Source organism: Oreochromis niloticus, linkage group LG16 (genome assembly GCF_001858045.2).
Source record: "Oreochromis niloticus isolate F11D_XX linkage group LG16, O_niloticus_UMD_NMBU, whole genome shotgun sequence".
NCBI lineage: Eukaryota > Metazoa > Chordata > Actinopteri > Cichliformes > Cichlidae > Oreochromis > Oreochromis niloticus.
The window spans coordinates 29,882,412-29,954,500 of NC_031987.2; the positions used below are offsets into that span (position 1 = coordinate 29,882,412).

At 42.6% G+C, this 72,089-nt stretch overlaps 3 protein-coding genes and 1 long non-coding RNA gene across 4 annotated transcripts; 3 read left to right on the forward strand and 1 right to left on the reverse strand.

Moving 5' to 3' along the window:
• Nucleotides 1-1,149: 1,149 nt before the first annotated feature.
• LOC109197410 (trace amine-associated receptor 13c-like) lies at nt 1,150-1,992 on the forward strand (the record flags this gene model as incomplete). The annotated part of the gene is made up of 1 exon (XM_025903515.1): nt 1,150-1,992. A coding segment is annotated over one exon (831 nt), but the record flags the coding sequence as incomplete, so codon positions are not given.
• An 8,223-nt stretch (nt 1,993-10,215) lies between these two features.
• LOC109197361 (uncharacterized) lies at nt 10,216-10,783 on the forward strand. Its single transcript, XR_002058473.2, has 3 exons — nt 10,216-10,385; nt 10,460-10,461; nt 10,562-10,783. It is a non-coding gene; the product is annotated as an uncharacterized LOC109197361 (long non-coding RNA).
• A 9,696-nt stretch (nt 10,784-20,479) lies between these two features.
• LOC112844060 (protein piccolo-like) lies at nt 20,480-23,830 on the reverse strand. Its single transcript, XM_025903516.1, has 2 exons — nt 23,783-23,830; nt 20,480-23,572 (listed from the first exon to the last, which is right to left on the reverse strand). The coding sequence occupies exon 2, from the start codon at nt 21,936-21,938 to the stop codon at nt 20,577-20,579; it is 1,362 nt and encodes a 453-aa protein (XP_025759301.1). The 5' UTR covers nt 21,939-23,572; nt 23,783-23,830; the 3' UTR covers nt 20,480-20,576.
• Nucleotides 23,831-48,002: 24,172 nt separating this feature from the next.
• Nucleotides 48,003-49,227, forward strand: LOC109197408 (trace amine-associated receptor 13c-like). The gene is made up of 3 exons (XM_019352392.1): nt 48,003-48,181; nt 48,417-48,691; nt 48,848-49,227. The coding sequence occupies exons 1-3, from the start codon at nt 48,003-48,005 to the stop codon at nt 49,225-49,227; spliced, it is 834 nt and encodes a 277-aa protein (XP_019207937.1).
• Nucleotides 49,228-72,089: the final 22,862 nt, after the last annotated feature.

Here is a 72,089-nt window from a genome sequence, read left to right on the forward strand (position 1 = left end):
CGCCAGTGCTTTCTTGGGTTTGCTAACTTCTGTCTCCTCAGCAAAGAGAAGGCAAAATGTTCCCTGGTGCCCTTTTCTCCCATTGTCTCTGTCCCACAGAACTAAATTATAATGACCTGGAAAAATAGAGAGATTGACTGGAAGGAGCTGAGAAAGCTTTTGTCATTTGGATGGATAATTAAAATCCTTGAGTGCCTTTGCTAAGCAACTAAATGCTCATCAAGCCCAATAGACCCTGTTCTTTACTAGATTTAACCTTGCTTTTGCCTATAGACCTGCAATGTAAAATAAGATGTTCTGTCCCATCATCAGTGCCCCAATCCTTCTGATCCATCACCCATCATCAGCTCATTAATATGGGAGATTGAGACACTTGTCCAAAATGCTTAGCAGGATGGGTCTGACCCAGGAAAAAGACTTAACTGTGTTTTGTTCCCTCCAGTGTTTGTTCTCAGACATTGGGCCCATACTGTCAAGTTCAGCTGTCACCCTGGTAAGAATGACAGAACCTGAGTTAAAAGAGAAACAAAATCCAGTCCTGCCTGGACAATGACATTTTAAGCAGGCACATGTTGCAAGACATAATATAATAATAACCAATATCATGAATTTCAGATGAATGTAAAATTAGTGATTATTAATTGATTGAACAGTGAATGTATGGTGTAGTGAGAAAGAGGAGGGACATTTTTGTGTGTGTCGTGTGTGTATGTCTGTGGGTGGTGGTGTAATAAATCAGGTCTGTGAGAAAACATTCTGATCAGTGAGCTGCAGCTGTCTGATGATGGAGATTCAGAAAGCAGCTGAGCTTTGTTTTCCACAACTCCTCAACAGTTCCTGCAGGAAGCCGACACTTCATTGGTCCAAAGCTGTGCTCCTGAACATTGTGCTGTTCTGCATCTCTGTGATCACTGCTGCTCTAAACCTTCTGGTCATCATCTCAGTCTCCCACTTCAGGCAGAGATACATTTCTCAGCTGAAACTATACTTTTAAATTTTAGAAACTTAAGCTTCAGAAAATTGTGATTTATGGCATTTGATTTTATGATTAAGATTGAGATGATTGAAGACTCAATCTTACTAAATACTTTAACTAATGAAAATCTCATTTAAGCCATTTAAAAAAAATATCAATGTCCATTATATTCTTTTCTGTTTCCCTGCAGGAAGCTTCACACACCCAGTAACATCCTGCTCGTCTCTCTGGCTGTCTCAGACTTTCTTGTGGGTCTTCTGCTGATGCCATTAGAGATCTTTAGAAACACAGCCTGCTGGGTACTTGGTGATGTAATGTGTTCTGTTTATTGGTACCTGACCAGCAACATTACCTGTGCTTCAATAGGGAACATAGTTCTAATATCAGTTGACCGTTATGTGGCGATTTGTGATCCTCTGCATTACCCCACCAGAATTACTGTGGTCAGAGTCAAGCTCAGTGTGTATTTGTGTTGGTTTTTTTCTATTTTCTACTGGAGTCTTTATATGAAAGATATCCTAGTTGAACCAGGCAGGTATAATTCGTGCTATGGAGAGTGTGTGCTTATTATTAATGACATTGCAGGGATTGTTGACCTTGCTTTGTCCTTTATAGTTCCAGTTACTGTTATTATAGTTTTGTATATGAGAGTATTTGTGGTGGCTGTGTCTCAGGCTCGTGCCATGCGCTCTCATGTTACAGCTGTCACACTTCAGTGTTCACTGAATCAAGCAAACAAATCTGAGCTGAAAGCAGCCAGGACTCTTGGGGTTCTTGTAGTTGTATTTTTGGCATGCTACTGCCCATTTTACTGCTACTCTCTTGTTGATAAAAATGTGGTCAATGATTCATCTGCATCTTTTGTGGTTCTTGTCTTTTATTTTAACTCATGTTTAAACCCATTGATCTATGCTCTGTTTTACCCCTGGTTTAGAAAAGCTATTAAATGTGTTATCACTCTGCTGATATTTAAGCATGACAGCAGTGAGGTCAACGTAATATAGAAATACAATGAAAGCTGCTCCACTAAGATTTTAAATCAGTAAATTGATACAGTTCAGTCTGGAACTGCATCAAAAATAAATTGATAAGGAAATTCATAATTCTTAAGCTTTGTTTAAATTATGAAAATAAAATTAATGTGATCATGCGTGAGCTCAAAGTCACAAGGAATTGCCATGCGGAAATCATTAGGTCTCAATTATCACTTCTACTTTTTTAGTACTTTTGTCTGAAAATAATTTAAGCTAAAATGATTAACCTCAGTGGTTAATTTTGTATGTTTGCCATATACCTTTTTAAATTCAATATCTCATAAGCAGTATGTTATCATACATATTTTTCCCGGCCTTCATCACATAAAAATAAAAACGATTTTTTAGGCCAATAGAAACAGTTCCAACATACACAGCAACTGTTTTGTATATATATAATACTCGCTGATATGATGTAACAAACTGGATGAAATGGATACCAGTCAGTCATCTCTGTTACCTATGACAGAGAATCTACAAAAAACAGGCTTGTGATTGACTGAGAGCTGTGTCTACAGCCCACAGTAACCTGAATAAACAGCAATTAAACTGGATACTGTCTGTTTGCTGTGTACTGACTGTCAAATGATACAGTAGGATAGGCTGAGAACAAGTTCATGTAAAGTGTGCTGCAATTTTCTTCCAATATATTGTCACTATTTCCATCTGCGATTTTAAGGAAAGATTTTCTTTCTTTTTGCAAACTATTAGTAGCAGTCCAATTTCCTGGTCTATGTTGGACAATAGACTTATGAGATATTACGACATTTTGATATTTTGTCACATTGATGAAAAATAAGTTGAGTTCAGGGCCTTTATGTTGTACACTCTAGCCATGTGTCACACCATTAATGCTAGCATACTGAAACTGAGTAGAGACATTTGCAATATCATTATTATCGTGTTTGTGAACCTTGTGCATCATCATCATCATGATAATGGTGAGATTTGCGCTGAGATTTCGGCCGAACATTTACTTTTGAGGGAATAGTATTGTATTTTTTTAGTACATATTAGTTCATTTCATTGTTTACTAAATTTTCGTAAATATTCAGTAATAAATATCAAGTATTTTTTTGATCATATGACAAAAGAAAATGATACTTTTTCAGGAATATTTTAACTTGTTACTATAATGCTACTGTAATGTAACAAAGTAATATTAAAATTAATCAACTATTTAATGCCAACATGTTCTTGTCAATCTGAAAGCCTCGTGTCGCTTTAAATGAAGGTTAAGTACAGTAAGGAAGATCTGTAATCACTCATCTGCCTGCTTTCAAATTCAAGAACTTTTAAAGCACTTTCAAGGGCCATTTTCAAACTTTTCCAGCACAATATCCCTCCCAAAAGAATGTATGTTTTCGCAGTATAATCTCTGGAAGACGACAAAATGCACATCTCACTTAAAAATTAAGATGTGCAGATGTGAACAAATCAGCTTGTTAGAGATATTCATCTCCTGTTGAAAAAAACCCCAACCCCACAAAACAAGAAAACTGCACCAAACACCATAAAATAATTTACATTAAGGCCAAATTAATAATTCTCAAATAATGCTTCTTGACACACAAAAATAGGAGACAGATGTTTTTTTTTTTTTAAGTTTATTCCTAATACACAGATATAATATAAACAGTATGATATTTACTTAGTGACAACTTCGCTATTAGCCTTTAATCAGAAAGCCTTAAGTTGGCTAGTTATCTAATGTTTAAAGCTTTCACTCGAGGAAAGTAACTCACATTACTGCTACTGCTAAGTAATGTTAGCTAATTTCACAGCATATTCCTTAAATCGCCATGCCATAACTAACTGCTATAATAGCATTACCATATTGCATCACACTAAGTGCATTTCAATCATTTATCCTGTGAGTTTGCTAGGTGGCAAAACAATAATAATAATTTTAAAAATTAGCATGTGTAACGTACACATACTCAAAAATTATTTATTAGGACTTACACAAACTTTCCTGTTGTGAAAAGGTGCAAATCCTTTTTGCAGACTTTTCAGGTCATCCATGATTTGCATCTGTCGTTTTCTGGCAAACACTCATTAAAACCTCCAGGAAAGTTAGTGCACTCATTCCCGACTGTCTGGGGGAGGGGCGGTGTCACACATTGAAACAGACTGACATGCAGAGGTGCAAGGCATCCCAGGAGGAGAAATTTTGCTTTTAGACTTTGCAACTCATTTTATTTCTCTATCTGATAAGAAAAAAAGATAAATCAGATAGTTGTTTGTGGTGAATAAAATATAGTTTCAAGCTGTTTTAAGCACCACATCTGAAATTCAAGCACTTTTCAAACCTTAAAAAGAGACAATATTAAAATCCAGGCATTTTCAAGGATTTCAAGTGCCCATATGAAACCTGAAATAATAAGAACAAATAATTTCATTTCATAGGGGCTATTACCAGTTTAAAGCAGTAATCTTCTAGTTTTATAGTTTATGAAAGCAGATCACTTCGTAACATCGGTAACAAGTTTGCACGTGTAATCCTGGACACTTTTAAACTCGACCCATCCTGGCCGATTGAGATACTACGCAGCGTGGCCAACAACAATGGACAGGACGCTCACCCAAGGCATTGAACAAAGAAATGCCGGGCTAAACGCGCTGTCGTTCAGAACAGACTGAGGCAGCAGGCGCACCGCGCACCACTGTCCTGTATCCTGTTGGCTAATGTACAATCGTTGGAGAACAAACTACATGATCTGAGGGCAAGAGTCACCTTCCTACGAGACATGAGGGACTGCAACATTCTGTGCTTAACTGAGACATGGCTGACCCCCACTGTGCAGGACTGTGCCGTAACTCTGTCGGATTCATTCTTTATGCTCCACGAGGACAGAACGGCAGAGTCGAACAAAACCAACGGTGGAGGAGTGTGTTTCATAGTAAACAGAAAGTGGCACCAGGAGAATTTCTACTCTCTCCAGCAGCTGCTCGCCACATCTGGAATACCTGAGCATTAGGTGTCGCCCTTTCTACCTGCCCCGTGAGTAATCGCCATGGTGGTCTACATCCCACCCCAAGCGGACACAGATATGGTTCTGTCTAAACTACATGATGTGCTGAGTACGTTTCAAAACAAGGATCCAGGCTCAGCCTCATTGTAGTAGGAGACTAATAAAGCAAACCACAGACAAGTCATGCCAAACTTTCACCAACATGTCATGTGTCCAACGAGGGGAGATAGGATATTGGACCATTGCTACACGCCATACAAACAGGGCTACAAGGCTGTTTCACACCCGGCTTTTGGGAAGTCTGACCACAACGCCATTTTCCTCAACCCGGAGTATAAACAACACATACGGAGGGATGAAGTAACCACGAGGGAGGTGAAACACTGGTCTGCCCAATCAGAGCAACACTACAGGACACGCATAACGATGTAGACTGGGACATGTTCAGAGCATGCGCAGTCGACATCAATGAGTTTACTGATGTAGCAGTAAGCTTCATAAACATGCTAGCGGAGGAGATCATCCCCAATGCGAGAGTCGTGACGTTCCTGAACCAGAAACCCTGGGTGGACAGATCGATCCGTGCTGCAGTGAATGCCAGGACCGGCACCTACAAAGCGGGTGTCGCCACTGGCGATATGAGCGCCTACAAAGCGGCCTCATACGAAGTGCGACACACAGTGAGGGATGCCAAACGGCGGTATGAGGAGCGTGTGGAGCGTGCATTCACCAACAAGCTGAACCAGTTCTATGCCGGTTTCGAGGTTAGCCAGGTGGCTAATGCTAACTACTGCCTGACAACTGAGGACGGTGACGTCATCAGAGAGGGACCAACGATCATCATCGCAGAGCACGACGTCCGAGCGGTGCTCAGGAGAGTGAGCGCAAGGAAAGCGGCCGGACCAGACGGAATCACCGATGGTGTGTTCACTTCGATTTTCAACGACTCCCTGGCTAAGGCTACGTCCACACTAGCCCCGGATAGATTTGAAAATGGCGTTTTTGTCTGAAAACCCTCCGCGTCTACACTAGCCTTTTCAGTCGTTTTCAAAGAGCTGTGCGTCAACACTAAAACAGCCGAAAACGATGACGTTGCAGTTCCGCGCATGCATGAAACTGCTGTCCGATGCCGTCCACCATCTTGGTTTAAGTGGTCACATGACTGCATCATATGACCAACATGCATCATCGTTTTCGAGTGTCTCACTGAGATGGGACAGCTCCGTTTTGAAATGTATCTGTTTTCGAGAGCGTTTTCAAAACGCTGCGTTTTTCCTTGGGGAAAACGCCGTCTCAATGTGGACAGGAGGCCAAAAAGGGGAGAAAACAATACGTTTTCAAATGAAAATGCATTAGTGTGAGCGTAGCCTAAGGTTTGATTACAGCCTGGATTGATTACAAGAAGGCCTATGACTCAGTGCCCCACACATGGATCCTGGAATGCCTAGAATTGTACAAGATCAACAGGACTCTAAGAGCCTTCATCAGGAACTCAATGGGGATGTGGCGTACAACACTAGAGGCCAACTTCAAGCCCATAGCACAAGTCACCATCAAGTGCAGGATCTACCAAGGAGATGCTCTGTCCCCACTGCTGTTCTGCATAGGCCTGAACCCCCTCAGTGAGATCATTGACAAGACTGGCTACGGATACCGACTACGGAATGGAACAGTTGTCAGCACCTCCTGTACATGAATGACATCAAGCTGTATGCCAAGAGTGAACGAGACATCGATTCACTGATCCACACCACCAGGATATACAGCAATGATATCAGAATGTCATTCGGACTGGAGAAGTGTAGTCGGATGCTAACAAAGAGAGGGAAGGTAGTCAGAACTGAGGGGATCGAACTATCAGAAGGCAACATTGCAGACATAGAGCACAGTTACAAGTACCTGGGGATCCCACAGACAAATGGAAATCATGAAGAGGTCGCTACAAAAGCTGAAACCACGAAGTACCTGCAGAGGGTCAGGCAAGTCCTGAGGAGTCAGCTGAATGATAAGAACAAGATCCGGGCTATCAACACCTACGCCCTGCCCATGATCAGGTACCCTGCTGGGATAATAAGCTGGCCAAAGGAGGAGATAGAAGCCACTGACATCAAGACCAGGAAGCTCCTGACCATGCATGGAGGGTTTCACCCCAAGTCTAGCACCCTGAGGCTGTATACTAGGCGGAAGGAAGGAGCCGGGGACTGGTGAGTGTCAGCACCACGATCCAGGATGAGACAACGAACATCCACGAATACATCACGAAGATGGCCCAAACTGACAGCGTGCTCAGTGAATACCTCAGGCAGCAGAAACCCAAGAAAGAGGAGGAAGGCAAGGAAGCATCATGGAAGGACAGGCCCCTGCATGGTATGTACCACACGCAGATAGCGGAAGTGGCTGATATCCAGAAATCCTACCAGTGGCTGGACAAAGCTGGACTGAAAGACAGCATGGAGGCACTAATCATGGCAGCACAAGAACAAGCTCTGAGCACAAGATCCATAGAGGCTGGGGTCTATCACACCAGGCAAGACCCCAGGTGCAGGCTGTGTAAAGATGCCCCAGAGACAATCCAGCACATAACAGCAGGGTGCAAGATGCTAGCAGGCAGAGCATACATGGAACGCCATAACCAAGTGGCCGGCATAGTATACAGGAACATCTGTGCCGAGTATAACCTGGAAGTCTCAGGGTCAAAATGGGAGACGCCCCCAAGGGTGGTGGAGAATGACCGAGCTAAGATCCTGTGGGGCTTCCAGATACAGATACAGACAAAATGGTGGTGGCTAACCAACCGGACATAGTGGTGGTAGACAAACAGAAGAAGACGGCCGTAGTGATCGATGCAGCGGTTCCCAATGACAGCAACATCAGAAAGAAGGAACACGAGAAGCTCAAGAAATATCAAGGACTCAGAGAAGAGCTCGAGAAAATGTGGAGGGTGAAGGTAACAGTGGTCCCAGTGGTAATCGGAGCACTAGGTGCGGTGCCTCCCAAACTAGGCGAGTGGCTCCAGCAGATCCCAGGAACAACATCGGAGATCTCTGTCCAGAAGAGCGCAGTCCTAGGAACAGCTAAGATACTGCGCAGGACCTTCAAGCTTGGGTCCTCTACCAGAGGCCCGGGAGCATGAAGGATAGACCGCCTGCAGGGCGAGCGGGGGATTTAAAAAAAAAAAAAATATATATATATATATACAGTGTATATATATATGTATAGTTATTGTATGTATAAATAGACTGTATGTATATTATGTACAGAGTGGATATATAATATATGTACAACACTGTGTATATGTCTTTATGGACAGGCACGCAATGTAGTGACAGTGATTGAAAAGAACTAATATTGCATATGAGAAATATTGCACATAGAAACTACCATGGTGTCTGTCAATGGAAAATTGTACTTAGTAGTCAGTATAATCTTTTAATGATATAAGTTTCCATATATGCTTAGAGGTGTATAATCGATTGTGTAGTGATAGGATGTGTGATCTTTAGTGGGCTGCTGGGGCTTTGTGTGCATTCCAGGGTGTTCTGGCATTCACACCCACATCCTGGGAGCATGGGAAAAGGGCATACCTTCTTTTATTGTTTTATGATAGGATTTATTTTTATTCTACCTTTATTTAACCAGGAAAAGTCCCATTGAGATTAAGAACCTCTTTTTCAAGGGAGTCCTGGCCAAGAGACGACAACACGTTGAAATTACAAAATTACATTCATATTATAAAATAACAATTACATTTTAAAAAACGATTTTCTCTGGCTCTCTCAATCTAGACTTAAAAGCATTTAATGAAATAAGATCTGCTATCTTCCAATCTTTTTGCATCGTGTTCCATGTGAAAGGGGCAGCATAAGTAAAAGCCCTCTTTCCCAGTTCAGTTCTGGCAAATGGAACATCGAGCAACAAAAGATCGCTTGAACGCAGGCTGTAAGAAACAGTACTTTTCCGTGTGAGCAGATCGCAAATGTAGGTGGGCATTTGTCCAAGCAGGGCCTTATAAATTAAGATGCACCAGTGAGCAAACCTCCTGGAGGACAACGAAGGCCATCCCACTCGAGCGTACAGATCACCACAATGGGTCAAAGCCCTACAGTTTGTAATAAACCGTAGAGAGGCATGATATACTGAGTCAATCTTATGAAGACACTGGGAGGAAGCATTCATGTACAGCAGATCACCATAATCTAAAACAGATAAAAATGTAGCATTTACAAGACGCTTTTTTGTCTCAAAGGAAAAGCAAAATTTGTTTCGAAAGAAAAATCCCAATTTTAATTTGAGTTTTTTCACAAGATTGTCTATGTGAGGTTTAAAGGTCAGAGAATCATCAATTAAAAAGCCAAGATATTTAGGATAAACGTATCTATGTTTGTTTTACTCTAAGTGCATTTTTGTTTAGATGAACTGTTGGACTTCCAGACCAGCAAGTTTCGGGAAGTCATTTATGGGGTCACACCACTGACCCCACACACACATACACACACACACACACACACACACACACACACACACAAACACAATGATGTATAAATAAAGACCAGGACAGTGGTACGGCGTGAGTCTCAGAGCCCTCACTTCTGTGCGGGTGCTGTGACTGCCCTTGCTTGCAAGTAACTGCAGTGTGTGTTTCTCCTCTCTGACTCTCAGCTGAAGAAGTGTTATTTAGAATAAATCTCTTGACAGTGTCTGACAACGACTGGAAGGAAAGACCTTCTGAATCTCTCCTGGTTGGGGGTTGGGGGAGGGTGTGTTCGCACAACAAAATCAGGAGAACAATGGAGCTGAAGGCCTGTGAAAATCTCAGCAGGGTGCTAGGAGGTGTTATGTTCAGGGAATTTACACAAATTTGCGCAGGGTTAGTAAATCTAGTGTCAAGAGATCTACCATCATCCCTGTGCCCAAGAACAACAAGCCCTCATGCCTGAATGACTACCGGCCAGTTGCACTGACCTCGGTGGTTATGAAGGTGTTCAAGAGGCTGTTGAAGAAAATCATCTCCTCCTCCATCCCAAACACCACAGATCTGCTCCAGTTCGCCTACCGACCCAACAGATCCACAGAGGATGCCATTGCCCATGTCCTGCACACAACCCTCAGCCACGTGGACAAGAAACAGGGTAATTATGTGAGATTGCTGTTTGTTGATTACAGTTCAGTGTTTAACATAATAGTCCCCGGTAGACTGTTCACAAAGCTGAGGGATTTAGGACTCAATAGAGATTGACAGACCACGTGACTTTCACGTATTGCATTGTGGGTACGAATGGCAACAAAATCAAAACACTGCATCAAGCGCTAGCATTTCCAGCACCGGTAATCATTAATTCTGCGGTTTTAATCCCTACTTGCATTTTATTTGCCCCAAAAACAGTAATGTACAAAACGACGGTGAACACAGCAGGTCCGTACAAAAACAGACTTGACGAAAAGGCAAAAAAAAAAGTACGAGGAAAGAATCAAAGGAGTGAAAGGGTTAGAGCCATACGAGCATACAGAGTGGAGTAAGGACGTTAGCGTGCTGCCCAACTTTCATCACGCACATATTTATTATTATATGGTCGTAGGTGTGAGTGCATACACTCACAAAATGTTTAGTAACTTCAGATCCCTGCAACAAGCCCAGGTCCAGTTTACTTTGGTGATTTGGACTATTCCAGTTCACAGCTGTTGTTAAATTCTTTTCCTTTATCTCCTGTACAGGCCAACGCAATCTATTTGTCGTTTCAGGTTGTAGTATTACACAACATTTTCAGATCTAATAGAAATAAAATGAGTGTTTCGTAATTCATTCAACTTATTGTCTTTATTTATAACTGGCATTGTTGTTTCATTCTATTATAGAATCTTACAAGAAAGAGGCAAAATTGTATTCCATTATGCTTTATTAGCTGCTTCGGTGAAAAACAAATCAACAATGCAACAAAGAAAAAAAAAAACAACATTGCAAAACAGCATACTGGAAAACAGTTATTTATCACTTGATTGCTTCAATACAACACTTGGGCACATATATGCGGGACTTTTCGTGGCTGTTTTGATATCGCTCTCTCTCTTAACCGATCAAATCTCGCTGTGGTAGCAGCTTTAAACTCGGTATGACCCAGGTTGATAGAGGGTGCCCAGTCTGGATAGCATTCCTGCATTTTGTAGGCTGGTTTTCCTACAAAACACAACAAACATTAGCCCGCAAAGCCACAGTGAACAAAGCAGCATAGCGCAACGAATTCAATTCAAATTAATATAAGACTTATTTGTAACCTACATCAACAATTATATTATGATAAATTACGTAATAACTACAACAGAAGACTTACCTTTGTGGAAATGCTTGGAGCAGACTAACATGTGAGCTGGAGTGTTCTGGAACATTATATTTGGTCTTTGAATGGCTGCAATCCAGGCCATCCATCAGCTCTTTGTTACTTCGGAAACATGGCTTAAACAATTTCTCTTCCACGACGTAATCCGATAACAACCGATCTCTTTACAAGTCGGCCTCCCGTGGCTGTCATGCGACCAGCTATTGCAGTTAATAATACAACAGCTTCTTGCCATTCTTTGTGTTTCTTTTTATCGCTGTGTGACTGTTTTCATGTGAAAGCCTGCGTGCGCTAGTGCCGCTTGCCACTCATGCCCAAAATCCTTTGCGGTTTTACCCCGGAATGACGTCAGATTTTCAATCTCTATAGCCATCTGTGTGCATGGGTGTTAGACTTCCTCACCTACATGGATGAAGTGAAGAATCTGGCATCATGGCGACAGGATAACCACCTGCAGGTGAACGTCGGGAAGACCAAGGAGCTGGTAGTGGACTTCAGCACAGAGACTACACCGCGTTCCAAATTGTAATACAAATTGTGTTTAAGTGTCATAAAGATTAAATAAATTGTTTTTCAATTAAACCCATGGATGGAATTGTGTCTCAGGACTCTTTGTATCACTGAAATCAATCTCGGACACCTGTGATCATTAGTTTGCCAGCTGAGCCCAATTAAAAGAAAAACTACTAAAGAAGAGTGTACCACATTATTAAGCAGACCAGCATTTTCAAGCAATATAGGAAGGAAAAATGATCTCTCTGTTGCTGAAAAGCGTGAAATAGTTGAATGCCTTGGACACATAATGAAAACCTTAGATATTTCACGAAAATTTAAGCGTGATCACCATAATGTTAAGAGATTTGTGGCTGAGTCAGAGCACACATGGGTTCGTGCATCATTGTGCCTTTACCATTTATTTTTCAAGGCACAATGATGAAGGTTTCTGCCAGACAAATATATCAGATTAAGAGAGCAGCTGCTAAAAGGCCATTACAAAGCAGCAAACACACATTTGAAGCTGCTGGTGCCTCTGGAGCACTGCGAACATCAAGGTGTAGGATCCTCCAGAGACTTGCAGTTGTGCATAAACCTTCTATTCGTCCACCCCTAACCAATGCTCACAAGCAGAAACGGCTGCAGTGGGCCCAGAACTACATGAAGACTCATTTTCAAACAGTCTTTGTTGGACTCAAATTGTTAAATGTTGTCATTGTGTTACCTAAATTTTTAAGTCTTAGTTCAAACAGCATGATCAAAGACATTCCTTTGTTTCTGACCACCTCCCCAGTCTGTTGGTGGGGGAGGCTGTAGTGTTTTATAGGGGACATCCTATGTGAGGTTTCTGTTTATTATTTATTGAGGATGTTTTACTTCCTGCCTTTGTGGCCTCACCTGTGTTTGTGTATGGTGAGACCGTTAGAGGGGTTAAGCCATATACAGGGTGGGGAAGATTACCCTTCAGTGAGCAGGAGGTCACACAAAAACACATACACACACACACATTCTCGCACTTGCATACCCTGGATGGTCCAGATGGTTGCAGTGGTGGATGGTTGGTGGACGGCCACCATGTCCCAACAAGGCTCCGTCGTCAGCAAGGGAGTGGTGGAGTCTTGTTTTGAGCTGGAATCATGGGGAGAGAGCTGGTCGGTCCCTTTAGGGTCCCTGAAGGTGTGAAAATGACCTCTGCAAAGTATGTGGAGTTTCTAAGTGACCACTGTCTTCCATGGTAGAAAGAGAAGAACTGTGCCTTCTGCAACACAACCATCTTCATGCAAGACAATGCACCATCTCATGCTACAAGGAATACCTCTGCATCATTGGCTGCTATTGGCGTAAAAGGAGAGGAAGTCGTGGTGTGGTCCCCATTCTCAACCTTTGGAGCATCCTCAAGCAAAAAAATATGAGGGTGGGAGGCAGTTCACATCCAAAGAGCAGTTCTGGGAGGCTATTCTGACATCCTGCAAAGACATTCAAGTAGAAACTTTCCAAAAACTTACAAGTTCCATGGATGCAAGAATTGTAAAACTGCTATCATATATACGGGGTCCTATGTTAATATGTAACTTGACCTGTTAAGATGTTTTTGATTGAAATAGCTTTTGATTTCAGTGAAATTGATCTACTAATGCTGCAAATTCAACAAATGACCATTTTCAGTTCTCTACAACCTATAAAATCTTTTGAAACTCTGTGTGCGTAATAATTTTGAACAGTGCATTTTAAGTTTTTTATTTTTGAAAAACATACTGTTTTCATTGGGAGTTTTGTTCAGTAACATTTGAATTATACTCTATTGGTTGATGACTCGAAAATTATGCCGAATGTCATTTGAATCAACTATTTAGGAAAAACAGAGAAAAATATCATTTGCATAATAATTTGAAACGCGGTGTACAAGCCCATTATCATTAATGGCGCTCCAGTGAAGTGGGTGCAGTCCTTCAAGAATCTTGGTGTCCACATCTCCTCTGACCTGACATGGTCTGCCCACATTCAGGTCCAGTCCAAAAAGGCTAGGCAGCGCCTGTACCACTTACGACAATTGAGGAAGTTCAGGGTCTCTCCAGTGATCCTCAGGACTTTCTATACAAGCGCCGTGGAGAGCATCCTCACACAGAACATCACATCCTGGTATGGGAACAGCTGTGTCAAGGATAACAAAGCTCTTCAGAGAGTGATCCGTATGGCAGTACGCTGCTGCAGGAGTGCTCTCCCCTCTGTACAGGATATTTACACCAGGAGATGCTAGACTAGAGCAGCCTAGATATTAAAGGACCCGTCCCATCCCAGCAACAAACTGTTACAGCTTCTGGCAGAAGGTTCCGCACCATCTGAGCAAAAACATAGAGGCTCAAGAGGAGTTTTTTTATTCCCCCCCCCGATCCTTCTGGCTTCACTACAGCACAAGACACTTTAACACCCTACCCACGCAATGTACACAAGCTCTTTATAAATTTTTTCTTTATAAATGTAAATTTCCAGATTGTTTGGTTTTATTTTATCTTTATTTATATAATGTATATAACTCCCCACTTGCTGCACATGTCCCCTTTGTATATACTCATTCACTGTATATAAAGTTCTGTCTCTCTTTTTTGCACAGTCGAGGAGAGTATCAGGTCACATTTCACTGCATGTTATGTCTGTATAACTATGCACGTGACAAATAAAGAATCTTGAATCTAATCTGAAGTGTAGATCAAAGTGACCAATGGCATTAGGACCCCCTCCTCCTTTGGGCTCTGCCTCCACACAGTCAAATGTAAGTTTATTCACGTGAGCAGGATTTCTCTCTGAGGGAAGAAAGCTACCCGAGAAAGCATAAGACTGTAGTAGCGCGTGCAAAGCAGACACTCTCGCATTCATGATGCCTTCTTTGTGTGCACGGCTGCCGAGGTCTAGGAATTTCACTACACCTGTGAAATAAAATTTTGCTCGCATTATTTTTTTGCTCTCTGACATAAATATAATTCCATATCAACCTTCTTTGAGCCCATCAGCCTGCATGGTTTAAAATCTGTGCTGTCCATCATTCTCCCTTTCATAATCTAATTTGTGCAATTGTATCCATGGGGTTTTCATTTTGGATGCTAGTTTCCTCTCAATCACTTCAATTTCAAGCATCATCATCATCAACCCGGTCATGAGCCCCGTCTATGAAGTTCTCTGATGTAATAGCCGGAGCAAAAGCCTCTGCACTGCATTCCATCAGGGCTATAACTCATCCCCCTCACTGCCAGCATTCATGTTGCTTGAGCTGGCTTAAGGCTTGTTAAGTCTTTACAAGTCTTTACCATCCACCTGCAAGTTCTGGTGAGCGCAAACAGCATGCTCAACAGGCAGATCTCTCATTCAGCCAGCATTCCACTTTGGGAGCACGGTCTCCTCAAATTGACTCCTTGGGCTACCTGTAATTCTCTTTAAATTTTCCCAAGTTTAATGTCTTTTGCTTCCATGTATTCTAGGCCAGAGAGAAGCTTTCTTCCTGAATATTTTTCCCTGCTGAAGCTGAACTGATTTTTTCCCTCAGAAATCTCCCTTCGGTTGATGCTCTGCAATCCCCTCTGCCCACCCTCCTATGACTGCCATCCTCCACAAGCAAACCAGTGCTTCTCACAGATTTCTCCTTCTCGACAATCAAAGGTAAGCTCACACACACACAAGTGTCTTGAGATGACTGCTGTTGTAATTTTGTACTATATAAATAAAATGAAATGGAAATGAATTGAATACTCTAGACTGACTCAAGACTGAGCTGGAGCTTTTTAATAATTATGGGTCACCTGCTCAACCTATCAGCATGCCAGTACCCTACATTCCAATTTTGTTTCCATTTTATTTCTTAACATTTCAATCCTTTTTTAACTTTATTTTTTTTTATGTGTTCTTTTCTGTCTTTTGTTTATGTGATGTCCCAAAGGTCTAACCTCAGATACCAATTCATTCAGAATTCCATTTCTGATTACTGATTCTGGCACAACGCTGTAGATAGTAAAACTAAAAGCTCTATCAGTTTTTTAAAAAAATCTGAATTATTGTGGTGATTGAAATCTCTCTGCTAAGTCAGTTTTACACATATGTTACAATAGCATCATATGACACTGTATGATGATGGTTGTTGCAAGAACAGTAAATATCTGATCAACACTATCTTGATTATATATATAAAACTAACATCAGCATTGAGGAATTATTACATTTTTCTAGGCAAAAATTCTGAACTTTGGTCATTAAAACCAGAATAAATAAATATTAATTGTGATAACTATATTTGGATGAGAAACTAGGGCTTCAGTGAATGAGTGAAAAGTACAAGAGGTTGTGTGGACAAAAGGAGGGCGGAATATTGTCCAGGGAGCCCAAGAGTGGATGGGAGGTATGGTAGAAGGAGATAAATTTGCTGTATGACAGAAAGTTCTGTTCAGACAGCTGCACGAAGATCGATGGAAATCCAGATGCATCTAGAGGCAGAGTTCTGTTTTCCAGAGCTACTGAACAGTTCCTGCAGGAAGCCGACACTTCACTGGTCCAAAACGGTGCTCCTGAACGTTGGGCTTTCGTTCATCTCTGTGATCACTGCTGCTCTTAATCTGCTCATCATCATCTCAGTCTCCCACTTCAGGCAGAGATTAACCTCTCAGATGAAACTAAATTTCAACATTTAGAAAAAATGCTACATTGACATCATATTCTTTAGTAATTAATGATTTCTGTGAAGTTTTGACTTCATCATAACTGTATAGTTTTATTTCCTTAATTGCACCATGTCTCAGCAATGGAACATTTCCATTGAAGACATTTTGACATGATTAATGTGTAATTTATAATTTTCTGTCTCCCTGCAGGCAGCTCCACACTCCCAGTAACATCCTCCTCCTCTCTCTGGCTGTCTCTGACTTTTTTGTCTGTTTTTTGTTGATGCCGGTAGAAATCTTCAGAAGCACGGCCTGCTGGGTATTTGGTGATCTCATGTGTTCACTTTATATTTATCTGAGCAGCCTTTTTATCAATGCTTCATTTGAAATTATTGTTCTTATATCTGTTGACCGCTATGTGGCTATCTGTGACCCTCTGCATTACCCCACCAGAATGACTGTGGCAAGAGTCAAACTCAGTGTTTGTCTGTGTTGGTTTTATGCTATTTTTTACTGCAGTCTTTACACAAAGGATGTCTTGATAAAACCAGGCAGATATGGCTCCTGCTATGGAGAGTGTGTGTTTGTTATTGATGATATAACTGGAACTGTTGACCTTGTTTTATCTTTTATAGTTCCAGTTACGATCATTATAGTTCTGTATACAAGAGTGTTTGTGGTGGCTGTGTCTCAAGCTCATACCATGCGCTCTCATGTCACAGCAGTCACACTACAGCGTTCACTGAATCAAGCAAACAAATCTGAGCTGAAAGCAGCCAGGAACCTTGGGATTCTGGTAGTTGTGTTTCTGTCATGCTACTGTCCATATTATTGCTACTCTCTTGTTGATGAAAATGCTGTCAATGATCCAGCTGCATCTTTTGTGGTCTTTATCTTTTATTTTAACTCTTGTATAAACCCTTTGATGTATGCCCTGTTGTACCCCTGGTTTAGAAATGCTGTTAAACTTATTATCACACTCCAGATATTCAAGCATAACACCTGTGAGGCCAACATAATATAAAAAGTCTATGAACCCTGCTCCAGTAAATTGCTTTAAATCAGTAAGTTAACACATCCAGTGATCTACTGCACTACATAGAAACAGAAGGGGGAAAAAAAACAGCATTTGTGACCAGTTTAATTCAATTCAATGAACACCAACATTCAGAGTACTTAACTTATGCCACTTTCTCATGAAAGAAATATCAAAGTTATATTTATATATAATAAATTATTTATAATTATGGCTATATTTAGACACACTCCTTGAGTTTAAACCTTATTTCACTTACTCAGCAGTCTCTCAGTCCACTGAGTGACATTATTTATTTCCTACAATAGTAGTAGTCAGTAAGACCAGACCACCCACTCTATAAAGAGAATTTAAATTCACTTCCTTTTATTTTAGGACAATTTTATATCATGCTAATTTTAAAAATTCTTCAGAGTAAGTAAAGTTTATTTGAAAAAGTACCTGCACTAGACTTCCCATGTGGAAACCATTACCTTTTTATTTTCACTCCTCTTTTTTTGTTTGGCTCAATATAATTAAAGATTGTTACTGTCAGTAGTTATTTTTTTGTTTTTATTATATAATGTTTTAAAATTTAATGAATACCATATTATCATATATGTAATTTTTTCAGACCATAATCACACAAAGATACAAACAGGTGTACAGTACTGCTTTACATACACATATAAAGGATATTATATGTGACTATAGAGAAACATTAGAAAGACAAAAATAAGATAAAACTAGAAACTGAATCAAAGTTTTGTTTCTAGATTTATACAATGCCTAATACACATCAACAGTCAGTCAACATAATAATACAATGTAATATAAAATAATATAAATATATAAAATATTAATGGTAATTATTTGCCTCTTTGACAAAGTTATAGAGCAGCAGTCTGACGATGATTAAACCGAAAAAATTATATCAAGGAGGGGTTTTTTTAAGGCTAATATTGTCTATATGTGGATTAAATTCTTCATAATACTTCTCAATTTGAAGTATTCTTGGAAATTATTAGTTAATATGAGCATGTGTGGCTGTTAAACCATGTTTTGTACATTTTTTTCAAGTTCAAGTAATAATCGGTGCAGGTAAAAAAAAAGCCCCAAAACAAAACCTACTATGTTTTTTAAGGCATCAACTTAGAGTCAACATTTATATGATAAGCTAAGAACAAGATAGTGTAACAGAATTAAAAAGCGATGATCTGAGGTAGAGATGGGAATTAATAAGAATTTATCAATTCCAATTCCATTTTCTGCATCACTTATCGATTCAGGTCCTTATCTGTTCTCAATGAGTACTCATTGGCTCTGCGTTGAAGTCACCACAATCTGTAAGCAGTATTTTAAAGACATACATTTGTAAAAATTGCTGCAAATTAATTCTGTGTGGTGAAATGGTTGTGCATGCTGGAAGTATTTCCCTTCTTAGTTGTGATCAGTGTTGGGGGTTGTTACTCAAAACGACTAATGCATTATAATGTTATACTACTAAACCAAGAAGACCAAAACACACTGGATCATGCCATACTCTACAACTTATTAATCTCTGGCTTTCTTCTACAGTGTGTCTTTCTTCCTGCCATTCTCCCCTCACTCCCACTGTAGATGTCTGTTCTTCCCTGAGACTGGTTCTGCCAGTGAACTATTACTGAAGGCTACTCGCCATACCAATACCAACTAGATTTTTAAATCTTAATATAAAATGAGTAACAGTAGGGTGGACATTAGGTAAAACTGCACTTTTTGCAACAATCTCGTATAGAAAACAGTTTCGTGTGTATATAAAACAGGCCTGCAACTCTGGCTAATACGTCGGGTTCCATGTCAGGCTTGTAAACTAGCTTTACTTCGTTGTCTGGGTTAACTTTGCTAGCGAGAGACAGAGAGAAGTGTTGAAAGCTGCTCCAATGGAACTTATTGTTTCAGAGGAAAATACGAACACAGTGTACAGTCGAGTCTTAATAACTTACTTACAACTGGGCTCATCAGGCCCTCTTTTTGGCTGCAGTGGTTATTGTTATGTTTCCATGCTTGTGTCTCCCGTTTCTGGTCAGTGGCAACTGGTACTTTTCAACTCTCCTTTTTCTCCCTCCCTCGCACCCAAAGACACATAATGGGTATGGTGGTCCAGTCTCCCTGCAGCAAGGACTACACTGCCCATGAGGCTACATTCTTTAGGGCTATACATGTAACACTCTGCCTATTGCCTTCATATTAAATAATTTTTTGAAAAATAATTAAAAAAAATATTTTTTCACATCATTATGCGGGCCGTAAGTAGGGATGACATGGGCCGCAAGATTGAGACACAGGCATTAGAGCCTCTTAATGCGTGTTTTGTTTGGGTTTCCACCGGCGTGGAATTACCAAAAATAGAGAGGGCATAGCCTAACATATGAAACAGGAAAAGACTGCCGTGTAATCCCTTTATTCCAACAAAGTAGCTGTATTCTGAATACTACCTAAACGGTAAGTAATATGGAATACGGATTTACTCATATTTTGTATTTCAAATACTTAATGGTGGAACATGTATTCTGTTACTACCCAATACTGATAAGCAGTATATTATCATATATATTTTTTCCAAGCCTTCATCACATAAAATTAAAAGAGATGTTTGAGGCATACAGAAACAGTTCCAACACAACACAGCAAATGCTTTGTATACACATATATAACACTGGCTGATATGATGTAACAAACTGGATGGCATGGGAACTTGAATGTTATTTTATTAATGTTATTGTGCTCAACATTGCCATCACTTTAAACTGCAACAATAGGATTCATGGAGTGTTCTTGAATGTGTTATAACTTTAATAATGCAAAGTCTGTCAGTCATCTCTGTTACCTATGACAGACTGACCTGCAGAGTGCAAGGCAGCCCAGGCAGAGAAATGTTGCTTTTAGACTTTGTGACTCATTTTATTTCTCTATCTGATAAAAAAAACAATTCAATCAGATAGTTTTTTGTTTTGAATGGAATAGAGTTTCTGTCATAGTCCGTGTCAAAAGTCTAATATAGAAGTTCAAGGGTCCGACCTGGAGGTTGGCGGCCCAAAAGTCCATGAAGCCTCCATTCAGGAGGTCAACCCAAAAGCCAACAACACCAGAGTCCAAAACAAAACAGGTGCCGCCCACGTGGGAGGCAGTGACGACTGCGAAGGGGCAGGTTTGGAGGTTGACGTTGTGGAAGGCTGCAATGGAGGTGGTGTAGGTGTGGCTGAAGAGCCTTGCATGTCTTGGTTGACGGCCAGTGCATGGGACGTTGCTTGGCAGGTGCCGGGTGCATGGGCCGTGGATGTGCAGGCGACATGGTATTCACAGGACGAGACAAGTCAGTACCAGACGAGGCTGGACCAGATGAGCCTGGACCAGATGAGCCAGGATCAGATGGCGGCGTGGCAGCCGCAGGTGGAGGATCTGCTGGTGTGGATGGTGGCACTGATGGCTGAACAAGCCCCTCAGACCCTCCAGCTGACGAGACATGATGCTGGACGGACTCCTCTGAACCCCCAGCGAACGAGACATGATGGTGGAGCGGCTCCTCGGAACCCCCAGCTGACGAGACATTAAGCTGGAGCGGTTCACCTAAACCCCAAGCTGATGAAACATGATGCTGGACAGGCTCCTTGGACCCTCCAGCTGACAAGGCATGACGCTGGAGTGGTTCTCCGGAAACCTCAGCTGACGTGATTGATAGGGGCGTGAGAGGCTGAGCTGCTGACTGAACAGGAGGCTGAGCTAAAAGCTTGGTAGGTAGCTGAGCAAAAGCCTGGGGAGAAACAGTCTGTTGGGACATAACTCGATAGTCTGAGATGGCAGGTGTAAAAGAGCCCTTAGTGCCCACAGCTTCCAAACTAGAATCCACGAAGTGAACAGTCTTAATGATCCCAGGTCCTGAGCCGTTCATTGTCTCAGACTTAAAGTGAATTAACCTGGTCACGTGAACAATATTCACATTGCTGCTAGTGGAAACATTACCTAGGTGTACATTATCAGGTTCTGGGCCTATATCACACACAGTGTTATTCTTCATTTCACAGAAATCCAAAGTACACTGAACATGAGCCTCTGCCTCATAAGCCTCATGAGGTGCGGCTAAGGGAGCAACACAAGAAACAATACTAGATTTTACTAAGTCATTAACGTGGTTTCTGTTGTCCTTGGTTGTTTTCTCTGTGGAGCCAGACACAGTTGTCTCTGACTCATGACATGACCTTGACGGCGTTACATTCATGGAGGAAGTCAGCTCAGCCAACACAGCCTGTTTAAAACTCTCAGAACAAGGAATACAACCCGAGTTATTCATAGCCCCTTTAGCATGAGTCATGACAGATTCTGGCTGAGCATATTCTGACACACAAGATACATTCTTAAATAACATGTCCATGAACTCACAGTTCTTAAGTTCACCACCTGGCTGTAAGTCCCGAAAAGAATTACTCATGGCAGAGGAGGAAACAGTAGCTCTGTTGTCATGAAATCAAGAAGGGTGTATCTCAGAGACAAAGTTCCCATACCCAGAATTCATAGTGGCGACCTTACCAACTAGAGTGAGTTCATGGTCACTAATCTCAGATTCGGAGTCATTTAACTGGGAGTTAGAAGGTTCAGTCCCTCACTGGCCTTCCGAGTTGTCTTCAGTGACAGGTAACACTGATTAACCATGGGGTCCAAAACATTAATTTCTTGAGGCTCAGTTATAGAAGCAACACTGAAGACAGTCTCTGATTCTACAGCGCTGTTTACATGAGCTATGTTTTCTTTAGTTGCTTCCTCTGAACAATTAAACTCAGTGCTTAGGAGTACATGGTATGAATCAGACAAAATCTCAGACTTAGAATTACTCAGTTCTGTTTCATGTAGAATACTCATATCATTCTTCATGGGCACATTACTTAGATTTCATGATCAGACCTACTATTACAAGGGCTAGCCAAAGCATAACATTCCCTGGAATCTGTGTCAGAGAGTACATGATTTAACCCTGGATTGCACATTGTCAACATTTGATTTACAGACTCGATAACAGAACAGTCTTAAGCAAGATCAACACACTGAGAGCCTAAATAAATGTATAGTGGAATAAGACAGTCTGTGGAAGCCATCCCTTGTGGCTCAATAATAGCCCTTGTGCTAGCGGAATTGCTGCTAGCTGCCCCACTTACAGTCATCTTGTTCCTGAGTGCCATGGCAGGAGTAATGTCAGTCTTTGATGTCTGCTTGACATGAACTTTTTCCTTAAAGCCAGGCCCATCAACCGGCAACACAGTACTTGTCATAATCTCCCCTTTACAGAAGACGTTAGGGGCAAAAACAAAGTCCCTCACCGTCTGTTGTGCAGAGTGTTGGCAACGAGCACACTGCTTTCTCTTGACAGTGGGAGCCGGCAGAGCGATTGATGGGAGTCCCTGGTAGCTCGGGGGCTCCCGAGAGCCAGGCAAGTTCCCCACAAAACGCACTCATAGTTAGGGGTGAGCCACGGCTTCCACCGGGGCTCTTCCTCCAGCAGAGCACATGTAGCTTGCTGCCACTCATTCTGATTAAAGTCTATGGAGTCCAACGTGCCCTGAACAGTGGAGGGAGTGCAGCTAGTCTCTGGTGAGGATGTGGTGACTGACGAGCTGAGAGGCAGTGATGGTGCTGAAGGATGAGGCGCCGTGGCGAACCTCAGCGAGCCAACTCTAACGGCCTCGGGCTTTCAAGGCTGCAGAGATGGCGGCGAAGAAACTGCGCGACAGCGGGGCTGTGACAGCACAACAACGTGCTGGACAGCTGCTGCTGAGGACGGGGTTGGAGGATGGTGTGGATGTCGTCCGAGATCAGGGGAGGTACTGCCTCCCATAACCAAGGAAAACCAGCGACACTTACCCACAGCAGGTCAAGTACCTCCTCCCCATCCTCCTCTCCAGAGCTTTGCGTCCACTGGCAACATCACAGTTCCACCGCCTTGATTATCTTTCTTGGTCTGACATGGTTGCGTCGTGCTGTCACGTGTGGAGTGTGTGAGGTGGACCCAAGAGCAGACACATGTGAGGAGACGGTACTGAATCTCAAACTGAAGACGAGCCTTTATTTGGGCTGATAATAAGAGTGCAAACAAAAGACACAATAAGAACAGTGGCCCAGGGCTAAACCAAAACCTAAACTGGAAAATGCTAGAGAGAAACGACTATGGGAAAATAACTATAATTATGAACAAGACTTTCTGCAGGTGCATGAAGAAACTATGAAATACATTAATTAGCACACATGAACATGACCTGCACAAAATCCTGAAAAATACTTAACCTTGACATTGAACACAGGAAGACAGAGAACTAAAATATGCTCTTGAGGTGATCAGGGAAAGTAGAGACACACGAGGAAACAGCTGACTAGAATTAAACATAATGACCAATGACTGTAGAAAACATGGACGACCCGACAGCTCCCCAAAAATGAAGCCAAAATGTCTCTATCGCCCCCTGGTGTCTGGCTGCAGTATAGGTCATAAACCCCGCCTCCTCCATGTTAGCGGATGGGACTGGGGTCAGACTAAAATAAATTAATTCTCCTCAGATAATTTTTTTCCAAAGATTCTTTCTTTTGCTATCAATAGTTCTCATCACGCTGATTGATGTTCAAGGGGTCTCCTCTCCCATAAGTTTGATTCTAATTCCTACCGCGGTGATGTTAAATTGGGGTGAAACGTCATCATAACAGCTTTGACGGACAACTTGCATATCTCTGTTCGGGAATAGCAGATAGAGCGTAGGCTCTGAGATGAGGGCCAAGCGTTTACATTACGAAAACACGACGGACTGTTTTAATCTGACAACCTGAGGTGCTCTTCAGTAAACTGGACTACCCGACAGAAGGACCCGAGTCCCCGCCGCACTTTTTCGGTAAGTTAAACGTGCTTGTAAGCTAATCCCTAACTACCTTCCTTAGCTAGGTCCTGAGACCTAGCTAGCTAAGATGAGCACTCGGCTGTCGGGGTTCGTTTAGCTAATGTGTGCAGGTGAATGAAATTACCCTGACTAAAGAAATCAAGAGAAACGCCCCGGGCTACTCAGTCACTAATTACTGTTACTGTACTTTTATTACAAGTATTATACTGTAAAAGCAACAGGCTGCACTCTGCTTCAGCTCCTGTGCAGAGCTGATTATTAAATATGTGCAAACAACAGCATGTTTTCAGTCTCTTGCCACATCTGTAAAGACAGTAACATCATTTTTTTTTTTAAAAGCTTTCAGTTACTTCAGTAACTCCTCATTAATCAGTAACTATGGATTAAAGTACTGTACTGTAATACTGAAAAAAATGTAAGAGAAGAACTTAAGATCCTGAGTGTGTGAGGACAGAGAAGGATCAGCTTTATTTCAAATTTGAGAGATAAACTTTATATTTGAGTTTGTGATGATTCTGTTCTCTTTGTGATTACAGGAGCTGCCCTCAGATTCAGACCTCAGCACCACCCAGTGACAGCAGACAGATCATCCAACATGTTCACATGTTAACTGCGAAATGAACAGATGAAAACAGTACAAAGGTTAAAGTACCACATGTGCTGTAGCGAAAGCTGCAGCTGTTTTACTGATAAAGTTAAAGACAAAAAATCAAAAGGATTAATCACTCATGTAACTGTGTCACTATATATCAGCATTAACAGGACCTCAGTTTGGTGTTTCACAAAGCTGCTGATGTCAGACCTGCACAGTTTCTGTTTTAAACACTTTATGTACTCAGCTGCATGAAGAGCACATGAGATTTTCTCTAACACAATTAAATAAAACCTGATGAAGGTCAAAAGTCGTCACTTGTATGTTGAACTACATACTTGTGATCTGGAATCCTTTCACAGTTTTTTGCAGATAGTGTGTTATTTACCATGAAGTAATTCAGAGTTATTCATACCAGAGTAACCAGAGAAGATCATATATTTTTAAATATATAACTTTCTACAGGACTGAATATAATATCTTTATGTAAAAGTCCGGAGCCTCTGGGGAGTATCTGAGTATTTATAACATTACACAAACCAAAGGTCTCCATCACAGTATTCATGAAATGCTGGGTTTATCCATCTCCTGGGGCGGGCCTACGGAGGATTGCTGAAGATTTCCCTGTGAGGGAGCTGCTGGTGAAGATCAAGAGTCCTGCTTGATCAATGTGATGAGCTTCAGTGTTCCTGGTGTTTCTTAAATGATGCCTCTCAGTGGGTCAACAGAACATCTGGCACAGGACAGCTGTGATGAAAGAAAGGGAAGAAGTTTCTCCAAACCTCTGGACTCAGAAAACCCAGCTTGGTCCTGATGGTCTCCCTCACTAGTTTCTCTCCAGGGTGAATGTAGCTGTTTATATAATATGGACTCTATTATTAAATGAAAAGAACAAATTAGACTACACTACTGAAACGTTCTGCTGCTGTTTTTAAAGTTTCCATGTTACCAGGCTGTAGAGGGCTCTGAAGATTTAAACAGTTTTAGATCCATGACACTCACAGTCTTATGTTAAAATCTCAAAGGACAGCATTATATTTTTGATATTAACAGTAACTCTGGGCTTCTGTAGAGTGTGCAGATGATCTCATCGTTGTCTAAAAATGGATAACAAAACCTAAGAAGTGCTGAATCCTTCAATAATACAGACTATTGGAGTAACAGGTGTGTAGCATCGCTAACTAGCTAGCAACGAGCCTCCAACACAGTGCGTATGCTAGCGGCTAATCTAGCAAACGAATTAATAACAGATGATTTTAGAACTATAAGATGATAAGCTGCGTGTCTTTTTTTATAACAGTGACATGGTTGTATTTACCTTAATTAAACGAGTCGTCAGTCGTGGTAAGCCAGCAAAAAACTCGAGCAGCAGGGCTACGTAAAAAGTGTAGGGGGGCATATTTGTGGTCACGTCCAGCGGGTGTGTGGGCGGGAACGTTACACAGTCGCTCCACCTCAAGTCACTACTGCGCAGACTCTGGCTGCAAAAATGCAAGATGGCAGCCTCCACAAGCGGGATATTTTGGCTTCATTTTTGCACAATGGGAGGAGGCACTGTCGCGTCCTCCATGTTTTCTACAGTCATTGATAATGACATCGCAGGGGAGAATAAAACTGAGGAAAAAGAGAAACAAAGCTGTTGGATCAGATATGAGATGACGGGACACAAATGAAAAAGAAAAGTCTGGGTGCTGAACTGACCTGCCTGCAATCCAGACTATTCACCAATTGAAAACATTTGGATCATAATGAAATAAAACATACAACAAAGAAGACCAGGGACTGTGCACACAGTAAATGGCTCAGTGTGGATTTGAAACCAAGACTGAGCTGGAGCTTTTTTAATATTTATGGGTCACCTGCTCTACCAATCAGCATGCCAGCACCCTACATTCTGTTTTTATTTCCATTTTATTTTTTAACATTTCCATCCTTTTTTAACTTTATTTTTTTAATGTGTTCTTTTCTGTCTTTTGTTTATGTAATGTCCCAAAGGTCTAACCTCAGACACCAATTCATTCAGAATTCCATTTCTGATTACTGATTCTGGGACAACGCTATAGATAACTCTATCAGTTTTTTAAAAATATCTGAATTATTGTGGTATTTGAAATGTCTCATATGATACAGTACGATGGGAATGTTGTTGCAATAACGCTAAATATCTGATCAACACTATCTTGATTATATATATAAAACTAACATCAGCATTGAGGAATTATTACATTTTTCTAGGCAAAAGCTTTGAATTTTGGTCATTAAAACCAGAATAAATAAATATTAATTGTGATAACTATGTTTGGATGAGAAGGGCTTCAGTGAATGAGTGAAAAGTACAAGAGGTTGTGTGGACAAAAAGAGGGAGGAATATTGTCCAGGGAGCACAACAGTGGATGGGAGGTATGGTAGAGGGAGATAAATTTGCTGTATGACAGAAAGTTCTGTTCAGACAGCTGCAGGAACCTGACGATGGAAATCCAGATGCATCTAGAGGCAGAGTTCTGTTTTCCAGAGCTACTGAACAGTTCCTGCAGGAAGCCGACACTTCACTGGTCCAAAGTGGTGCTCCTGAACGTTGGGCTTTCGTTCATCTCTGTGATCACTGCTGCTCTTAATCTGCTCATCATCATCTCAGTCTCCCACTTCAGGCAGAGATTAACCTCTCAGATGAAACTAAAGTTCAACTTTTAGAAAACAAAGTTACATTGACATCATATTCTTCAGTAATGTTTGAATTATGTCAAGATGAATGTCCAGTGTGTACTTCATCATAACTTTATAGTTGTATTTACTTAATTGCACCATGCCTCAGCAATGGAACATCTTCACTGAAGATATTTGACATGATTAATGTGTAATTTATAATTTTCTGTCTCCCTGCAGGCAGCTCCACACTCCCAGTAACATCCTCCTACTCTCTCTGGCTGTCTCTGACTTTTTTGTGGGTTTTCTGTTGATGCCGGTAGAAATCTTCCGAAGCACGGCCTGCTGGGTATTTGGTGATCTCATGTCCTCACTTTATATTTATCTGAGCATCATTCTTATCAATGCTTCATTGGAAATTATTGTTCTTATATCAGTTGACCGCTATGTGGCTATTTGTAACCCTCTGCATTACCCCACCAGAATCACTGTGCCTAGAGTCAAACTCAGTGTTTGTCTGTGTTGGTTTTATGCTATTTTTTACTGCAGTCTTTACACAAAGCATGTCCTGATAAAACCAGGCAGGTCTGGTTCCTGCTATGGAGAGTGTGTGTTTGTTATTGATGATATAACTGGAACTGTTGACCTTGTTTTATCTTTTATAGTTCCAGTTACCATCATTGTAGTTCTGTATATGAGAGTATTTGTGGTGGCTGTGTCTCAGGCTCGTGCCATGCGCTCTCATGTCACAGCAGTCACACTACAGCGTTCACTGAACCAAGCAAACAAATCTGAGCTGAAAGCAGCCAGGAACCTTGGGATTCTTGTAGTTGTGTTTCTGTCATGCTACTGTCCATTTTATTTCTACTCTCTTGTTGATGAAAATGCTGTCAATGATCCAGCTGCATCTTTTGTGGTCTTTATCTTTTATTTTAACTCTTGTATAAACCCGTTGATCTATGCCCTGTTGTACCCCTGGTTTAGAAATGCTGTTAAACTTATTATCACACTCCAGATATTCAAGCATAACACCTGTGAGGCCAACATACAATAAAAAGTCTATGAACCCTGCTCCAGTAAATTGTTTTAAATCAGTAAGTTAACACATCCAGAGTACTTTTATTAATAATAATTAAAAAAAATTCTTATTAGTAAATAAAGTTTATTTGAAAAAGTACCTGAACAAGTCTTTTCATGTGGAAACCATTAGCTTTTCATTTTCACTCATCTTTTTTCGTTTTGCTCAAGATAATTAAAGATTGTTACTGTCAGTAGTTATTTTTTCCTTTTATCATACAATGTTTTAAAATTTCACAAGTACCATATTATCATATATGAAAATTTTACAGGCTATAATCACACAATGATACAAATAGGTGTACAATACTGCTTTACATACACATATAATTAGGGAGACATTCAACAGGGCTGTTGGGGGGGGGTATACATATACATATATACAAAAATTTTTGACAGTGATTTTCTATCAGATAAAATAAGTTAAATGTCACTATTATTAGTGTCTGGGCGGAAACAGCGGGGGTGTCCAAATTCAGAGGCTGCATCCTCCTGAGGACCCGGCCCTCGCGGTCTAAGTTGTCCTTTGAAAGCCTGGTATGCTGTCGGGAGAAATTTGGGAGAATGGTGGCTCTGGGAGAAATTCTGAAATTCGGGATTCTACCGGAAAAATCAGGAGGGTTGGCATGTATGGTTATATGTGTATAAAGAGAAACATTAGAAAAGATGACAATGAGATAAAACTAGAAACATTTAAGTTTAATTTCTAGATTTACACAATACCTTATACACATCAACAATCAGTCAACATAATATAATGTAATATAAAATAATAATGATAATTATTTGCCTCTTTGGCAAGGTTATAGAGCAGCAGTTTGAGGTGGAATAAACTGAAAAAATTATATCAACAAGGAGGCTTTTTTAAGGCTAATATTGTCTATATGTAGATAAAATTCTTGAATTTTTTATTTTTTGGGGGGAGGGGGTGGTGATTAGTTAATATGAGCATTTGTGTTAAATCATGTTTTCTACATTTTTTTCACAAATTCAAGAAATGATTGGTGCAGGTTACAAACAAACCCCCCAAAATCTGTTTTTTAAGACATCAACTTAAAGTCAACATTTATATGATAAGCTAAGAACAAGATAGTGTAGCAGAATAAAAAAAACAATGATCTGAGGTAGAGATGGGAATTGATTAGAATTCACCAATTCCGATTCCATATGTGCATCACGTATTGATCCAGCTCCTTATTAATTCTCAGTGGGTACTCATTGGCTCTGCTTTGGGGTAAACATTTGTGAAAAATTAATTGCAAATTAATTCTATGTAGTCAAATGGTTGTGCATGCTGGAAGTATTTCCCCTCATAGTTGTGATCAGTGTTGGGGTTGTTACTCAAAAAGACTAATGCATTATAATATTACATAGAACATTTTTCTTAAAAGTAATGTAGTTCATTAGTTTATTCATAAAATTACTTGAAATGCATATGTTGTCTCATATTACCATTTAGCAATATAAACATATAGGCTACAGTCCCACACACCTAAACAAATCCCTATCCAAATGAGGACAAACATATGATCTTTGTCTTAGTATTTAGGTAAAGAGACCTTAAAGCCATTGCCACGGTGATTCTACTGTAGAAACATGAACGGGTAGAAACAGAAGCTGTAGCCTCATCTGCTCATCTGTTTGTTGTCTGCTCATCTGTTGAGAGTCCAGTCATGTCCTACACCTGGTTCAGGGCCCGAATAGCCTGGAGGAAGAAGTTCCTCCTCATTCTCTCTGTTTTGGTCTTAAAACCCTCATGTTGATTCCCATTCATTTCCTATGCTCAGTTTTGACCGGGAACACCACAGATGTAACATAGTTGATTAAAACACTCAAAATTCACCGAAAGTGTCACGGTTCTGGGTCCGTTGGACCCAGTATTTTGAGTTGTTATGGTTTGGTTTAATTTTGAATGATGGATTGTTCTTTATGTTTCTCTGGTGCTTTGTTGGGTTTTATGATGAATCTGTGTTTCAGTCATTTTGGTGTGTTTTTGCATTATGGATTGTTTTCTTATTCTCTTGTAGTGCTGGTGTTGATGATGATGATTATTATTATTAGTTTCATGCTTCTGTTTATCCATGTTTTAGGAATTGTGGTCTCATGTATTGTTTGTTCCATGTGTTATTTTCTGCCTCTCAGTCTGCGTCCTTGTTTAGTGGTTTATTGTTTCCTGTTTTATTTTGAAGGAGTGTGCCTTATGTTAGTGTGTCTAGCTTCGCTCCCCTGTCTCGTTAGCCCCAATCTCTCCCAGCTGTGTCTCCCTCCTGTTTTCCATTCCCTGATTACTTCCCTGTGTATATTAGCCCTGTGTTTGCCCTTGCTCAGTGTCATGTCGTACCATCAGATCATGCCTGTGTGTTTCCGGTTCTCAGTGTTCGTTGTTCTGTTCATGTTTTGTGCTTTGCAAGCAATAAAGCTGTGGTTTTCTGTTGAAATTTGGCTTCACGAGTCCTGTGTTTGGATCCTCAACTCCGCCTGCCGCACACAGAGCCCTGACAGAAAGAGGTGCTCATCACTTTTATATGTTCAAGTGCATAGTGTGGAGGATATCATAAGGCCTCGAGGCAATCGGATGTAAAACACAATATTCATGAGTTTTTTAATTTGTAAATCGATTCGATTTAACCCGAACACGACAGGAAGCGGAAGCGCTTCCCAGACCTCAACAGTGAGAAGAGTCCATTGTTGGGATGGGAGAGGTCCATCGTAATCTTCCTGGCTTTGGTCTTGCACTGCTTAGTGTAGATGGACTGCAGATTAGGAAGTTTTGATTGAATGATGCATTTGGCAGAGCGCACTACTCTTTGCAGATCTTGTCTGTCCTGCTTGGTGCTGTTCCCAAACCAGGTGCAGATGTTTCCCGTCAGGATGCTCTCAATGGTGCAGGAGTAGGAGTTCTTAAGCACCCTCAGTGGCAGATGGAAGTCTCTGAGTCTTCTGAGGAAGAAGAGACGCTGGCAGGCTTTCTTGACCAGGGTGTTGCCGTGACATGACCATGATATGTCCTGAGTGATGTGGACACCCAGGTATCAGAAGCTGTCCACTCTCTCCAGGATCACCACTGATGATCAGGGGCTTGTAATTCCTTGTCTTCTTTGTACTGAATTCCACTGAATTCAGCTTCTTAGTCTTGCTGAAGTTAAGGAGGAGGTTGTTCTCCTGGCACCAGTTCTCCAGGTTCCTAATCTCCTCCAGGTAGACCTTCTCGGTGTTGTCAGAGATCAGCCCCACAACAACAGTGTTGTCAGGAAACTTGACAATAGAGTTGGTGTCCGATGTGGCGACACAGTCGTAAGTGTACAGTGAGTACAGCAGGGGGCTTAAAACACAGCCGTGAGGCGCTCCACTGCTGATTGAGATGGAGGGGGAGACATTTTTTCCCACCCTCACTGATTGGGGTCTGTTTGTGAGGAAGTTAAAGATCCACTGACACAGTGATGAGCTGAGTCCTAGATCCGTCAACTTGGTGCAAAGTGTAGAGGGAATTATTATTATTATTATTAGTGTTGAATGCTGAACTGTAGTCCACGAACAAAATTCTAACATAATTCCCTCTGCCAGTGTCCAGGTGACTCAGGGATGTGTGGAGCAGGTGAGATATGGCATCGTCTGTGGAACGATTAGTCCGGTATGCAAACTGAAGTGGGTTAATGGTGGCAGGAAGTGAAGAAGTGATGTGGTCTCTTGCCAGTCTCTCAAGACACTTTATCACTATTGAAGTCAGTGCTACAGGGTGGTAATCACTGTGGCAAGCAGGCTGTTGTTTCTTAGGAACAGGAACAATGATAGACTGTTTGAAGCAGGTGGGAACCACTGCTTGGCCAAGAGAGAGGCTGAAGATCTCCGTGAACACTGGTGCTAGCTGGTCAGCACAGGTTCTCAGGACTCGAGCAGGGATTGCATCTGGTCCTGCTGCCTTCCTGGTGTTCACTCTCCTGAAAGCTTTCCTCATGGCATGCTCTGTAATGATGACAGCATTGTCTACACTGGTGCTCTCTGCTCGCCCGGAGCCGTTTGTTGTGTTATTTGCTGCAGCGTCGAAGCAAGCATAAAATGAGTTCAGCTCAACAGCCAGTAAAGCGGCAGCATTCATCATTGAAGCTGGTTGTTTATAGTCCGTTACTGTCTGCAGTCCCTTCCACAGGCTCCACAGGTTAGACTTACTTAAGGATAATGCATTCTTCTGAGATTTTAGTCCACAATTTCATTAAGTATGTAGCCATGGCTAAGCCCCAGCAACAATTGTCAGGCACAGTTTATGGATCTATCAGTCTACTGTGCCAGTAGGACATCTCTTGTAGAAAATGTTTTCAACTTTATTCCGTGATTGCATAGAGGTTTGGTAAAATTTATCATTGGTATCATTGGTATTATAAGGATACCAATCAGCAATTTTATCATGCAGAACTGACCTGGATGACCGTAGAACTTGGCAGTATGTGCCCAATACATCACCTGTGACTTCATGGTGGAGAGAATGTAGAGTAAAAAAGTATTGAAATTCTTAAATAGAAGCATAAAACACAAGCTACTGTTGATATGAACCTTAAACCAGCCTGTGAAAAACCTCTTCACCAGGCAACATTTCTTTTGCCTTTAGGGCTTGCCACAGCTGGTCCTCTGCCTCCATCTCACCATATCCCTAGGATCCCCATCTGTCACACCAACCTTCTGCATGTCCTCCTTCGCTACATCCATTAAACAGAGGTCAGGTCAGAGAGCTACAGCTGTCTGTTGTCTAGCTTTTTTCCTCCTGGTTGGCAGCATTATTTTCAAAAAATGTAGCCCCCCCCCGTCTCACAGGAACAGAGGGTACTGCAATAAAGGGAAAGGAGTGTTAATTGTGGAGCTTTTGATGTGAGGAGTGATATGAACAAGGAGACTGATGCAGTGAATGCTCACCGACCTACAGTCTTACCTGTAGTCAGCCTGAAATCCAGAGCCACACCTGTCTCTCTCTCCCCCTCCACATAGCACTGTTGCTTCCTGTGAAAGTCCTGACACCTTTCCACCACCTATCGCTTTCACTCACTAGTAGGTTTATAGGCAAATGAGAAGACTCGACTCAGGCAAGTTTGCTGGACGAGATGGGGTGAGTCCCTGTGTCCTCAATGCCTGCGCCCCCCAGCTTTTTGGAGTCTTTCATAAACTGTTCATGTTGAGTCTGGGTCTGCAGAGGGTCCCAGTGGTGTGGAAGACATCATGCCTCGTCCCTGTACCAAAGGGACAATGTCACCCAGGATTACAGGTCTGTGTTGCTGACTTCCCACGTCATGAAGACCGTAGAAAGACTCATCTTGGACCAGCTCCGACCACATCAGGATCCCCTACAGTTTGCTTACCAGCCCCGCCTTGGAGCTGAGGACGCCATCATCTACCTGCTCAATCTTGTCTACACCCATCTGGAAAAGCTGGTGAGCACTGTGAGGGTCATGTTTTTTCTACATTTCCAGTACATTCAACACCATCAAGCCTGGGTGATAAACTGACAGCGATGCAGGTGGATGCTTCTCTGGTGTCCTAGATTGTTGATTACCTGACAGGAAGACCACAATATGTGCGTCTCCAACATTGTGTGTCTGACAAGGTGATCAGCAACACAGGGGCACCACTAGGGACCATCCTCTCCCCCTTCCTCTTCACCATCTACATCACAGACTTCAGCCACTGCACAGAGACCTGCCACCTTCAGAAGTTTTCTGATGACTCTGTGGTTGGATGCATCAGCAAGGGTGAGTACCAGGCTGTGGTTGAATCCTTTGCCACATTGAGCTGCAGATGATTCTGCTTGGACGATGTGACAAAGACCAAGGAATTAATTGTTGACTTTAGGAAGACCAGGAAGCCCTTGACCGCTGTTTCAATCCAGGGAGTCAAAGTGGATGTTAGATTTGTATTGTGATTGTCATTTATGCTTAGAAATATCTACTTATATATTCTTAGAGTTTTATAATTAGGTGTAGATTGGTAGAGGTTTGATCCTTAATAGTCTGCAAGCTTTGTGTGCATTCCAGAGCTCTCTGACTTTCACACCCACATTTTAGGAGCATGGGAGAGGTCGTACCTTGTCTTATTGTTTTATGGTAGGATAAACTGTTTTAGTCTAAGTGCCTTTTGTTTAGATGGACGGCTCTGGGGAGTCTTCCTGGGGTCACAGTTTGACCCTCCCACACAGAAAAACACACACACACAGAAACACACACACACACACACACACACACACACACACACACACACACACACACACACACCCTTTTTGCACAAGGTATTCTTTGTTCACATGCATACCTATGTAAGATGTCATATGTTAATGAACCTATGCATATTCATGTAACCACAATAAAAGAGCAGTGTTACGGGTGAGCGGACGAGAGCAACTGGGGTCAAGCGAAGGAACGGCGCTTGTCCAGTTCTCTCCCGTGCACGTAAAACATAAAGAATGTTGCCTACTCGTGTCTTGCTTGCTGTGTAATTACATTGCCTTCAACGTTCCAGCGAATACGGTTAAGCTATAAACCTATCATTAATTGGTCCTTCGAGCCGGATCCCTGGAGTCGGCATTCACCGAGGAGAGAACGCTGACGTCAGCGAGATGTGAGAATTTGTCATCGGGTCGGTGGATTAGCTGTCTGTTTTCTCTCCTCGACGAATGACGATCGGCGGGATCCGAGGCTGATATTATACCCTAAGCAACGCCGAGTAAGTTGAGAGAGCGACTCTATAGCCGCAAAACTGGGTTTTGAGAGGTTTTGGTAAAATCGCCCAAGGGCCCAAGCGTCCGGTGAGTGTCCGGTTTTGAAATCGCCCTGGGTTTGTGTCCCGAGCGTCCCTTCACTGGGTTTTGAGTCGCGCGACTGGGTTAGGGTCCCAAAAGAGTGTTGCTGTGTTTGTGTGAATGACTGCGGAGCAGGCGCGGTCTGTGACACGGTTATTGTTGTTATCATGGGTTCCCGAGCAAGTAAGACTGCCTCACAGGGAGATGACACATTCATGCAAGAATTCACTCCCGGCAGCGCGAGCCATTTATATTCTCATAATTGTCATGAGCGTAAACTGGTCGCGGATGAGATTCAAATGTTGGAAGTTTTCAGAAAACACAGCAGCCTTGAAGAGCGTGCAGAGAAGGCCAGCCCACATCAGCAGCAGTTAAGTTATGCTCTGGTGAATGGCTTCCACCCACCCATTGCTGATTTCATTAGGAAGCAAAATGTTAATCATAACTCTGACCGGTCCTTCACATGCATTAACTGCACCCGCTGTGCACAGGAAGGAATTAAAGAAACACAGAAGAAGTCACAAAACTCTGCAGTCGCTGCTTCCCTAGCAGATAAAATCATTTTCCAGGGACAGACTGGAAGAGGGCTGAATAGGGGCAGGAATAAGAAAGGTGAAGGCCCGCGGGGATTTAGGTGGGAACGCGACAGAAGGAAGGAGAAATGCTATGCATGTAGAGAAAGGGGTCACTATGCTAGAGAGTGTCCTAAGCGCAAGCCTGAGTAACCCCACCTGTAATAAATGATTAGTACCCGTCAAAACTGCCAATACACACACATGTTTAGATTATTTTTTTAGCTTGCCCTGATCAACAACAGCCGTGCTCCAGACCACAGATTTGATTGAGGTGGATAAGTATTAAAAGCAATCTGCATTAAGCTTAGGGTTGCTCAAATTCAGTACAATGACATATGAGATGAAGTAAAATAGGCAAATATTTTACCTAATTACGTGCATAGAGGCACTTGACCTGTTTGAAAACTGTTATCCTAATATGAGCCATTGTTGAGATGTAGAGCACACCTGTGAAAACAACTAATATGCTGAACCCTGTATAAAACAGCTGAAAACTACATGATGGAGAAGCTGAATTGAATATGAAAATGTAAGTCTTTGCCACTGTGGGCAAAGCACGCAACCACTGTGTGAGGTTGCGTTGCTGTCTCTTCTGAGCTGATGAGCAAGCTACACATTATCAGATCGGGAGCTGACTGAGAACTCATCAAAGAGAGAGAAACAGAACTATGATAACTCAAGTATGCAGCGTATCCGTGAGTTCAGCTTCGTCTTTCAGATGCGCAGCAGTTTTCCTGTAACTTGACTAATGTGTGTAGAGTGTTCATAGCATCAGCATCACGTTCTTGTTTATTTGTTTTGTTGGGTTGAAAAATAATTAAATAAACTTGTGATCATACTTATGGATCACCATGGCACATATCATCAGCCATACAGTTTATTTAAGCAGATGAAAAAAGTGAGTGTGCCTGATGTCGCAGTGTGTGTGCGCGTTGTGTAAACGTAATTGTCTCCAACTGTGAGAGCGGTGATTCTGCAGGTCACCAGCTAGTGTAAAGAAAAAGGAGAGTAAAAGAAGAGATAAAATTTACATTGTAGATGAAAAATAATAATAGGAAAAAGGTTTTGTGTTTATCAGCCAAGAACAACTACAATCTCATTTTCTGCTTTTAAGAAAGGAGATTTCAACAAACAGAGAGAGAGAGATGTGTGTTGGTTAAGCAGTGATGATAATAATAAAATTGTCTTAGTTTTGTCACTCTCAGATGAAAAGCAGACCTGAATCAATTTTCCACATGCAGCAGTTGGAAGAAAGTTATAGTTTAACACTATTGGAAATGTTCAGGCCAATTTTTGGCTAACTTATGTACAGCACCATGTGTCCCTCATCCTCACAAGCGAGCTCTCACTCCTCCCTGAAGACAAGGACTGCAGTTCCAAAGAGCAATAACATGGCAGATAAAGAGACAGCAGCAAAGTCCTGAGCAAAGAGACCCAGCAAGTAGCAGCAGTGTGGACAAACAGCATCAGAGAAGAAGAGCAAACCCATCATCCTGACTGGATGAATGGCACTGTGTTTCCAACAAGCTGCAAATTCACTGTGCTTGTGAAAAGAACTTTTGAGGAGAACTGAGGAGACTGTTGGAGGTTGACATTTGCCACCTTTGGAGAAAATGGCAAGAAGAGACAGTGGAACACAGGACAAAGCTGAAGAAGAACTGCCGGCTATTGGACTGTTGAAGTGGGAGAGGACAACAGAGTGAGAGGAGGTAAGAACACAGAGGAATGCTGTTGTTTAATGTGGGAAATCAAATTTGGGTTAGCAAACCTGGGGAAAAGAAAACTGACTGCTTAAGTTGGAAAATTGAGAAAGAGTCTGAAACACTGCAAGAAGAAACGTATACAAAATCACACATACAAGCAGAATATGCATTAACCCTACTAACACAAACACAAGAGAGCCCATGAAGAGTAGACAACATCTTAAGCATGTGAGTCTGTTTATCATCTTGTCCAAGTCACCTCGTGTGATGCAAAGACCAGTGGACTCATAGCACATCAGTTAAAAAATGATCAATTAATAGCAGAGAAGTGTGTAGGAAAGGCAGCTTTAAGAACATGCCCTGCTGGAGATGCAGCTCCAGAGACATTGATTAAACCTGCCTAATAACACAAACACACATGCAATGAAAATCAGCTTGTTTTTTCTCATCAGTGTTAAAATAGTGTCAATTTAGCAGACACTTGTTATCAAATGCTGAATTTATCCAATGCTGACAGTTAACTCTCTAGGTTGCAGGACAACAGTTTAACTTGTGGGGGAAAAAAAGATTCTGGTTTGACCAACCAGTGATCAGACAATAAATTTAGTTGTTAATATAGTAAATTGGGACTGCCTGACTGATGCAGCACAAGTAATTTACTGTATGGGGGAAATTCTATTTTTGTGATAATATTTTGAACATGCATTTCTGTTGTCCTGTCAACTTAGTGGGTTAATAGCTGATATGCAAATTAGTTGGTTGTTCTTAGATTAATGAAAGGTGATTGAATTTTAGTACGAGTGAATGGGATGTGTTGGAATGGACACTCTAAAACACTGAGTTTCCTGTTGTGATGTGCGAGTGAATCCTGCACCCAGATACACAACTCTGAATACATAAGAACAAACTTCTTTTGTGAAATGCATGACAACATGTCACATGTTTTATGATGACGGGGAAAGAGAAAAACTGAATAAGATGGGTCTGTGGCCTAAATGAGTGAAGAGAACAGACATAGGGATTAAATTCATAGCTAATGAGACATGAGGCTTATGTTGTGTGTTGTGCGGCTGATGGTTGGGTTGGAGTTTATCTAGCTGATGATTTTTCTTTTGTTGTGAAGTTGAGCCTGCCAATTAGTATGATGGTATGATAAACCATGCTAATGGTATGATTTACCCTCCTGAGATGAGGAGCATGTGTCATGACTTAACAAGGCCTTTTTATTTTGATACTTTCACAGGGCACTTAAAGTTTTGTTTGATAATCTCGTTTGAAGCAGATCTGCACGATTAGAACAGAAGCGCTATACAACGCGTCGTCGAGAAAATTGTTGCAAGTGAGTTTCTCCACATTAAAATGGGCTCAGGAGAAAGTCACTTATCTGGGACAATTAGAAAATAAGTTCCTGTCCAAAAGGATTCAACGAGGAAATCCTGTCTAAATTCTTCTTTTTCTTTTTGAATGACGTCATTTTGCTGAGAGTGGAAACTAAATGCGACGATAGGTTCCACTATCAGCAAAGAAAGAATGAATGAATGAGTGGAAGAGAAAAAAACTGACTGACTGGTAAAAGCTGACAAAAGCTGACAAGACTTTACTGATGTAACACGACTGTGTGAAGTTAACCCCCACCTGACAAAAGGGTGGATGAATTTATGCGTTTCTCTTTATTGGAGCAGAAAGATGACAACAACATTTGAGGTTGCGTGAGCTTTGGCCATACCGATTTAACCTTTTAAATGCCACTTTCTGTGTCTGTGCATCTATCAGGGGTGTTATTCACTACCTTGTGTTGCTCACAGAGGTAACTGTGAGAAAGTGTGTATACACCTGCGTAGCGCTAACTTGTCTACAGCATTACAGTTCTTCACGTGAGTTGATCATGTGATTTTTACCAGGATAGCTGGTTGATGTTTTTCTACTACAGGATTTCTGGGTTCATGTGTGAAGAAAACTGTGTTTACAGGTTATGAGTTGGTGATGCTGTTACACTGTGTTGTTGGGGAAATGTGAAGGTTACTTTGACGATGTGAATAACATGCGAGACATTCCCTGTGTTGAAACTAGTGTCACTTCTTTCCACAGCTATGGATGGCTAACTTTATGGTCTTTTTATAGCACCTCTGGAACCTGTCAATTTGTGCCTGACCACCAGGATTGTCCATGTGTGTTGCTAATGTTTGTTTTTCTAAGAGTGCATGCAGAGGATTCAGCAGAGACGGACAAGTAACATGAGAACGCAAATAAGAGATGCAATGTTTATGGAATAGTTTAATATGGGGCTCATTAGCTGGCCACTACTGAGCTCCTAGTGTTAAATACATGGAGTGACTTTGCTTAAGGGAAGTCACCGATTACATTAATGTTAACTGAGTACATGGGATGATCCATGTCTGAGGCAAATTATGGCAACAATTGTATTTTTCTAATTTGAGAAGACCTGCACATGATACTTGTCCTGCTGATGCTGAGTGCTTTATTGCTCTTATGATACAATTGTTTACAAGTTTGAAGTTTGATTTTACTTCCAGACCTTGTTTTCCAGGCCATGATGGTGTGTATGATGGTTCCAGACAGAGCCAGGTTTTAAGCAAACTTATTATGCAAAACACACTAACATCTTTTATTGCAGGGTTACGGAGCTACTCCAGAGGAGATGCCCTGATGTTGCCTGGGACGTGATCTAGCTAACCTTTTTCTTTAGGACAGGAATCTAGGTTTGATGAGTTGACTCATGGGATTGTCCATGCGTCAAGAGGAGGGGTCCAGAATTACATGAAACTATGTTTTCTATGTTTTCTAAACTATGTTTTTTATGATTTTTGTGTGATTTGTGTGACTAACAGTTCATTCACGGGTAAACCTATGCAAAGTGGTGCATCCATGTTCAGATGAAGCTTTGATGGTCCATAAATGAAGCTCACTGAACTAAAGAATGTGGTTTGATGATGGTTTACATGCTTTCCAGATATAAGTTTTTCCTCCTAGCAAGGAAATACAGGTGCAGCAGTCAGAGTATTGCTGAAAGGAATCTCCTGAGAAATCTTTAGAGGCCCAGTGACAAGCAAACCCATTCCAGGCATAGCTGACAGCCCAGGCAGTGGTTGAGGTCAAAGGTCGAGCTGTTTGGGGCCCATCATGAGATCAGATTCCTGAGCCACAGCAAGGACCATGAAGCTGCGTTGGAATGAGAGCTGTGCCAAGGGGGGCTTTCCAGAGGCCAACAGAGGAGATTGTGGACAACAGACGGGCACCTGAAGGATGAGGGGAGCATGCCAAGCTCCACCAACAGAGCAGGGGGAGTCCAAGAATGACATCATGATTCTGTGAAAAGCACAGGAACCAGAAGCTATGGTGGTGATGACAGCAGTTTCCTATGAACATCACCTAATGCTGTGTCACTGTACTATGCATACGATGGCACACTGAAGGCTGCTGGGATCATAACAGCAGTAAGATAACTGGATCCAGCACCCTTTCCACAGAGGGTTTTCCTGCAGAGGATGGACAATGGAGGAGTCATAAATATCCCCCACAGGACAGAGGCCATAAAACTAGAGTGCTGAAGAGGTCTGCAGCTTTCACGATAGCTGAGACCCATGTTGACAAACAACAAACTCAACTGGTATGTCTGAATGTCTATTCTACATACATTTGGACTCTGGTCCTATGGACAGTGATGGAAACAACTGGAAGAGACATTTATGACGCCCTGCAGAACTTAAACCACTCTGCAGAGAGACGTGTGATTTACATGTCTTGCGGAGGAGCACCACCAAGCTGGAGTGTTTTTGAAAATGTTAATTTCTCTTTTGACCATTAACAATTCATTTGTTCACTTGTTTGTTTGTTTTTTGTTTTTTTTTGTCTGTCCCATTTGGTTCTTTAGCTGTCAGAATTGTTGTCTGAAGACCAACAAGGATACCAAATGGATTTATTTTGCCAAATGGATCATCATGGCATTGCCGTATTGGTCCATTTGATCAAACTTCGTTGTTATTATTTATTTTATTTTCAGTTGTTACAGATGGGACAGACATGACTGGGGGATAGGAAAGGCAGAAAGAAAGAGAGGAAGGAAAAGAAAAACAGAAGGGAAAAGGGACAGTGAGAAAGGGCACTTACAAAGAGAAAGAGAAAAAAAAATCTCCTGGATCACCTGTTGAGAGAAAAAGAAGAGAAGACAAGCAAAAAAAACCAAACAAAAACAAAGCAACATACTAAACACAACACCATCACGTTAATCTAGCTAAGTGTGAACAGCAGTAAATACTAAATATTGAAAGTTGTTGTGCAGCACGCAGGACAAACAGCGCACAATGTGCTTTGAAGTAGCAGCTAAGAAAGGTGTAGTTTATGTCTACGAACAGTGAACACCCGTGTGCACACCTGTGTGGATCAACGCGCTTGTATACAAAAGGTTTCCCCATGTAACGGTCTGCTAGAGGGTGTGGAGGCCCATAGCCCCGTCCCCCAGGGCATGAAGCAGGCATGGAGGAGATCCAGGCTCCAGACATCCAGAGGCCCCAGAGTGCGAGAGCCCAAGGAGTACCACTGGAGGGGCATCCGTGCCACCTTCCTGGGAAGGGCTGAGGAGATCCCCAGACGAGGGGGTCACCCAGTAGCCACGGAGCAGAAGCCAGAGGGGGCTGCACTGGCGTGCCCGCCGGCTCTGCCGGCAGCCAGCTGTGCCAGAGTGAACCAAGTTGCAGGCCCCGAGGCCGGAGGCCCGAGGGCCCCCTTTGCCCCGGAAGAGGCCTGACCAAGCGACAGGCACCAGGCCCCGCCAAGTAGCCACCAGGAGTGAGCTGGTGCATACCTGAGCGCCCAGCCCTGGACACCAAGAACCACCAATGCACCAACCCCTGAGGGCATCAGTTACCAGCAGGGAGTGTGGTGAGGGGAGATAGGCCTCCACACTTGGAGGGCCTGGGAGTACCCAGGGAGGTGGAGTCTAAGACCCGACCTGACATATAGACACAGACAAACAGGCACACACAGACATAAACATGCTTTTCCACCCTCATGCACACATATACAAACACTCAGCACTCACCCAACGTAGGGATAGACATACATAGACATGTACACACAATCATACTCCCCAAACATACTCTATGCCCCGGGTCCAGGTACCCTCGCCCCCAGAGGGGGAAACGGCACCCAGACCCAAGAGATGTGACCCTTTCCCCCGGGATGGAGGCAAGCAGACCGCCCCAGGCTCCGCAGCAGCAGGGAGGCCAATCAGACAGCCAACACCTCCTCCCAGCCCCCCGCCCCGATGGCTAGTAGAGAACGGGGGTGTGTGAAGACCCCATACCTCCCTCCTCCCGCTCATGTGTAGTGTTGCTGCGTGTTGTTCTAAAGTACATTTAAAACAAGGGAGGGCATGGTGCTGCTGCCAGAGAGCAGCAGGTGTTAGCACGACCCCTCCCGAGAACCCTCAATGTCTACATGGATTTAAAATTGAGAGGTGGGCACCGGCGCCAGAGGTAGGGTTGAATACACAGACCGTCCTCTGGACGCCGTTAACGTGGTCACCCTCAAGGCCCTATATATATATATGTGTGTGTGTGTTATGAGAGTGTGAATAATGTGGATGTCTAAGTTGTGAAATAAAATTGAGGCACAGGTGGCCAGAAGGGGACAGAGGGGGGGGAATGCCTCCCCTGCACCCTGGTGACACACCCGCATCCCAAGGCCCTACCTGTGTGGGTGGGTGTGGTGGAGCGGGAAGAGGGAGGCAGCCGTGGATGTGGAGGAAAAGAAGGGAGGGGCAAGATGCCCCTCCTTAGGGCCAGCTCCCCCGCTGACCCCAGTAGGCACCCCCGTCCTCTAGTACACACCAAGGCAAGGGAGCCCAGGCCCATCCAGACCGGGGCCTATGGCAGCAGCACCGCCATCACTTGTAGGATGCAGTTTACCATTGAATGAGATCAATGAGAACTTGGATAACTGCTAATATATTTGTTAAACTGTGTGTTTACAGTAATTTAGGGTGATTTGACATATGCTGAGTATAGAAATGTTTGCGTTGACACTGTCAGACATGACGTGATCATAACTGGGTACTTTTCTAGCATAATTGTCAAAAGGGGGGAAATGTTAGATTTGTATTGTGACCAAAGGGACAATGTCACCCAGGATTACAGGTCTGTGTTGCTGACTCCCCACGTCATGAAGGTCGTAGAAAGACTCATCTTGGACCAGCTCCGACCACATCAGGATCCCCTACAGTTTGCTTACCAGCCCCGCCTTGGAGCTGAGGACGCCATCATCTACCTGCTCAATCTTGTCTACACCCATCTGGAAAAGCTGGCGAGCACTGTGAGGGTCATGTTTTTTCTACTTTTCCAGTACATTCAACACCATCAAGCCTGGGTGATAAACTGACAGCGATGCAGGTGGATGCTTCTCTGGTGTCCTAGATTGTTGATTACCTGACAGGAAGACCACAATATGTGCGTCTCCAACATTGTGTGTCTGACAAGGTGATCAGCAACACAGGGGCACCACTAGGGACCATCCTCTCCCCCTTCCTCTTCACCATCTACATCACAGACTTCAGCCACTGCACAGAGACCTGCCACCTTCAGAAGTTTTCTGATGACTCTGTGGTTGGATGGTAAATGGCCTGCATTTGTATAGCGCTTTACTCAGTCCCTAAGGACCCCAAAGCGCTTTACACTACATTCAGTCATTCACGCACTGGCAATGGCAAGCTACGTTGTAGCCACAGCTGCCCTGGGGCGCACTGACAGAGGCGAGGCAAAAAAAGCACACTGGCGCCACTGGGCCCTCTGACCACCACCAGTAGGAAACATGGGGTTAGTATCTTGCCCAAGGATATTTGGCATGCAGCCAGGAGGCAGCCTGGGATCGAACCACCGACCTTCTGATTAGTGGCTGACCTGCTCTACCACCTGAGCTACAGCCACCCATATCACCCATGCATCAGCAAGGGTGAGTACCAGGCTGTGGTTGAATCCTTTGTCACATCGTCCAAGCAGAATCATCTGCAGCTCAATGTGGCAAAGACCAAGGAATTAATTGTTGACTTTAGGAAGACCAGAAAGCCCTTGACCGCTGTTTCAATCCAGGGAGTCAAAGTGGATGTTAGATTTGTATTGTGATTGTCATTTATGCTTAGAAATATCTACTTATATATTCTTAGAGTTTTATAATTAGGTGTAGATTGGTAGAGGTTTGATCCTTAATAGTCTGCAAGCTTTGTGTGCATTCCAGAGCTCTCTGACTTTCACACCCACATTTTAGGAGTATGGGAGAGGTCGTACCTTGTCTTATTGTTTTATGGTAGGATAAACTGTTTTAGTCTAAGTGCCTTTTGTTTAGATGGACGGCTCTGGGGAGTCTTCCTGGGGTCACAGTTTGACCCCCACACACAGAAACACACACACACACACACAGACACACACACACACACACACACACACACCCTTTTTGCACAAGGTATTCTTTGTTCACATGCATACCTATGTAAGATGTCATATGTTAATGAACCTATGCATATTCATGTAACCACAATAAAAGAGCAGTGTTACGGGGGAGCGGACGAGAGCAACTGGGGTCAAGCGAAGGAATGGCGCTTGTCCAGTTCTCTCTCTTGCACGTAAAACATAAAGAATGTTGCCTACTCGTGTCTTGCTTGCTGTGTAATTACATTGCCTTCAACGTTCCAGCGAATAGGGTTAAGCTATTAACCTATCAGTGGACATTGTGGAGGACTATTAATACCTTGGAGTATACATAGACAATAAACTGGACTGGGTTAAAAATGCCACTAAACTTTACAGGAAAGGCCAGAATTGTCTCTCTTTTCTGAGGCGGTTGTTGTCTTTTAACATCTGTTGGACAATGCTTAGGATTTTCTATGAGTCTGTTGTGGCCAGTGCTATCCTTTATGCTGTTGCATGCTGGGGGAGCAGGATGAGGGTCGCAGATGCCAACAGACTCAATAAACTGATCCTCAAAACCACTAATGAGAAGCAGATATTGTCTAAGATAATCACAATGCTGGATAATACCTCCCACCCACTCCATGATGCGTTGGCTAGTTACAGGATCACGTTCAGTGAGAGACTGAGATTACCAAAAAGCACCACTGAACGACACAGGAAATCATTCCTGCTGGTGGCCATCTCCCTGTACAACTCCTCCATCTAATATACTGTAAACACTGCAATAGTTAGACCCTTTTTGCACATGCTTTTTCTACTCTGTAATATTCTTGTTAATGTTCTAGAAATTTATATATAAAGACCTCTGTCAATTCTTGATATTTATAATTGAGTGATTTGTATATATTAGTGATATTTCGTCACTCCCGATCACTTTCTCCAATATGCCTTTTGGCCTTCGAAACACCCCTGCCACATTCCAGCACCTTATGCAAATGGTCTTAGGCGGTGTCAAAAATTGTGAAGTGTACTTAGATGACATTGTAGCCTATTCAGACACCTGGTCAGAACACCTTGAAACACTGAAATATCTGAACAGTTAAGAGGCATCCCTTACCCTAAATCTTGCCAAATGTGAGTTTGGTTAAGCCACTGTGACTTATCTGGGGAAGCAGGTGGGTCAGGGTCAGGTGCGCCCCCTCCTGGTCAAAATTCAGGCTATCCTAGATTTCCCTGTGCTTCGCACCAGGCATGAGCTTCGCCGTTTCCTCGGAATGGCCGGCTATTATTGCACCTCTCACCAGTCTTACTAGTGTGTCAAAACCATTTGTGTGGCCAAAATGCTTTTCAGTCTGCCAAAGCTCTCCTCTGCACCACACCAGTTCCTACCGCTTCTGGTTTTACACGTCCTTTTAAACTTTACCTCACAAAAGATCCCATTGAGTTGACTGCTGTCATTTGGTTCTATATAAATAAAACTGAACTGGTATAGAACTGAATTAACTTTGCCTCTAAACCGCTCAACCTGCTGTTCCCCTTATGTAATAATTTCTAATCTTGTCCATCCTGATGATACCCATTGAAATCTTACTATCTTCAGGTCTGCCACCTTTGTGTTTTTGTCAGTGGCACTGTTTCCAATCAATCATAGCATACATCAAAGCAGATCGTATTACCATCTTGTAAACCTTCGCTTCTGCCGCTGTCCTACTGTCACAAATTACCCCTGACATTCATCTCTACCTACTCCACCCTGCATGCACTCTTTAGAGCTGGTTTAGTGCTACCAGCTCTAAACCTGAACTAGGTTCTTCAGGAAAAACGTCTTTAATAACAAATTCTTTAGCCAAAACAGTCTTAGTCCTAGCCTTACAGCTGTGACCACCAACAAAACCCCTATAGTTTTTGGCTATTTTCAGCAGTTTTTGAAGAAGCTCCAAGAAGGAGAATCAACAAAGGCCACACTAAATAAGGAGAGAAAACACAGAAAAGAGCAAATCTAAAGCACACATTAAATCTAAAATGAAGCCAAATGTAGTTCCGACAGGAAGTTAATCACCCGCACCCAAGGAAAGCTATAAGAATAAGATACTGTACACAACTGCAGTTGTGTACAGTATCTTATTCTTATTGTTATCCTATTCCAGTCTTTCTCTAATTCTGCCCACTTTCTGCTGTAATAAAACAAATTTCCCACATGTGGGACTGATAAAGCTTATCTTATCTTATCTTATCTTATCTTACCTTATCTTATCTTATTTCGCTGTGCAAAAAACTGCACAATGACAATAAAAAGCTCTAAGTCTCTCTAAGTTGAAGTCTCTTATCAATTGATTCAGAATTCCATTTCTGATTACTGATTCTGGCACAACGCTGTAGATAGTAAAATTAAAAACTCTATCGGTCTTTTAAAAATATCTGAATTATTGTGGTGATTGAAATCTCTCTGCTAAGTCAGTTTTACACATATGTTACAATAGCATCATATGACACTGTATGATGGGAATGTTGTTGCAACAACAACACTATCTTGATTATATATATAAAACTAACATCAGCATTGAGGAATTATTACATTTTTCTAGGCAAAAATTCTGAACTTTGGTCATTAAAACCAGAATAAATAAATATTAATTCTGATAACTATGTTTGGATGAGAAACTAGGGCTTCAGTGAATGAGTGAGTGAAAAGTAAAAGAGGTTGTGTGGACAAAAGGAGGGAGGATATCATTCTCCAGGGAGCCCAAGAGTGGATGGGAGGTATGGTAGAAGGAGATAAATTTGCTGTATGACAGAAAGTTCAGTTCAGACAGCTGCAGGAACCTGACGATGGAAATCCAGATGCATCTAGAGGCAGAGTTCTGTTTTCCAGAGCTACTGAACAGTTCCTGCAGGAAGCCGACACTTCACTGGTCCAAAACGGTGCTCCTGAACGTTGGGCTTTCGTTCATCTCTGTGATCACTGCTGCTCTTAATCTGCTCATCATCATCTCAGTCTCCCACTTCAGGCAGAGATTAACCTCTCAGATGAAACTAAAGTTCAACTTTTAGAAAACAAAGTTACATTGACATCATATTCTTCAGTAATGTTTGAATTATGTCAAGATGAATGTCCTGTGTGTACTTAATCATAACTGTATAGTTTTATTTCCTTAATTGCACATTGCCTCAGCAATGGAACATCTTCACTGAAGACATTTGACATGATTAATGTGTAATTTATAATTTTCTGTCTCCCTGCAGGCAGCTCCACACTCCCAGTAACATCCTCCTCCTCTCTCTGGCTGTCTCTGACTTTTTTGTGGGTTTTCTGTTGATGCCGGTAGAAATCTTCCGAAGCACGGCCTGCTGGGTATTTGGTGATCTCATGTGCTCACTTTATATTTATCTGAGCGGCATTCTTATGAACGCTTCTTTTGAAATTATTGTTTTTATATCAGTTGACCGCTATGTGGCTATCTGTGACCCTCTGCATTACCCCACCAGAATCACTGTGGCAAGAGTCAAACTTAGTGTTTGTCTGTGTTGGTTTTATGCTATTTTCTACATGAGTCTTTACACAAAGGATGTCTTGATAAAGCCAGGCAGGTATGCTTCCTGCTATGGAGAGTGTGTGTTTGTTATTGAAGATATAACTGGCACTGTTGACCTTGTTTTATGTTTTTTTGTTCCAGTTATTATCATCATTGTTCTGTATACAAGAGTATTTGTGGTGGCTGTGTCTCAGGCTCGTGCCATGCGCTCTCATGTTACAGCTGTCACACTTGAGCGTTCACTGAATCAGACAAACAAATCTGAGTTGAAAGCAGCCAGGAACCTTGGAGTTCTTGTAATTGTGTTTCTAGCAAGTATTTGCCCATTTTACTTCTACTCTCTTGTTGATGGCAGTGTGCTCAATGCTTCATCTGCAACTTTTTTGATCATTGTTTATTTTAACTCTTTTTTAAACCCATTGATCTATACCCTGTTTTACCCCTGGTTTAGAAATGCTGTTAAACTCATCATCACTCTGCAGATATTCAAGCATAACAGTAGTGAAGCCAACATACTATAGAGACAATGTGGAGGAACTTGACTGAAATCTGCAGAAAGATTTTTTTCAGTAAATTGATGTGTCCAAAATCTGGAAATATAAAAATGTTTTTTAATATGATGAACATATAGATGTGTCAGTTTCCAGTAAGAAATGAAAGTTGTTTAAATGGTTAGGTAAACATGAAGAGTATTCATCTTATGTAACTTTCTGTTTTAAAGAAATAATGAAATCACCTTTTACTGTGTTGCTTAAACAGACAATGAATTCTGACTGCCTTGTCTTTTCACCTCTTCAACTGTCTTTTGTCTTTAACATCACAAACATTTTGTGATAGTAGACAAGAAGACCATCATGTTAACATACTAATAATTATTTTAACATGTAATTTCTAAAAAACATTTTGAATTATGTATTTAGCCACTCATGTTGATCAGCCTTCTTTTCAGATTTAGGAATCTCTCTTCAATATGGAGGGCCAGGAGTAACAAAATCAGTGAATTAAATATGCCATTAAATAATTAATTAAATGTTTCATTAATTAATTCAAATTGGAATGAATTAATTAAATAAATTTTTCGATAAGTAATTAAATACCCATTCATTTCATTTAAAACATTTAATAAATTATTTATTTGAAATGTTAATTAATTATTGATACATTCATTAATTATTTAATTATGTATTTATTTAATTCATTTTGGCACTTCTGCCCCTACGTTTGTCTTTAAGAATTTATTCTATCAGTCAGCGTCAATCTTCAAACTCAGGGGGCGGGGTTAATGCTAATCAAGTCAAAATCATTGCTTTGGCCTGGTTGCCATTCTTTTAGTGGGCGTTTCTCAGCTCAAACAATGGACATGTGGAAACTAACTGAATTGTACTTTGAAAATCCCTGTTTGTGTCTCACCAAATACACTTTTTATTTTTTTACCCGAGAATGTAGTGGTTTAATCTTCAGATATCTGGTTGGTTTGTCAAGATAGAGGCTATTTGCTCTGGAATCACTGATCCTAACACTGGGACCAGGGTAACACACAAAGCTGGATATCAGCTCTCTGAGTTAACCCAGGGTTTCCCTGCGCGGTCACATGAAAGTCAGCAGCATCAAACTAATGGACATCTACAAATCGAATTCACTGGTCATGTGTTCTTTTACAGAAAATGATCCTTATTACTGCCAACTATTCCAGAGATGTGAAAATCTACAGCATAAAGAACATAAAAATATACCAGTCAAACACAATACTGTTGTAAAACAGATGAACGCTTCAGTTTTTTGCAGATCGAAGTGGAATGAATGTGAGTGGTTGAACAATCGCATGCTGTGTGTTCTGTGTTATTTGCATTTCCATCACTGTTAAAAATTCAGCAGCAGATTCGAATCAAGTATAATAACATTTATAGGCTACATTTAATAAATGACCAAATACAGGCATGTTCCTGTGACAATGCACCACACTGTTTGCTGATTTATAATCAAAACGATCAAACCTGCTCTGACAGTTTGCATTTTTATTCCCTCAGCTGCAGATTTGCTGCTGTTTAAAAGTTTGAGCGCAAATATTAGATATAAAAACAAATGTCAAACATGGGTTCAGTCTACATCAGTGTTGCCAACTTAGCGACTTAGCTGCTGTCAGAGCGGGAAATGTTCACCCCTACGCGTCCAATCACCCATGAGCAAAGCCACTGCTCCAACCCTGCGTTGGGAGCAGGGTAAATGTACATTTTTCTTTGTCTAAAATAAATCAATGCACTAAAATATATAATTCTAATGACACAGTCACTAACTACTTCGTCCACTCTCTGTGTCCATCTCTGTGATATAAGCTAAACATCTAGCAAGCTAGCTCATCATCTCTCAGTCTAAACTGTACACTCAAAATACAGAAAAGAGTGGGAATCAAACCCTGAATTTAAGGGGCGGTTGAAGTGGTTTATTGAAGCTTTTGCAAAATCAATGAATGCAGAGCAGTGAAACAAACCACGTGCATACTGCCTGTATTGCAAGGCTAATTTCTATGTCAAACTGAGTGATGTGAAAAAACACATGATAACACAAAAACATACTCAAAAGGAAAAGCCTTATAACAGTTCCACCCAAAACAAGTTGCCGTTTATGATTTAAAAAAACTGACTCGGCAAAAAAGGCAGAGGCCACTATAGCATTAGCTATCGCTGAACACTGTTCCATGCTGGCATGTGATCATATTGGAGAGGGATGTAGAGCTGCTTTCTCAGACTCCACTGCTGCTAGCCATTTCAAAAAGCACGGGATAAAGTGCACAGAAATGATTAATGATTAAATTGTGGCGGACCACCAGATGGCTCCACTCACACCCAAGTTGAAGGGAAGAGCTGGGTGGAGATTTTGGCGCTTACTGTATCTTAAGTTCTGAGAGACAGTGTGTGAATAAACAGTTGGAGTGAGACACAGGGACCTCTCGTGTCGTTATTTCTTACCTCCACATTGGTGACCCCAGTAGCGAACATGCTAAGGCTCGACGACGAAGCCAGCTCCGGCCTGGAAGCATCGGCTGCCGCCGGATTTGCACCTCCGCTGATGGCTGCGTTTGCTGTGGCGCTTAAATTGCCGGATTTTTGGCTTCACGATCCCCCTTCATGGTTCGTGCACGTAGAAGCTCAGTTTGCTCTTCGTGGAGTTTCAGCCGACGATACTAAATACCACCATGTGGTGGCTTCTCTTGACCCGCTGTCAACCCGCCGCGTGATGACTCTCCTCCGGGACCCTCCAGCCCAAGGGAAGTACACCGCTCTCAAGGCGCTGCTGCTCCCTCGCGGGCCTGGGCGACGGCACCGCCCTCGAGCTCATGGAGAGCATGCTGTCCTTGCTGGGCGCGGATGATGGAGGATTTCTCTTCACCCACCTCTTTCTCCGACAGTTGCCGGCTCCAGTGCGCGCTGGCCTTGCCAACTCCCCGCTATTGGCCACGAAGGATTACCGCTCTCTGGCGGAAGAGGCAGATCGCATCCTCCTTGCTACCAGGAGTTTCGGCGTCCAGGCGGTTGTTCAGGACTCACCAGCGTTTTCCCCTGCCTCCTCACCGATGCTCCAGGGACCCTCCGACTCGTCCACGGTGGCCGGAATCGCTGCGCGGCAGCACCGCGGAAAAGGGCTTTGCTTTTATCACCAGCGTTTTGGAGCGAAGGCCCGGCGCTGTCTCCCGCCTTGCAGTTTCCAGACCCAGGGAAACGGGCATGTCAGCGCTCGGTAGCAGCCGCGACCGCTGGCAACAAGGAAAGGCTGCTTTTCTTAGAGGACTCACGCTCGGGGAGGCGTTTCCTGGTGGACTCCGGCTCACAGAAGAGCCTTCTTCCCCCGGCTGGCTCGGACAGGCTAGCTGAGGGCTGCGGGCCATTGCTAACAGCGGCTAATGGCTCTCCCATCAAAACCTTCGGTGAAAGGTTGGTGACTGTTTGCTTTCATGACCGTGACTTTTAGTGGAACTTTGTTGTTGCTGCTAGCTCTGTGCCTATAATTGGCGCTGATTTTCTTTGTGCTCACGGACTGCTGGTTGATGTTGCTAACAGACGTTTAATTGATGCTGTGTCATTTTCCTCATTACCCTGTTTTACTCGGGGTGCTCAGCCCGTGGTGCATGCTAACTCAGTGGATTCGGGTGACGTTTTTCAATGTTTGCTTTCTGAGTTTCCCTCACTCACTGTCCCCACTTTCTCGAGCACTGTGACGAAGCATGGGGTGGAGCATTACATAACTACAGTAGGGCCCCCGGTTTTCGCGCGCACGCGCGCGTCGCCTCGACCCTGCTAAACTGGCTGTCGCTCGGGAAGAATTTGCCACCATGGAGTGCCTGGGCATCGTGCAGCGTTCGAATAGTGCCTGGGCTTCTCCTTTACACATGGTGCCTAAATCTGATGGTCGGTGGCGACCTTGTGGGGATTTCCGCCGTCTTAATAACGTCACGGAGAACGACCGTTATCCCATTCCCCACATCCAAGATTTTTCCGCCCATCTTGCAGGGACCTCGGTTTTTTCGAAGATCGATTTGGTACGGGGATATCATCAGGTTCCCGTGCGCGCGGAGGACGTCCCCAAAACCGCCGTTATTACACCTTTCGGCCTTTTCGAGTTTCTGCGCATGCCGTTTGGCCTGAAAGGTGCTGCCCAAACCTTCCAGCGGTTGATGGACTCTGTCTTGCGCGGGCTGCCCTTTGTTTTTGTATATCTTGATGATATACTGGTAGCCAGCAGCTCGAATGAGCAGCACCTGTTCCATCTGCGTCAGGTTTTTCAGCGTTTGACGGAGCATGGACTGATTATTAATCCGTCTAAATGCCAGTTTGGGTTGCCCGTTCTCGATTTTCTTGGGCACCGCATTTCCGCTGAGGGCGCGGTTCCGTTGCCTGACAAAGTCCGAGCTGTTTCGGAATTTCCGCGTCCTGCAAACGTTAAAGCACTGCAGGAATTTTTGGGGATGGTGAATTTTTACAATCGTTTTCTCCCCAGGGCGGCACATCTGCTGAAGCCCCTTTATGGGGCGTTAAAAGGTAAGAAGGCTAATGACGCCGTCGACTGGTGTCCAGAAAGCATCCAAGCATTTTCTGATGCTAAGTCAGCGTTAGCTAATGCTGCCCTTCTGGCCCACCCGTCCCCCTCAGCGCCGATTGCGTTGACCACCGATGCGTCGTACATAGCGGTGGGTGCGGTGCTGGAACAGCGAATCTCGGGTGTCTGGCAACCGCTCGCCTTTTTCAGCCGTACGCTGCGTGACAGCGAACGCAATTACAGCGTTTTTGACAGGGAGCTACTCGCGCTCCACCTGGCGACTCGCCATTTCCGTTTTTTTCTCGAGGGTCGTCACTTTACCGCATACGTGGACCACAAACCCTTGACGTTTGCCATGTCCAAGGTTTCTGATCCATGGAGTGCACGCCAGCAGCGCCAGTTGGCAGCCATTTCTGAGTTCACAACAGACATTCGGCACGTGGCTGGTAAATCCAATCATGTGGCTGACTGTTTGTCCCGTGCGCTGGTTTCTCCTGTCTTTCTCGGCATAGACTACTCCGCCATGGCTGCCGATCAGAGCGGTGACCCGGACATCCTCGAGCTTAAATCCACCCAGACGGGCCTCATACTGGAGGACAGACCCATGCAGGACGGTGGTCCTTTCCTGGTCTGTGACGTTTCCACCGGCCGCCCTCGCCCAGTGGTTCCCGTTTCCTGGCGTCGTCGGGTTTTTGACTCGGTACATGCTCTCTCTCATCCGGGGGTCCGGGCCTCTGTTAAACTGGTCAGCTCTAAATTTGTTTGGCCACGCCTTCGCAAATCAGTTAAGGAATGGGCGTCGGCGTGCATTCCCTGCCAGCGTGCGAAGGTTCATAAACACATCAAGGCGCCTCTGGAGCAGTTCTTTATACCCGGCAAACGTTTCGATCATGTGCATGTCGATCTGGTGGGTCCTCTGCCGCCGTCACAAGGTTTTACGCACCTTTTGACAGTTGTTGACCGGACCACCAGGTGGCCGGAGGCAGTCCCCCTGGCATCCACTACTGCAGCAGTGGTGGCCAGGGCATTTTTGTCAACCTGGGTCTCGCGTTTCGGCCCGCCCGCGGACATTACGTCAGACAGAGGCCCCCAGTTCATTTCCGAGCTTTGGTCGGCCATGGCTGATGGACTGGGGGCTAAAGTCCACCGCACAACCGCATACAACCCGCAAGCTAATGGATGTGTGAACGGTTCCACCGGTCGCTTAAGGCTGCTTTTCGTGCCTCCTTACAAGGTGGCAATTGGGTTGACCGCCTCCCGTGGGTTTTGCTTGGGCTGCGCTGTGCGGTTAAGGAGGATCTCGGCGCTTCCCCAGCTGAGCTCGTGTTTGGTCAGCCCCTCCGCGTGCCTGGAGAATTCTTGCCGGAGAACCCTCCCCCCTGCTTCGATCCATCAGTGGTATCGCTCAACCCACTTTTGCGCTCGCTTCGGGTTCCTGGTCCTGTGCACCATTGCGTGCCTGACACTTTTGTTCCAAAGACTTTAGAGACTGCTAAGTTTGTTTTTGTCAGGCACGATGCCCACAAGACACCGCTGCGGCCGCTGTATGACGGCCCATTCAGGGTTATCGAACCGGGCCAGAAACATTTTGTTTTGGATTTTGGGGGTCGAAGGGAGACTGTGTGTGTTGACAGACTCTGGTTTCCCCCACAGGACTACCCCCGGACCACCAACGTTTGAGCCTCCTTCTGCCTTTCCTGCTCGCCTTCACCAGCCTCGTTCACAGGATGGACCTTCCTCTGCCTGTTCTCTCCCTCCCAGGTTCAGTCGTTCGGGTCGTTTGCTTAGGCCCAGGGTCCTGGACTGAATAGAGACCTAACTGTGTGTTCAAGGGGGGGTATGTGTGGCGGACCACCAGATGGCTCCACTCACACCCAAGTTGAAGGGAAGAGCTGGGTGGAGATTTTGGCGCTTACTGTATCTTAAGTTCTGAGAGACAGTGTGTGAATAAACAGTTGGAGTGAGACACAGGGACCTCTCGTGTCGTTATTTCTTACCTCCACAAAATGACATTTATCGTCTCCAATGGAGAGCAGTCACTCTGAGAGAAACACAAGCTCCAGCAGCTCTGCACTCAGGAAACAAACTACATTTACTTATTTTGTGCAGAATATTGCGCCTTTATTATGTTATATGGAACAGCAGCTGCCCACTTAAACTGTGACTACCACCAGGTAACGCGTGCGTGTTTCCTGAATCAGCAGCAGGTGTTAAACAGCTGATAGGTGAACAGGATGTATGCAGGTACACTGAAGGTCTGTCGAGCTGATCCATGGTGTGGAGGAAAATGTCGGCTCATTATTTATGTTACAGAAACACAGAAACACGAAACCAGGTAGAATTTTAATTAAAGTTATTTCATTGTTGCCCAAAGATAATATTTATGCCTGTATGCATTTGTAGGAGCTAGAGGATGGAGACGTTTTTTGTTGAGGTCTTTAATCTTGTTAAACCGCATGATGACACACTAACAGAAAGAAATAACCATTCGGTGAAAATGAAAATCTGGGGATGCAACATCTGGAACACAGAGAGTGGAATATGTAAACAAATCTAACTGGTTAATGTAAAAAACAGTTAACCTGGAACACTGGGGCTGTGAGCTCGGTACACTCTGTAAGCTGACTGTTAGCGAAGCTAGCGACATCTCCGAAAACATTGGAGCACTTTTGCAAACATGTTCTATGTTGATAACCTGACCAGATATGTGAAGATTATGTCACTACATTCTCAGCTAAAACATTATTAAAAGTGTAGTTGGTGTAAAAGTTTATTGCTGCTTGTGATTAGAAATGCATTCTGGGACACCCGGCTGGCCCAAGTCCATACTAACACCAGTTCATAGCAATCGATTATGTTATCTTTATATAAGATAACATGACATTTGGGTGTTTAGGAAGAGGGGGATGTTTTAGGAGTGATGGCGAGAGAGAGAGAGAGACTTTGACTTTTCACACAATTTTATTTACACCACATTAAACAAACAAAAAACACAAAAAAGTAACACAAAAAAGTAACACAAAAATGCTACCAGATGATGAGTAACATTCATTGTACACTAACCATTAACTAAGGTACCCAGCACACACCCAGCACAAGAGTTAAGAACAAGTGTCCGATCTGCTCCTACTGAACACAAAACCCGTCCAATCCCCCACATAGTTTCAAAGGAGTCCAGATTATTAGTCAGAGAGTAAAAAGCATGCTCTACTCTCAGATGGGATGCCAACAATCCCTTTAAACTCTACACAACATCAGTCCAACCCTGACCTAGCATCTGGTTCTTCCTAGTCTTCCATATTGCCAGCTTGGCTGTACCAAACAAAAAATTAATCAGAATCAAGGTCCGTCTTTTCTTCACTGAATACTTAGGTTCAAAAACAAACAAAGGTACAGAGAATGTCTCCCCCAGAGATTCCACCCACTCCTGCAACAAAGAAAACAAACCCACTAGCCGCGGACAACAGACCACTAAGTGCTCCAGCGTTTCCCTTTCTGAACAAAATGGACAACCCTCCCCAGTGCTTGGGTCCAGGTGGGCTTTGTGTCTGTTCATGGCTATTGCTCCATGTACAATACTCCACTGGAGGTCAGCCATCCATTTTTCAACAGGAGGCTTATACAGGACCCTCCACCTGCCTTTAGGGGTAGAATCTGAACCAAAAAACTCAGTCCATTTTGACTCCCTGATTCCAACCAGAGAGCGGAAATTCAGCACCTTAACACAGCTAAAAAATAGCTGCTTCTTCCCACAAGATCTGAAAACATCTAGCACTGGTGTTCCCAGGGAGAGAAGTAGGCCACTCCCCTCAGGCTGCTCCTCAAAGGCAGGACTGACCATCAATGACGGAAAAACATATTCACTGTCATCAGCCCATTGATCAGCTAGGACACGGTCTCCAGCAAAGTCTCTCAGGGATGGCGACAGAGATTGCCAAATTTCCTCCATAATTCTCCCCAGCACTCTGGAAGACTTAATGCCTGTGGCACCATCAAGTGCACCCATTGACATCCTTGTAGGATGACCCAATTTGATAATGCCAGCCTCCACAAACTTGCTCCTTATCGTAGCAGAAGAAAACATAGTGCCAGGAAAAAAGTCATTAAAAACCAGCGGCTCCTTAAACAGCCACATCCCAGGTAACATTCATTGTACACTAACCATTAACTAAGGTCAATGGGGTCAGGAGTACGTGCGACCTTCAGTGTCCGCCAGGCGTTAACCACAGAGCTGTAAAATGGTACAAGTCCAGACAGATCCACTTGATCCAATTTCAGAAGAAAGAATTGTTTATCCAATCCAAGCCGGCCCGCTCTCCTAAGAAGCAAGTGAGTAGAAGTCAGCCAGCCATAACCACAGCCATATAGCAGCTTCTGTGCCATCTATAGTCTAAAGGTTGCAGTTCTGGACAAAACATCTATTAGGCCTTGTCCCCCCTCTGCCACAGAAAGATACAGGGCTGCCGCATGAAGCCAATGCTGACCCGACCAGACAAACTTCACCAGAAGCCACTGCACCTCTTTCCAGAAGCACGGGTGGTGGCACTAAAACAAGTAATCTGTGCCATAAAGACGAGGCAACTAGATTATTTGCTATTAGAACTCTTCCTCGTTAGGACAGGTAGGGGAGCAACCGGTTCCATTTAGACAACTTTGCCTCCACCTTTTCCCACACTCCTTCCCAGTTCTGCTTCACAAAGTCATCACTCCCCAAGTAAACGTCAAGAGTTTTAATACCCCTTTGACCCCATCAAAGGTTCCCAAGAAGTTTGGGAATACTCGCCAAATTTCACTGCCCCACCAAACAGGCCTCACTCTTATCCCAATTAACCCTGGCTGAAGAAGCATTTTCATATAAAACCAGACATTCCTTTAATTCCTGCACATCCCTTTGATTCTAATAAAAACATTAACATCATCAGCATATGCTCACACAACAAGAGGAGGGCTCTGAGCCAGATCTGGCAAAGAGAAACCCCTCAACTTCCTCCTCAATCTACAGAGAAAAGGCTCAATAGCAATGCTATAGAGCTGTCCAGAGATAGGGCAACCCTGTCTAATTCCTCTCCTAACTGGCACAGGGCAACTCAACCCTCCTCCCACCTTCACAACACAGCAAGCATCACTATACAACAGCTTCATCCATGTCAGAAACCCCTGCCCAACACCAAAGGTCTTCAAGGTGGAAAAAAGAAAAGCATGGTCCACACGGTCAAAAGCCTTCTCCTGATCAATAGATACGATGCCAACTTTAGCATTGTACACTTTACAAATATCAAATATATCTCTCATTAAAAATAAGTTATCAATCATAGACCTATCTGGAATACAGTAAGATTGATCTACATCAATCAACAGTTCAATGACCATTTTCAGTCTGTTTGATAAAACCTTGGAAAGAATCTTGTAGTCTGCACATAAAAGGGCCACTGGTCTCCAATTTTTAAGAAGGGTTAAATCCCCCTTTTTTGGTATGAGAGAAATAACTGCATGCCTGCAGGAAGCTGGAAGTATCCCTTCTGTAAAACATTCCTTAAACACGTCCAGTAGGTCCCGACCTGGAAGACTCCAGAAGTGCTTAAAAAAGTCTGATGGTAAACCATCTATTCCTGGAGCTTTGCCTGAAGCCATCTGAGACACCGCCACAGACAGCTCATCCAAAGTTATATCCCTGTTTAAGATGTCCCGATCCCCTGGACTCAGCTGAGGAAGCCCCTGCAGAAGTTCCGAAGCAGAGTCCACATCACAGTTATCCACTCTAAACAAGTCTGTGTAAAAGTCCACCGTATGCCTTCTCCTCTCAGCTAGATCTGTGCTCACCTTTCCATCCGAAAGCGGAAGACACACCATTTGCTTTCTCTGGACCACAGATTTCCCCAAATTAAAAAAAAAAAATGTGGTTGGAGCGTCCATGTCCTGGAGTCTGGTGAAGCGTGCTTGAACAAAAGCTCCTTTAGCTCTCTCATGTAGAAAGTGATTAAGCTCTTGTCTTTTAGAATTTAAACAGTCATTATACTGCTGATCTAACTGCGAACCAGAGACATTCTCCATATGTGTTATGTCTTTTTCTAGCTCCTGCACCGTTCTCATGATATTGGCTGTCAAATTAAAACCATATTGCTGACAAAACACCCGAATTTGGGCCTTTCCTACCTCCCACCATTGAGTAAGGGAATTAAAATCATCCTTCCTTGATCTCCAGTAATCCCAAAAAAACCTAACGTTTTCACAGAAAATCCAATCATGCTGTAGGAGCCATTTTTGGGTTAATACCTTATGTTGCCGCTAAGGCATTGTTTACAGTAAAGCCATCTTGTGTCTGCTGTACTCAACGACACACACTGGAGGAGTGTCAACAGTTTCAGCGGAAGAAGCACAGAGACAAAATGCTTTTTCTAAAGGAGAAAGGGCTGTGTTTTGGTTGCTTAGGTGCTGGGCACATAAGTAAGGACTGTGCTAAGTGTTTGACATGTAGGACATGTGGTAAAGGTCATCCCACTGTCCTCCATATTGATAACAATGGTTTAAGTCCAGAATCCCAGAAGCCCTCCTCTTCAAAGAATGTAACTCCTATGAAAACTTGTGGTCATACAGGGGCCGGAAGAGACAGCAGTTTGCTTACCATTCCATTTACAGTCTGTTAAAGGTAGTCATGTCATACAGACATATGCTATTTTAGATCCTGGCAGTTCAGTTAGCTTTTGTTCAGAGCACCTCATGCAAAAGCTAAATCTTGTGGGCAAAAGAACTCACTTTCTATTACAAACGATGAGTCAAGAAAAGGTCGTCTCTGCCCACTCACTTACTGGTCTTGAAGTTTCTGGTTTGGGCAGCAATGCCTTCTATGAACTTTAAAATTAAAATAAAACTGGAAATTTAAAATTGCTTTTTGTTGTATTTAAAAAAAGAAGAGGAGAAAATAAACTTCAACTTCAACTGTGGAAATCATTACCTCAGTATTTGGCTTGTGGCTCAAAATAATTTAACTTAATAACATTAACTTCAGTAGTTCATTTATTGATTTTATTATATATTTTTCTTAAATTCATATTTAATAAGAACCATAATATCATACATCTAATATTTACAGGTCTAGTTCACATAATAATGCAAAAAAATGTTAGAGGTCCCCTGTAACAGTTCCTTAGTAAAACAGCAAATGATACTGGCTGATATGATTCTGTAAAAAAACTGGATGACATTGTAACTTGATTCTTGTGTTATTAATGTTATTGTATTCAGAATTGCCAGCAGAGACATTTTAAACTGCAGGAATGGGATTCACTGAGCGTTTAAAGGATGCAAAGTCTGTCAGTCATCTCTGTTACCTATGACGGAGAATCTACAAGAAAATTTGGTTGTGGTTTGCTGTACCTATGGCCCACAGACGACTGTGTATGTTCTGAACTTGAGTGACATCACATTTAATAGGTTGAAAACAATATTTCTTGTCACCATTTCTGTCACCCACTTCAGGCAAAGATTGTCTTTCCTTTTCCCCCCCTCTTTTTGTAAAGTACTAATAATAGTCTACATTGTATTTGAAATGTAACATTTTCATGGTCTATGCTGAACCATAGACTTGTGTGACAGTAATTTTGTCACAACTTCATTTTGTAACAGTGAATAAAAACTAAATACATTCAGGGCTTTGTACCCTCTACTTTCCAGGACATTGTACACTCTTGCCCTGTGTCCCCCAGTCAATACTTGAACACTGAAACTGACTAAAGACATTAATAATTTTAAATATTAACCTATTTATGAACTTCCTTAATTGACAAGCGTACTCAACTACATTATCATCATCAAAATCGTGTCTTGTTGTGTCGTGTCACTAATAATAAAAAGAAACAGTGAAAAGAAAAGATGTAACTGAGAGTGCAAACTTTGGTGAAAGCAGCTCACTCTCTGGGCAGTATTTACTTTTGAGGGAATATTGTATTTTCTATATATTAATTTTGTTATGGTTCCTCCATCCTCCTTGGCTTCTACTCCCAGTTTTGCCTTTATCTGTCTCTTCCTTGTTTATCTCCTTTCTTGTCTCTCTGTGCTCATTTGTCTCTGTCAGTGTTTGTGGGCGGGACGTATTGTAGGTTCCCGCCCCTGATTGAATGCATCAGCTCATTTGGAAGCCACAACGTAAGGTAGGGGCTGAGGCTCAGTTTTCACTAGATTGGTGAACTAAACAGTTATTTAAAACCCTTGCCCAGCAGGTGCAAGTGTTGTGCTGTGTGTTTTTTTCTCTGCATCTTCCTTTGAGGATTTTTGGCCCCTCTGGTTCCAGTGCACAGCCTCCTGGATATCTTCCCCTGGTGTGGTTAGCCTAACCCTAAGTGTTAGAGTTTTAAAAAACAAAACACTAAAGCTATTCTGTTATACCTGTATGCAAAAAAAAAAAATACACTGCACCTGAAATATGTCATAGTTCAGCAATACTGATCAATTTAATAAACTTAAACCTACACCATCCTCCCTATTCTGGTTTACTAGAAAGCTGATACTAGAAAGTAATATAAAATGAATTCTAGCAAAGCTTATCAAGCTTAAATGTGCTGCTGTTGTTTATCTGCTGTTTTCCTCTTTCTGGCGCAAAGTGGGCGATAAACAAACAAGAGAGATGGGACTTGTGACAGAAAAGTCGATCAGCTGATCATTGATCAGTTTCATGATTGAAGTAGCAACAGGAGAGGGAGGGGGAGAGAATGAGAGAAGAAGAGGCAGCTGACAGCGTAAAGACACAGAATAACTCCAACTTTGTGTGGTTTTTTTTCATTCTAGCTGAAGAGCAGGACAAATCACGTTCGTTTTGACCTCAGTTCAATTCAATTCAATTTTATTTATATAGCGCCAAATCACAACAAAAGTCACCTCAAGGCGCTTTATATTGTACAGCAGATAGCACAATAATAACCAGCACCTCAATACGGATGTATTGTAATTGGTCCGGCCCAGAATCGATCATGACCAATTGGCCAATCCACCACCTTTCATTGTTTATACCGTTACAAAAAAGCAATAATAATAATAATAATAACAATAATAATATTTATAAACATGAATACGAAAAATCACCATTGGTGGCCGATGGCCAGTCGAGCTCCATATATCAGCTGTTACGCTTAACATGGAAATACTTTACAAACATTCACAGATGAACTTACACACTTGATTTACTTCTCTGGGATAGCTTTCTCCAAGATGAAATGCTGGTTTGGAAGCATGTAGCGAGGCTCAAAATGCTTTCAGTGTAAAGTAACTCGAGACCGTCCACAGGTCACACCACAGCCGCTCTATCATGTGAGGCATACTGCTCCGACGTGTTATGGTCATGAGCTGGGTTATGCCATGTCGCAAGTTTTGTGGTGTGCTTTTGTGATACTTAATGGATCAGATTACATTTTTTATTTCTCTCCGTTATCTGATCCAGTAATTTAGGTCAGTACTGGACAGATACCGATATGTAATATCGGATCGGTTTATCCCAACATACCGAATGACTGGAAACCGTTCCTCTCTGGACCCACTCCCTGGAGCACAATGCCCCTAATTCACCTTGTAATGTAGGTAGTTTTTCCACTGTAAATAAATGCACTGAATTATGTTTATGTGGATATATACATGCATAGCATTCATTTTCTTTTAGTAAGTTTGTTTAAATGTTCAATAATTAATATGTAGGGAAAAAAGTTTTTAATTACCTGTTATTTTGTTTTTAAAAAAACTTAAATTATACTTATTCAGGAACATTGTACATGTTTATAAATTATGTATGTAAACAGTCATAACTTTTTGGTATACTGTTATTGTAACATAAAGTCATATGTTTAATCAACTATATTAATCAACTACACACAAAGTATCCCATGCCAACATGTTCTTGTCATTCTGAAAGCCTGATGCCATTCTTAAACAGCATTATTATCACTTTCACCTTCAAATGTCTGTCTTCCTTCTCTCACCCCAACCGGTCGCAGCAGACGGCCGGTTTCTTCCTGTTAAACGCGAGTTTTTGTATACATAACATAAGCATCAATTACACAGTAAATACAGATTAATTGTGCCATAAGTCAAAGACTGTATTGATTGCCTGTGTGTATTCAGCTTATCTCGATTAGGTGCTGCATAAAATATTCATCTTAATTCTTACATAAGTACTGATTGTAAAAGGAGAACAGCGTCATTTGGATGGCTGATTTGTAAATGACTGTTTTTAGGCCCAAGTTTGTAATTTTGATGTTAAAATGTAAATCTTCTGGTTTTAATTGTGATAAATATATTTGGATGGGAGACCAAAAGTGAAAAGTACAAGAGGTTGTGTGGACAAAAACAGGGAGGATATCAGTCTCCAGGGAGCACAACAGTGGATGGGAGGTATGGTAGAAGGAGATAAATTTGCTGTATGACAGAAAGTTCAGTTCAGACAGCTGCAGGAACCTGACGATGGAGATCCAGATGCATCCAGAGGCAGAGCTCTGTTTTCCAGAGCTACTGAACAGTTCCTGCTGGAAGCCGACACTTCACTGGTCCACAACGGTGCTCCTGAACTTTGGGCTTTCGTTCATCTCTGTGATCACTGCTGCTCTTAATCTGTTCATCATCATCTCAGTCTCCCACTTCAGGCAGAGATTAACTTCTCAGATGAAACTAAAGTTCAACTTTTAGAAAATCAAGTTTAGTAATTAGTTAGTAAATTAGTTAAGTAATTAATAAATTATGTCAAGATGAATGTCCTGTGTGTACCTCATCCTGACTCTATAGTTTTTAGTTGCTTAATTGCACCATGCCTCTGTAATGGAACATTTTCACTGAAGATATTTTGACATGACTAATGTGTAATTTATAATTTTCTGTCTCCCTGCAGGCAGCTCCACACTCCCAGTAACATCCTCCTACTCTCTCTGGCTGTCTCTGACTTTTTTGTCTGTTTTTTATTATTGCCGGTAGAGATCTTCAAACCCTGCTGGGTATTTGGTGATCTCATGTGTTCACTTTATACTTATGTGAGCTGCATTCTTATGAACGCTTCATTTGAAATGATTATTCTCATATCAGTTGACCGCTATGTGGCTATTTGTGACCCTCTGCATTACCCCACCAGAATCACTGTGCCTAGAGTCAAATTCAGTGTTTTTCTGTGTTGGTTTTATGCTATTTTGTACAACATCCTCTATACAAAGCAGGCCCTGATAAACCCAGGCAGGTATGGTTCCTGCTATGGAGAGTGTGTTTTTGTTGTTGATGATATTACTGGAACTGTTGACTTTGTTGTATCTCTTATAGTTCCAGTTACCATCATCGTAGTTCTGTATACAAGAGTGTTTGTGGTGGCTGTGTCTCAGGCCCGTGCCATGCGCTCTCATGTTACAGCACTCACACTTCAGCGTCCACTGAATCAAGCAAACAAATCTGAGCTGAAAGCAGCCAGGAACCTTGGGATTCTGGTAGTTGTGTTTCTGGCATGCTACTGTCCATTTTACTGCTACTTTTTTCTTGCAGGCAATGACATTAATGCTTCTTCGGCATCTTCTGTCCTCATTGTTTATTATTTTAACTCTTGCCTAAACCCATTGATGTATGCACTGTTTTACCCCTGGTTTAGATATGCTGTTAAACTTATCATCACTCTGCAGATATTAAAGCATGACAGCAGTGAGATCAACATACTATAGAGATAATGCGGAGTGACTTGACTAACATCTGCTATATAAAGATTTCAAATCCAGTAAATGAATGTGTCCATAGTCTGGAAATATAAAACTGCTGTCTTCTATGTAATGAGATGTGTACGTTTTCAGTAAGTCATAAAATTTGTTTAAATATTAACATTTAAATTAACTTGAACATGAAGAGTATTCAGATTATGCCACTTTCTATTTTATAACAAATAATGACATTGACTTTGACTGTGTTTCTTAAACACACATTGTTTTTCTAACTCTGATACAATTGTATCGTACGCCTAATACCAAAAAAATTAATGTTTCTCAAAAATAAAAAGTTAGCTAACTATTTCCACACTCGTGAATATGACAAGTATAGTAAGTAGAATCTCAGTAAATGCTACTTTTTAAATATATAATAAGTTTTGTGGAAAAAGAAGACCATCATGCTAAAAATCCATCAATAGAAGAGAAGCAGGTATGTAGGTTGTTTAAGTAGGTTATCTAGTTAATAAAAATGTGTATTTTTTTCTAGCTTTAACTGCTGTTTTTAATGAACTTTCAAGATAATTAAGTTTGACAAATATGTAAACTTCCCTGAGAAAAAGTAAAGAATTTCCATGAAGGAACTGTTAATAAAATATAATTAAAAGTATAAACTGATAGTCCACCATTAAACATGCCCTGCAAAGTCCCTCCCCCCTCCCCTATTTAGCTGAGCTGTGCTAACGTGGCTAACTAGCCTTACAGTTATGCTGTTTTTTGATGCATTAGCATTGCAGTCTTCTTTCAAACCCCACTTTTAAACTTAGTATTCTGTAAACCTCAGGTGGGTTATGTTTGCATCCGGCAATAAATATCTATACGTACATCATTTTTCTGTTGTAAAGATAGCTGAGACTTGCTGGAGTCTTGAGCTACTTTCATTTTCATTAATTAATGCTTTATAATGCAACAGCCCTCAGTTTACATGACGTCAAACAAAATACTTAACAACTAGTAAGTGCCTGAATTAACTATGAATCAAAATATGACATAAGTATTAATAAAAGCTCTTTTAACAGACTCACAAACAATGCACTTATATCTTAATCATTATATATATAAATGTGCTTCATGTGCAATATCTGGAACACAGAGAGTGGAATATGTAAACAAATCTAACTGGTTAATGTAAAAAAACAGTTAACCTGGAACACTGATGCTGTGAGCTCGGTACACTCTGTAAGCTGACTGTTAGCGAAGCTAGCGACATGTCCGAAAACATTGGAGTACTTTTGCAAACATGTTCTATGTTGACAACCTGGCCAGAAATGTGAAGATTATGTCACTACATTCTCAGCTAAAACATTATTAAAAGTGTAGTTGGTGTAAAAGTTTATTGCTGCTTGTGATTAGAAATGCATTCTGGGACACCCGGCTGGCCCAAGTCCACACTAACACCAGTTCATAGCAATCGATTATCTAGGATCGACTTGTCTTGACTTACTTTGCACAGTAACCAATCAGATGTTAGACAGACTGCAGTGGCAACATTAACCCCGCCCCCTGAGTTTTTTATGGGCGAAGCTAACAAATAAAATTATTCAAGCACACAGCCGCAGGGTCAGAAGTGCCAAAATGAATTAAATAAATACACCATTAAATAATTAAATAAATGTGTCATTAATTAATAAATATTTGAAAAAAAATTATTAAACATTTTAAATGAAATGAATGGGCATTCAATTAATTATTGAAATATTTATTTAATTAATTGTTTTCCATTTTAATGAATTAATGAAACATTGGATTAATTATTTAATGGCGTATTTAATTAATTCATTTTGGCACTCCTGGCCCTCCATATTGGGTGCACCTTTCAGCAACAGAAACTAGAGACTGTGAGGCAAAGTATCAACAAGGAGCATAAGGCCTACCGAGCCACGTTATCTACCTACAGATGGGGTTGGACTTATTTTCCTCGTCCTTAATTCTTAAATTAAAAATAAAAAAACAAACCAACATCTCAGCTGAAAATTTGGGGATTTTTTTTTCATTAACCTGTGGTCTAATTGGCCTAATCAGTCAATTCACACTTATAAGATAGCATGACATTTGGTTGTTTAGGAAGAGGGGGACATTTTAGGAATTATGGCGAGAGAGAGAGAGAGAGAGAGAGAGAGAGAGAGGGAGAGAGAGAGAGAACGAGAGCAGAAAAACTAGATAAATCAGCTGTGTGTGGATTTATCTGTGAAAAGTTCAGGTTGCTGCAGGAGCTGCAACTGTCTTATGATGGAGTTGCAGAAAGGGGCCGAGCTTTGTTTTCCACAACTCATCAACAGTTCCTGCAGGAAGCCGACACTTCACTGGTCCAAAGCTGTGCTGCTGAACATTGTGCTGTTCTGCATCTCTGTGATCACTGCTGCTCTAAACCTTCTGGTCATCATCTCAGTCTCCCACTTCAGGCAGAGGCCAACTTTTGAATTGAAATTACAATTTAGATACAATTTAGGTTTGGATAGAATAGAATAGAATAGAATAGAATAATCCTTTTAATTGTCCCACAAGGGGAAATTTGGTTGTAACAGCAGCCAAAAAGACACATATACAAACAAACAGGACACAGGACACAGAACAGAAACATACACAATTTTTCTTACATATTTAAATTAAGATAAGATAAGATAAGATAAGATAACCTTTATTAGTCCCACATGTGGGAAATTTGTTTTGTCACAGCAGGAAGTGGACAGTGCAAAAGTTATGAAGCAAAAATTAGAATAAAATAAGAATAAATACAGTACACAACTGTACAGAATAGAATAAAATAAAATACTATATACAGTAGAATAAAATAGAATAAAATATACAATAAGATAAAAATAGAATACAAATGCTATATACAACTGAGTAAAAAATACAACGATGCCAGGAAGATTATTGCACATGTGTGTGTTTGATCAGTTAAAGTCTTTATTGTGGAGTCTGACAGCAGTGGGGAGGAAAGACCTGCGAAATCTCTCCGTCCCGGACCGTGGGTGCCGCAGTCTCCCACTGAAGGAGCTGCTCAGTGCTGTCACAGTCTCATGCATGGGGTGGGAGATGTTGTCCAACAGGGATGACAGCTTAGCCACCATTCTCCTGTCACTCACCACCTCCACTGGGTCCAGAGGGCATCCTAGAACAGAGCTGGCCCTTCGGATCAGCCTGTTCAGTCTCTTCCTGTCCCCAGCAGAGATGCTGCCACCCCAGCAGACCACACCGTAAAAGATGGCTGAGGCCACCACAGAGTCATAGAAAGTCTTCAGGAGTGGGCCCTCCACTCCAAACGACCTGAGTCTCCGCAGCAGGTACAGTCTGCTCTGCCCTTTCCTGTAGAGGGCGTCTGAGTTATGAGTCCAGTCCAGTTTGTTGTTCAGATGAACACCAAGGTACCTGTAGCTGTCCACAGCCTCAATGTCCATACCTTGGATGTTCAGTGGTTGCAGTGGAGGATGCTTGTGCCTGCGGAAGTCTACCACCAGCTCCTTGGTTTTACTGGCATTGATCTGGAGGTAGTTCAGCTGGCACCAGTCCACAAAGTCCTGAGTCAGTCCTCTGTACTCCTTGTCGTCCCCATCAGTGATGAGGCCGACTATTGCAGAGTCATCAGAGAACTTCTGCAGGAAGCACTGGGTGGAGTTGTAGGAGAAGTCTGCAGTGTAGATGGTGAAGAGGAACGGAGCCAGAACCGTTCCCTGTGGGGCCCCCGTACTGCAGACGACCCTGTCCGACACACAGCCCTGAGTCCTCACATACTGTGGTCGGTCGGTGAGGTAGTCCAAAATCCAGGTAGTGAGGTGATGGTCCACTCCAGAGTAAGGGTAATGGTTACTATATACACAGAGTACTGTACAGTTATTAAATTAAATAAAAATAACTACAGATAAGAGTCAAACCAGGTTGTAGTGCGAATCGGTTGATTAACTTATTGCAGTTACAGTGCTGATGTAAACATCTATGATTGTTGGGAGCAGTTCTCATTATACAGTCTGACAGCTGCAGGGAGGAAGGACCTGCGGAAACGCTCCTTCATGCATCTGGGATGCAGCAGTCTGTCACTGAAGGAGCTCTGCAGTTCAGCAACATTTACATGCATGGGGTGGGAGACTTTGTCCATCAGAGATGTTATTTTGGCCAGAGTCCTTCTGTCTCCCACCACCTGCACTGGGTCCAGGGTGCATCCCAGAACAGAGCTGGCCTTCCTAATGAGTTTATCCAACCTCTTCCTCTCAGCTGCCGATAAACCGCTGCTCCAACATACAACACTGTAAAAAATGACAGATGCCACCACAGAGTCATAGAAGGTCTTTAAAAGCGCTCCCTGTACTCCAAATGACCTCAGCCACCTCAGCAGGTAGAGCCTGCTCTGACCCTTCCTGTAAAGAGCATCAGTGTTGTGGCTCCAGTCCAGTTTAGGTGAACACCCAGATACCTATAAGAGTCCACTATCTCAATGTCCACTCCCTGGATGTTCACCGGTGTCAGTGTGGTGGGTTTGCGTCTCCGGAAGTCCACCACCAACTCCTTGGTTTTCCCGGCGTTGATCAGCAGGTGGTTCTGCTGACACCAGTCAACAAAGTCTAGAGTCCACTGTCTGCACTCTGAGTCGTCCTCACCTGTGATGAGGCCGACTATGGCAGAGTCGTCAGAGAACTTCTGTAGGTGGCAGCGTGGGGAGTTGATGGAGAAGTCTGCAGTGTAGAGGGTGAAGAGGAACGGTGCCAGCACAGTTCCCTGTGGGGCCCCCGTACTGCAGACCAGTGTATCAGAGACACAGCCCTGTGACCTCACATACTGTGGACGTTCTGTGAGGTAGTCCAGTATCCACTGGGACATATGGTGGTCCACTCCCGACAGCTCCAGCTTTTCTCTCAGAAGTCGTGGCTGGATGGTGTTGAAAGCACTGGAGAAATCAAAGAACATGATCCTCACAGTGTTTCCAGGCTTCTCCAGGTGAGTCAGAGCTCGGTGCAGGAGGTAGATGATGGCGTCCTCCACCCCAATGCCAGGCTGGTAAGCAAACTGCAGCGGATCCAATGAAGACCTCACCAGGGGACGCAGATGGTTTAGAACCAACCTCTCGAGGGTCTTCATCAGATGGAATGTCAGGGCTACCGACCTGTAGCTGCTGAGGTCCTTGGGATGGGAGGTCTTTGGTACTGGTACCACACAGGAGGTCTTCCACAGCTGTGGTACTTTCCCCAGTGACAGGCTCAGGTTGAACAGATAACCTAGGATGCCACACAGTTCATCTGCGCAGCATCTCAGGAGCCTGGAGCTGACGCCATCTGGACCTGCAGCCTTCCGCACCTTGATCTTGCGAAGCTCATTCCTCACTTGAAGTGCTGAGATAGAAAGAGTGGATTTTGGGGGAAGGGTGTGTATGTTGGAGTCCACAGAAGCCGGGGGTGGGTGTAATGACTGGGAGCTGGGAGGTGTGAAGCTGAGAGGTGTGAAGTCCTGAGATGAAGGACAGGCAGTCCCTGAAGATGAAGGAGATTGCAGCAGGGGGGACGATGCTGTGGGAGGGGTGGGTGGTTGATCAAACCTATTAAAATATTTATTTAGGTCATTCACCCACCCCAAGTCTCCTGCAGCCTGGGGGGTTGGTTTTTGTCCTGAGATTGTCTTCAGGCTGTTCCAAACCCCTCTGATTTTGTCCTGTTGCAGCTGCTCTTCCATCTTCCTCCTGTAGTTTTCCTTTCCCTGCCTTATCTTCCATTTCAGCTTCTTCTGAACAACTCTCAGCTCCTGTTAGTCTCCAGATCTAAAGACTCTCTCTTGAGGAGAGCCTTAATTTCAGGATTTATCCATGGCTTGTTGTTAGAAAAACAACGTACCTTTTTGATGGGTACGGTGTTGTCCACACAGAAGTTCATGTAATCCGTAATGCAGTCTGTGATGCTGTTGAGGTCATCCTCCAGGGGGCTGCAGAGGTTGTCCCACACAGTAGAACGGAAACAGTCCCTCAGGGCCTCTTCAGTCTCTGCTGACCATTTCCTTACTGTGCGTTTCACTACTGGTTCTATGTGTACTAGAGGTTTATACACAGGCTGGAGATGAACCAGATTGTGATCTGAGCCCCCCAGGGGAGGAAGAGGTGATGAGCTGTATGCCTCCTTGGTGTTGGCATACAATAAGTCCAATGTTTTATTGTCTCTGGTGTGGCAGGTAACATACTGGGTGAAGGTGGGGAGAGTGGAGGACAGGGAGATGTGATTAAAGTCCCCAGAGATCAGGAAAAGGGCCTGAGGGTGCTGTGTTTGGAGTCTGCTGGTTACAGTGTGCAGGACCTCACAGGCTGCTGCAGCGTTAGCAGAGGGCGGGACATACACAGCTATCATAATCACGTGTGTAAACTCTCGCGGTAGATAGTACGGTCTCATGCTAACCGCTAGCAGCTCAATGTCCTTACAGCATAGCGTCTCTTTGATAGATAAATGCCCAGAGTTACACCATCTATCATTCACAAACACAGCCAGACCCCCTCCTCTCTTCTTACCACTCTCTGTTGTTCTGTCGGCCCGGATCAGATGAAAACCATCCATGTTTATGTGTGAGTCCGGAGTTAGCGCAGTTAGCCACGACTCTGTGAAGCACATCAGGCTGCACTCCCTGTAGCTCCTCTGATGTCGTAAGGGCTGCCAGTTCGTCTACTTTATTGG

Bases quoted from the DNA above. Each gene is read 5' to 3' on its own strand.
- LOC112844060 (XM_025903516.1), bottom strand. From the start codon at position 21,938: ATGAGTAATTCTTTTCGGGACTTACAGCCAGGTGGTGAACTTAAGAAC.
- LOC109197408 (XM_019352392.1), top strand. From the start codon at position 48,003: ATGGAAATCCAGATGCATCTAGAGGCAGAGTTCTGTTTTCCAGAGCTA. The intron at 48,182-48,416 runs GCAGAGATTAAC...GTCTCCCTGCAG, and splicing joins ATCTCAGTCTCCCACTTCAG to GCAGCTCCACACTCCCAGTA. The intron at 48,692-48,847 runs GTCTGTGTTGGT...TTTTTGTTCCAG, and splicing joins AAGAGTCAAACTTAGTGTTT to TTATTATCATCATTGTTCTG.